At 42.5% G+C, this 53,746-nt stretch overlaps 2 protein-coding genes and 1 pseudogene across 2 annotated transcripts; 1 reads left to right on the top strand and 2 right to left on the bottom strand.

Moving 5' to 3' along the window:
* Positions 1 to 15,834: 15,834 nt before the first annotated feature.
* On the top strand, positions 15,835 to 16,861 carry LOC103283783 (replication factor C subunit 5-like; annotated as a pseudogene).
* A 5,666-nt stretch (positions 16,862 to 22,527) lies between these two features.
* Positions 22,528 to 27,654, bottom strand: PTP4A1 (protein tyrosine phosphatase 4A1). Its single transcript, XM_028148498.2, has 5 exons — positions 27,316 to 27,654; positions 25,923 to 26,015; positions 25,471 to 25,601; positions 24,218 to 24,292; positions 22,528 to 23,915 (listed from the first exon to the last, which is right to left on the bottom strand). Exons 1-5 carry the CDS (start codon positions 27,418 to 27,420, stop codon positions 23,798 to 23,800), a joined length of 522 nt encoding a protein of 173 aa, XP_028004299.1. The 5' UTR covers positions 27,421 to 27,654; the 3' UTR covers positions 22,528 to 23,797.
* A 97-nt stretch (positions 27,655 to 27,751) lies between these two features.
* Positions 27,752 to 31,609, bottom strand: LOC129150443 (uncharacterized). The gene is made up of 2 exons (XM_054721767.1): positions 31,350 to 31,609; positions 27,752 to 27,856 (listed from the first exon to the last, which is right to left on the bottom strand). Exons 1-2 carry the CDS (start codon positions 31,386 to 31,388, stop codon positions 27,761 to 27,763), a joined length of 135 nt encoding a protein of 44 aa, XP_054577742.1. The 5' UTR covers positions 31,389 to 31,609; the 3' UTR covers positions 27,752 to 27,760.
* Between the last annotated feature and the right edge of the window lie 22,137 nt (positions 31,610 to 53,746).

Below are 53,746 nucleotides of genomic sequence, written 5' to 3'. Positions count from 1 at the left end.
ACCTCTTGGTTCATGGGTTCATGTTCAACGACTGAGTCACGCAGGTCAGCCAAAGGTCATTCTTTACAATTGTTATTGGGTTAATTGTTATCTATTAACTATCCAATACCCACCAATGTAAAAGAAGTATGTGTTTCTCTGTTTTACTTTTTGTCCAATCCCAGAGAATTCCCCACTTTGCTTTCTTCTGCCTTCCTAATCCATCACTAATGAATTTCATATAACCCCTTTATGTCTCCTTCTTTTATGCTAATGCATAAAATAAGGTGCAAAACTGCCATTCTCTGGAAAACTTTCTCAATCCATTGAAATTTTGCTTCTCAGCAATTGTTGTCATTTTGGCTCAAATATACTCATAAAAATTCTTACAGGTTTGGACATTTCTCACCTTGACATTTTCACTCCAAAAAGAAATCTCTAACCTTTTAGCCATCACCACCCAACCCCCATCCTCCCACCAGCCCTAAGCAACCAGTAATTACTTTTCACTAATCTGCTTCTTTTCTCTACAGATTTGCCTATTCTGGAGATTTCATATGAACAGAATCATAAAACCACCTAATCCTTTGGTTTCAGTTCAAACATCACTTCTTTCAGGACACCTTCCCTAATTCCCTACACCACAGATCCTCTGTTGGGTTCTCTTTTTCCCCTAACTCTTACCACTTGTAATAATTTAATTAAGCATGCGTAAATTAATTGTTTAATGTTCCTCCTCTCGCCTATACTGTACTCTTCAAAAGAGCAAAGACTACATAAAACTGCTCAAACCTTTCCTCATACTCAGTACAAATTTGGCTCATAATAGAAATTTAATAAACATTCCTTGGCATAATTACTCAAATCTACCAAAAGTGGATTTGCATGAGGACTTTAACCTCTAAGAAAGGGTTTTTGTTGTGTCTTATCATCATCTTTTACTGTCTTTACCCAATCACCCCACTCCAGCATCCCCAAGGCCAGGGGTCAAAGAGAGTGGAGACTGAACAACAATGGATATTGGTTCATGAGCCAGGTAGGCCCAGTATAATTTTGTCCCAACGCTTCTCCAGGAAGAAGCCAAAGGAGTTGTTTTCAACTGAAGGAGTTCATGAAATGTGAAGCTACAAAGCACTGTTCCTTGGTATTCAGAAGACCAAGTGTGGTGTAGAAGGGGGAGGAGGCATTTCCTCTATTTCTGAATTGAACACAGACAGCTTTGACATCCACCAGACTTCGGGGGATGTGTTGCTTTGTTAGCACCTTGAGGGTTCACACTTTTGACAGCTTTGAGAGATGTGAACTTCAGTCTGGCCATCACCATCTTCACGGTGCCTCCCCCTCCCCAAACACAATAGTAGTGATTTAGTAGGCAATGAACATGAGGAAAGCTGGGGCAGGATAATAGGAGAACACCATGAGCTCATGTGAAACCCATTAATCAGATTAACCTAGATATACAGAAACCAAAACTTAGCCATTGATATTTCTTATGGGATCACTAGACTCTTGTCCCTGAACCTCCACCCCCAATAAAGGTGACAAGATCAAATTTCTATATACTACATAAAAACTGGAGCTCACCAGCTCCAGCAGCAGTAGGAGGAACTGGGTATCCCTTTTATATTACAACTAGAGGCCCAGTGCACAAAATTCGTGCATGGGGGTGTGGGGGGGTGTCCCTCAGCCCAGCCTACATCCTCTCCAATCTGGGACCCCTCAAGGGATGTCCAGTGGATCGGGCCTAAATGGGCAGTCCGACATCCCTCTTACAATCCAGGACTGCTGGCTCCCAACTGCTCGCCTGCTTGCCTTCCTGATTGTCCCTAACTGCTTCTGCCTGCCCGCCTGATCACCCCCTAACCACTCCCATGCCAGCCTGATTGATGTCTAACTGCTCCCCTGCCAGGCTGTTTGCCCCCAACTTCCCTCCTCTGCTGGCCTGGTCACCCTTAACTGCCCTCCCCTGCAGGGTTGATCGCCTCCAACTGCCCTCCCTTGCAGGCCTGGTCCCTCTCAACTGCCTTCCCTTGCAGGCCTGGTCCCTCCCAACTGCCCTCCCCTGCTGATCATCTTGTGGTGGCCATCTTGTGTCCACATGGGGGCAGGATCTTTGACCACATAGGGGCAGCTATCTTGATCTTGTGTGTTGGAGTGATGGTCAATCTGCATATTGCTCTTTTATTAGATAGGATAGAGGCCTGGTGCATGGGTGGGGACCAGCTGGTTTGCCCTGAAGGGTGGTGTCCTGGATCAGGGTGGGATTCCCTTGGGGCATGGAGAGGCCTGGGCAAGGGGCCTGTGGTGGTTTGCAGGCCAGCCACACCCCTGGCAATCCAAGCAAGAAGCCCTGGTATCTGGAATTTATTTACCTTCTACAATTGAAACTTTGTAGCCTGGAGCGGAGCCAAGTCTCCTGCTAGATCCGTGGCTGCTGCCATTTCTATAATTGAAACTTTGTATCCTTGAGTGGAGGCCTGGGCCCGCCAGAGTGTGTGCAAAGCTTGGCTTCCTCTGTTGCCGGGGAAACCCAAGCCTCTCTTCTGGTAGCCATCTTGGTTGGGGTTAATTGCATACTCGCCCTGATTGGCTGGTGGGCGTGGCTTATGTAGTGGAGTGATGGTTAATTTGCATATTACTCTTTTATTAAAGAGGATTAAATGAAGTACATATTTAGTCATGCAGAGATTAACATTTTAGGCAAATGACAAATGCTTGCATGGTAGCTAATATTTAGCAAAAACTGATGCCAAACCCAATGGCACCTTAAAAGAATGAACTTCTAGCCCTTACTGGTTTGGCTCAGTGGATAGAGCGTCGGCCTGCGGACTGAAAGGTCCCAGGTTCAATTCCAGTCAAGGGTATGTACCTTGGTTGCGGGCACATCCCCAATAGGAGGTGTGCCGGAGGCAGCTGATCAATGTTTCTCTGTCATCGATGTTTCTAATTCTCTATCCCTCTCCCTTTCTCTCTGTAAAAAATCAATAAAATATATTTTTAAAAAAAGGAAAAAAAAAAAAAAAGGCCAACACAGAAAGAAGGTAGACACCTGCAAGCCAAGGATAGAGAGTTCAGGAGAAACCAGCCCATCTGGCATCTTGATCTTGGCTGTCCAGGTTCCAGAACTGTGAGGGGAAAAAATAAAAATCTGTTGCTTAAGTCATCCAGTCAGTGGTATTTTGTGATGGCAGCCGTACCAGACTAAACAAGAAAGAAAAGAAAAGAAAATACTTGGTATATGGTAAATGTTCAGATTCTGTCAGCTCTTGTTATTATCTATTATTTTCCAAGCCCATGAGAGGCCCAGAACCTCTCCTGCTAAGTTATCAAGATTAAAAGACTCTTCTGTTTTTCACAAGTACCCACTCCCAGGTATTACTTTTTATAGTTTCCTATTCTTCAGTCTTGTCTTTTATTTATTTAAATGGTCAGCATAGTATTTTTAGAGTCTGCATTTGGTAATTCCAATATCTGAATTCCCTGAGGATCTGCTTCTTGCTCATGGAAGCAGATTGTCTGTGGTTGCCGTGCATTGTGTTTGCAAATAAAATACTTTGAAGTTACTTTCCTCCAGAAAAATTAGCATTTGTGTCAGGGCATGTATAAGTCCTGGACCATAGAAAACCAAGTTCATGTCTTGAATTTTTTGGATGTCCCAGAAGTTTCTACTGGGCTGTAATTCTACATGGGCTCTTTCTCAGTTTGAAAGTACAGCCCCTGCCCTAGCCGGTTTGGCTCGGGGGATAGAGCATCAGCCTGCAGACTGAAAGGTCCTGGGTTCGATTCCAGTCAAGGGCACATGCCGGGGTTGCGGGCTAAATCCCCAGTAGGGGGCGTGCAGGAGGCAGCCGATCAATGATTATCATCATTGATGTTTCTATCCTCTCTCCCTCTCCCTTCCTCTCTGAAATCAATAAAAAATATATTTTTAAAAAAGTACAGCCCCAGTTTATTGCAGGGATAATCCTTTAGAGCCTCCCCGCTCCCCCCCACTCCTTTGTTCAAGACCTGGATGGACTTATCTTCCTTGCACTCCATAAAGATGTCAAATTCTACTCCTACCCTCAACCTTGGGAAAATGTTGTTGGCCAAAAGCAGTTTCCTTGTTAGAGTAACTCTCTAGGTTCTTGTTTTCTTTTTCAGATTTGGCCTAATAATTCCTTAATTATTCCTTGCTGTTTATTCTATACTCTTAAAAATTTTCGGAAGTCAGACTGAAAGGAGTAAGAGAAAGGTGAAAACACCTAAGATAAAAGTAGCAGGAAAAGTGAGTTCAACTGCTGGTTTAGGCAGTGTGCTTTTATTTATTTATTTATTTGTTTGTTTATTTATTTATTGTTTTTAAAAATATATATATTTTATTGACTTTTTTACAGAGAGGAAGGGAGAGGGAGAGAGAGAGTTAGAAACATCAATCAGCTGCCTCCTGCCCACCCCCTATTGGGGATGTGCCCACAACCAAGGTACATGCCCTTGACCAGAATTGAACCTGGGACCCTTGAGTGCACAGGCCGACGCTCTATCCACTGAGCCAAACTAGTTAGGGCTAGGCAGTGTGGTTTTAGAGAGAAAGGAAGGGAGGAGAAGAGAGAGAAACACTGATGTGAGAGGAAACATCAACTAGCTCCTGCACTACCCCGCCCCCGCCAAGCCCCCACTGGGGATGGAGTCCACAACCTGTGCATGTGCCCTAATCAGGAATTGAACCGGCAACCTTTCTGTGTGTGGGATGACCCCCAACCAACTGAGCCGCACAGGCCAGAGACATTTAGTCATTTCTCAAGAGCTGTAGTTATGGATGTTAGAGTCCTTTGTGTCTTACATATGAAAAATCGCCTCCCAAGAATGGGAAACTTTACAGACCAAGAAATCAATCTCATGTTAATATTAACACCTGGTATGCTCTCTTCCTGGGCATATAGCTAGACTATCTTTCCCAGCTTCTCTTGCATTTAGATGTGGTCATGTAACAGAGTGTTACCAGTGGAATGAAAAGTGATGTGCTTTGCAAAGTATGGTGATTACCAGAGGGAAAGGAGGGTGGAGGGAGGTAGAAGAGGGTATGGGGAGATAAATGGTGGTGGACGGAGACTTAACTGTGTAGTGAACACACACAGCAGTATATAGAGGATGTATTATAGAATTGTACACCTGAAACCTATAACTTTTATTAACAAAGGTCACCGGAATAAATTCAATTTTTTTTTTTGTTTAAGTGATGTGCTTCTCCATGTACTTTTCCCTTTATGGCTGACTGGGATGGCAATGCACTGGGAAACTTGGAAAGCACTTATTAAAAATGGCAGAATCCCTGACAGTATGGTTACCTGAATAGCTGGGTGGAGCAGGGTCCCCTTCAACCAATCCACTCTGCAAGTTATGAGTAACTAGGAAGGTCAGAGCACATGCTGTTGTAAGCTTTTAGGTGAATGAGAAGTAAACTGCTATTGAACTGAAGCAGGACATTATGGGGTCTATTTATTACTGTAGCCTAACCTACCCTAGAGATGCATTTTTGGCTATATTTAATATCTACATATGATCATTGTCAGCAGTTCTGTTTCTGGGTATATGTATTCCCTAAAGAAACACAGTCATGCCCTGACTGGTTTGGCTCAGTGGATAGATCATCGGCCTGTGGACTGAAGGGTCCCAGGTTCGATTCCGGTCAAGGGCACGTACCTTGGTTGAGGGCACATCCCCAGTAGGGGGTGTGCAGGAGGCAGCTGATTGATGTTTCTCTCTCATCGATGTTTCTAACCCTCTATCCCTCTCCCTTCCTCTCTGTAAAAAAACAATAAAATATATTTAAAAAAAAAGAAACACAGTCATGTCAACAGGGATGCCTGATGAAGGGGAACCAAAATTTTCCACCCTGAAGCTGCTTATTTGGATATTTATTTTAAGCTGTTTATTAAGAAACAAAATACTCAGAAAGAACCACAATTTATTCATTCCTGTATGAGAGTAGTTCATTTCCCCCCTTTTTCTCTCTATTGCCATCAGTGTTGCAATGAACATCCTAGAACAGTGTGGGGACAAAAATAACTAATACTATTTTACCAGACTGAAGGGTACTGTTTGCCTGAACACTTCAAAGCCCAGTAAGACACAAATAGGAACTTGCAGCCAAGAAAGTAAGGATTTATTAAGCACATGGCGCCATGCCCGGAGTCACAGGTAGCTCATGCTCAAAGACCTGGCTCCTCAATGGCTTTTAGAAGATGGATTACATAAAGAAAAAATCATTAATCATGGTGACTAATAGAGTTAGGGTTGTGGTCTCTACTAATTGATTGGTGCTAGGGTAGGGGGAAATTGATCATTGCATTTGGTCCTGATGTCAGCCATCGAGTAGTTTTGTCCAATTTTGCAAGGATTTGCTTTGTGGTATTGTTTTGCTTTCCTGGGTCCAGAACTAAAACACCACTGGGGCCAAAATTATGTTTAGTTTGCTTGAAAACTCTGTCTCAATAGTCAATAGACCCAGGACCTTGTTTCTAAGACAACTGGATGCTGACCAGAACCTCATTGTCCTGAGGGCTTAATGATTAGGCAAGGAAGAGGCAGGTGAGTGAATCAGGGTGCCAGGGGAGGCCCGTTTGAGTCCAAGAAAAACAAAATCAAAATAAAAGGCCAGGTTAAAGAAAATAAGATTTCTAAGTGGTTACAAAACTTTTTTCTCCCACCTTCTCTAAGTTCTTCTAACTGGGCTAATAATCAAATTAACAGAGAGAAAAGGAAGTTTTAAGCACATGGAGAATTCACATAAGCATGAAATGGAATGCCAAAGATGGTGAGGCACATTGGATATATATATAACATATTTAGACAAAGGAGAAAGGGGCGGGGGTATATGGGGTATTAGATTTCAGAAGTGATTTACAGGTAGTTGAGGAAGAGAGGATCATCATGGCAGGAAAATCCTTGATAGGCAACTCAGAAGCAATGGGACCCAGGGGGACTCATAAAATGGAATACTCTAGAGCAGTAATAATTATTTAGACACACATGTATTAACATGGATAAGGGAAGTAAAAAAACAAATTGCAAAATAATTATCTATGTAAAAATTTCAAGGTCAGCATATAGAGAACATCCTATATAATAAAGAGGTAATATACAATTGACCCTCACACCCTGGCATCACAAGATGACCACCCCCACGTTGTCACAGATAGCTGCCCCCATGTCATCACAAGATGGCCACCCATGTCATCACAAGATAGCCACCACAAGATGGCTGCCCCCACAGTGTCACAAGATGGCCAGCAGGGGAGGGCAGTTGGGGGCTACCAGGCCTGCAGAGGAGGGAAGTTTGGGGGGACCAGGACTGCAGGGGAGGGCAGTTTGGGGGGGACCAGGCCTGCAGGGGAGGGCAGTAGAGGGTGATGGAGCTGGCAGGGGAGCAGTTAGGTGTCAATCATGCCAGCAGGGGAGCCGTTAGGTGTTAATCAGCCCGGCAGGGGATCGGTTAGGGGGCTATCAGGCTGGCAGGCAGAGTGGTTAGGGGCAATCAGGCAGCCAAGCAGGTGAGTGGTTAGGAGCCAGCAGTCCCGGATTGTGAGAGGGATGTCTGACTGCCTGTCTAGGCAGGGATTGGGCCTAAACCAGCAGTCGGACATCCCCCAAGGGGTCCCAGATTGGAGAGGGTGCAGGCTGGGCTGAGGGACACTCCCCACCCAGTGCATGAATTTCGTGCACTGGGCCTCTAGTCCTATATAATAAAAGCCTAGGTGGTTTCACGCCCTCGCATGATGCCCTTGAGTGACGTTGTCACAAGATGGCCACCACAAAGATGGCTGCGTGCACAGTGGAGGTGGGGCCCGGCGGCTGCTCTGCACAATGAGGCCTGGGGGTCCTGTGGCTCTGCGTAGCACGGAGGAGGCTGGTCCCATGTCTCCACAGCCTTGCGTAGAGGAGGCGGGTTGCAGTAGGGGAGGGCAGTTGGCAGCAATCAGGCCAGCAGGGGAGGGCAGTTGTGGGCAATCGGGCTGGCAGGAGAGGGCAGTTGGGGGTGATCAGGCTGGCAGGGGAGCAGTTAGGCATCAATCAGGCTGGCAGGGGAGCAGATAGGGGGCGGTCAGGCCGGCAGGGGTGGCAGTTGGGGGCAATCAGGCTGGCAAAGGGGTGCAGTTGGTGATCAGGCTGGTGGGGGGGCAGTTGTGGGCAATCAGGCTGGCAGGAGAGGGCAGTTGGGGGCGATCAGGCTGGCAGGGGAGCAGTTAGGGGGTGATGAGGCTGCAGGCAGAGTGGTTAGTGGTGATCAGGCAGGCAGGCAAGTGGTTAGGGGCGATCAGGCAGGCAGGCAGAGGGGTTAGGGGCGATCAGGCAGGCAGGCGAGTGGTTGGGGTGATGAGGTAGGCAGGCAGAGTGGTTAGGGGTGATGAGGCAGGCAGGCAGGCGAGTGGTTAGGAGCCAGTGGTCCTAGATTGCAAGAGGGATGTCCAATTGCTGGATGTCCCTGTGGCAGTTGGACATCCCCTGAGGGGTCCCAGATTGCGAGAGGGTGCAGGCCAGGCCGAGGGACCCCTCCCCCCATGCACGAATTTCGTGCACCGGGCCTCTAGTTTATATATAATCCTCATTTGTAGTGAAAGTATAAAAATGAGAATAATAATGAAAATTACCAATTTCAGTACATTAATACTGGGGCTGCCATGCTTAATTGTGCTCTGCTTTGCATGACTTTCTGGGGCGCCATTCATGCAAACTACAATGATTACAATCTGAAGTCTTGTATGGCAGAGCTAAGAAAGGGAAGGTAGAAATTTGGGGATGATTTTTTAATTATATCTAATTTAGAGAAAAGAGAGAGAGAGAGGAAAGAGAATGGGGGGAGGAAGGGAGCTGATGTGGTCAGATGTTTACTTTTGCTCAATCTTGTGGTTCATTAGTAGATGCATATTTATTTTCATACTTTTTTATATGCCTGAAGAGTTTTATAATTTAATATAAAAATATAAAAAGGTAGCCCTAACCGGTTTGGCTCAGTGGATAGAGCGTCAGCCTGCGGACTCAAGGGTCCCAGGTTCGATTCCAGTCAAGGGCATGTACCTTGGTTGTGGGCACATCCCCAGTAGGGGGTGTGCAGGAGGCAGCTGATGGATGTTTCTCTCTCATTGATGTTTCTAACTCTCTATCCCTCCCCCTTCCTCTCTGTAAAAAATCAATAAAATATATTTAAAAAAAAAATATATAAAAAGGTAACTAGAGAAAATCCCGAGTAATTTTCTTTATGAATTCACTATGAAGTATTTCCGAAAATATATAACTATTCATAAGCCACTGAAATTTCTAATAAAAATCTAGTATATTCAGTGATAACTTTATACTTGTTTGTTGACTGTGAAATTTTATGCATATACTAGAGGCCCGGTGCACAAAATTCGTGCACAGAGGGGATTGTCCCTGAGCCCAGCCTGTACCCTCTCCAATCTGGGACCCCTCAAGGAATGTCCGACTGCCCGTTTAGGCCCGATCCCTGGGATCGGGCCTAAACGGGCAGTTGGAAATCCCTCTCACAATCCAGGACTGCTGGCTCCCAACTGCTTGCCTGCCTGCCTTCCTGATTGCCCCTAACCGCTTCTGCCTGCCAGCCTGATCACCCCCTAACCACTCTGCTGCCAGCCTGTTTGCCCCCAACTTCCCTCCTCTGCCGGCCTGGTTACCCCTAACTGCCCTCTCCTGCAGGGTTGATCATCTCCAACTGCCCTCCCTTGCAGGCCTGGTCCTTCTCAACTGCCCTCCCTTGCAGGCCAGGTGCCTCCCAACTGCCCTCTCCTGCTGGCCATCTTGTGGTGGCCATCCTGTGTCCACATGGGGGCAGGATCTTTGACCACATGGGGCAGCTATATTGTGTGTTGCAGTGATGATCAATCTGCATAGTACTCTTTTATTAGATAGGATAGAGGCCTGGTACAGGGGTGGGGGCCAGCTGGTTTGCCCTGAAGGGCGTCCCGGATCAGGTGGGGATTCCTTGGGGCGGGGGTGGCCTGAGCGAGAGGCCTGTGGTGGTTTGCAGGCGGGCCACGCCCCCTGGCAACGCAAGCGGAGGCTCTGGTATCTGGAATTTATTTTCCTTCTACAATTGAAACTTTGTAGCCTGGAGTGGAGCCAAGCCTGGGGCTCCCTCCGAGGCGGCTGGCAGCCATTTCTATTGGGGTTATAATTGAAACTTTGTTGCCTTAAGCGGGTGGGCCCAGCCAGGGTGTGCGGAAAGCTTTGCTTCCCCTGTTGCCGGCGGCAACCCTGGCCTGCTCTCTCAAGCTCCATTCTGCCGCCATTTGTTTGAATTTTTTTACCTTCTATAATTGAAACTTTGTAGCTTGAGTGGAGGCTTAGGCCTGCAACGGCTGGCAGAAAGCTTGGCTTCCTCTGTTACCTAGGAAACCTTGCTCTCTGTGGCTGTAGCCATCTTGGTTTGGGTTAATTTGCATACTTGTTCTGATTGGATGGTGGGCGTGGCTTGTGGGTGTGTCGGAGGTATGGTCAATTTGCATACTTGTCTATTATTAGATAAGATTGTGGTTTACCTATAGTGTATGTGCCATTAAATAGGAATATCAGATACACTAGCTACAAAATGATCACTATGGTTTGTAGGGATCTCTATCAAAATAGAACTCTTTACTTCTACCTGCTTTCTTTTTTAATCCTCACCCAAGGACATGCTTTTTCAAAAAATTGATTTTAGAGAGAGAGAGGAAGGGAGAGGGAGAGGGAGAAATATCAATGTGAGAGTGAAGCAACGATGGTTGCTTCCTGGACATGCCCAGACCAGTATCAAACCCACAACCTGGGAATGTACCCTGATTGGGAACTGGACCAGTGACCTTTCAGTGTATGAGATGATGCTCTAACCAAATGAGCCACACCAGCCCCGGCACTTCCAGTTGTTTCTTTATTTTTAAATATTTATCTTTACTGTTAAAAGTATTACAGATGTCCCCTCCCCCCCATTGACCCCCTCCCCCCTGCATCCTCACCCCTGGCCTTCACCACACTATTGTCTGTGTTCATGGATTATGCATATGCATGTTAAGTTCCTTGGTTAATTTCTTCCACCCATCCTACACCCCCTCCTTCCCTCTGAGATTCTACAGTGTGTTCCATGCTTCTATGTTTCTGGATCTGTTTTGCTCATCAGTTTATTTTTTTCATTAGATTCTACATATGCGTGAGATCATGTGATACTTGCCTTTCTCTGACTGGTTTATTTTGCTTAGCGTAATACTCTCCAGGTTCCTCCATGCTGTCTCAAAGGCTAAGAGATCCTTCTTTTTTATTGCTGCATAGTATAAATGTACCACAGCTTTTTTATCCATTCATCAACTGATGGGCACTTGGGCTATTTCCAGATCTTAACTATTGTAAATAGCACTGCCATGAACATAGGGCGCATATTTTCTTTCTGATTGGTGTTTCATGATTCTTAGGGCATTTTCCTAGAAATGGGATCACTGGGTCAAATGGCAGTTCCATTTTTAATTTTGGGGGAAACTCCAATTCACTTATTTGAATTTCCCATGTACATGTATTAAAACTTGATTTTCTCCTGTTAACCTGTCTCTGTTGATTTGGTTATTAGCCCAGGTAGAAGAACTTAGATGGTGGGAGGAAAAGTATCATCTTTTTAGCCTCCACAGGGCATTAGTGGGAGTTTATAGATGCTTAATGATGGGCATAGATATCACTGGTGGGATGTGGCACCCAAGACAAAACACATTGTGTCCTAGGAAAAAGAATATTTTAGAATATAATAGAAGTAATCCTGTTATTTGCAGATTTTTAATATTTCCTACAACTTTTATAATATCATGCTATGTTAGTACAGTTTTGGTAATATTATTATTCTTAAAATCCTTTTTTTCTTGAAAAAAGGTATTTCCAGAAGTCTGTGCAGAACTCACCATGTTATAACCCAGTGATATTTGAATTTGCAAATATAAATAACATGTATTTGTGTGTTTGTGTATGTGCATGTGTGTATATATATTCACAATATATGGTATTCTTGAAATGACCCCAAAACCAAAAGGTAAACATCCATGTATCTAGATATTCAACATATTATAGATGAGGTTGTTCTATGATATGTACAAGAATAATCCAGCTTCCTAAGGATAAAAAGATGGTTTTGAAACCCTGTTGAATAACTGAAGAAAAACTAAACTGTATTCTGTAAGGTTTAAAGGTTAAATATATTTTGAACAATTGTAAAAAACGAACAAACCAAAAAACACATTGTGTCTTTCATTTGCCTTATTATTTGCCCATCAATACTTATAAGAATGAAAATGAAATCCGGTATACACAGTATTAAGGTCAATCCAGAAACACAAAAAGCAAAATGCACATTAAAGGGCAGGCTCAGTGTGGCAGGTTATATTTTCTTTTTAAAAATTTTTTAAAAATTATTTTTATTGATTTCAGAGAGGAAGGGAGATGGAGAGAGAGAGAAACATCAATGATGAGAGAGAATCATTGTTCGGCTGCCTCCTACATGCCCCCAAATGGGGATGGAGCCCACAACCCGGGCATGTGCCCTTGACTGGAACCAAACCCAGGACCCTTCAGTTCGCAGGCTGATACTCTATCCACTGAGCCAAACTGGCTAGGGCTCTATTTTCCAAAGATGTCCACAACAGCATCTCTCGTTCCACCTGCTCTTCTTACATTATGACTTTTTCTCTCCTCCCATTGAGAGATGGCTCCTAGGCCATGACTTCTGTCTTCCAACCTGGGAAGAGGCCCCTGTGACTGCCTTGACAGAGTGTATGGCAGAGGGACACTGTGTGATTATCCAAGGATAAGTCATAAATATGCCCCGGATGTTCATCTTGATCCCGTGGGATGCTCATGCTGCGGGATGCCACCATATAAGCAATCCAAACACTCTGAGACTGCCAGGATGTCCAGAAGCCTAACTAACCCACATCGAAAGACATGAAGAAACCCTGAGACTACATGGAAAGGGAAATGTCTGACCCACCCCCAGCCCATCTAGCCCTTCACTCCTCTAGCCATTCTCTGAATGTAATTGCATTAGAGACCTGAGCAAGAACCACCTAACCAAGCCCTTCCTGAATTCCTGATCCACAAAAACCATGGTTGTTGTTTTTAAGCCACTAAGTTGAGTGTGTGTGGTGTGTGTGTTTGTGTGTGTGAGCTCATGTATTCATTAAAAAAAAAAATGATTTCGGAGAGGAAGGGAGAGGGAGGAAGAGAGATATATAAACATCAATGATGAGAGAGAATTGTTGATTGGTTGCCTCCTGCACGCCTCCAACTGGGGATGGAGCCCACAACCCAGGCATGTGCCCTTGACCGGCCCTTGACCGAAACCAAACCTGGAATCCTTCAGTCCGCAGGCCAAAGCTCTATCCACTGAGCCAAACCAGCGAGGGCCAGTTTATAAGTTGACCTATAAGTTTAAGGAAATTGGTTTTCATTTATAATAAGAGGGAAAGGCACGGTTGTAAGGGATAGTTAACTGGTATCATTTCCAATTTTGTCTTTATTAATGATTTTAACCACCAAATTTAGACTTTCCAGAAGGATTACGCCTTGTTTGTTTATCCCATTTCTTGGCTAAGGTTGAGAACATTTCCCAGAATCCCCTTTCCTATGTGGTTCCAGGTTAGAATTGGATAAAAGAAGAATTTGTATGAGATTTGGAAAGTATGTGAAATTGAAGCCATTTTGCTCAGGTCATTGCTGCCAGACTGGGTGACAGTAGAGGCAGAGATGCCCTGGGCTCGTGGTTCCTGGTCTCCATTCTGTCTTGCCTCTCTTGCCACCTGCTGGTCCTGCCAAGTAATAGCAGCTCCTGACCTAAATGGACACTCAGCTCCAGACCCAGAAATGATAGCTACACAAAGGTAACTGTTTCCCCAGAGGTGACACTTTGAAGAGCCGTCTCTCTTTGCAGACCACTTTGGGAAGCAGTTTGGCTTGTTTTCCTGGTTTCTCTGCCAGGTCCAATTTGCCCACCTCACACCAGTGCTGCAGATGGAATGTTTAGTGCTTTTTTTTTTTTTTTTAATTGATTTTTCACAGAGAGGAAGGGAGAGGGATAGAGAGCTAGAAACATCGATGAGAGAGAGACATCGACCAGCTGCCTCCTGCACACCCTCCACCGGGGGATGTGCCCGCAACCAATGTACATGCCCTTGACCGGAATCGAACCCGGGACCTTCCAGTCCGCAGACCGACGCTCTATCCACTGAGCCAAACCGGTTTCGGCTGTTTAGTGCTTTTTAAAAAAACATATTTTATTGATTTTTTACAGAGAGGAAGGGGAAGGGATAGAGAGTTAGAAACATCGATGAGAGAGAAACATTGATCAGCTGCCTCCTGCACACCCCCTACTGGGGATGTGCCCGCAACCAAGGTACATGCCCTTGACCGGAATTGAACCTGGGACCCTTGCAGTCCACAGGCCGACGCTCTAGCCACTGAGCCAAACCGGTTAGGGCGGAATGTTTAGTTCTTATTTCTCTGATCCTCTGTCTCCCTTACCGGATCTCCACTGTCTCCACATTTCTTATATTTGCATAAGGTCTAATATTCTTACAACAAATCCCTTATTCTCATTATGTTTACAGTGGCTCTGTTTTCCCACTGACTTGAAATCTTTTGATCTTTCTGCTCTGCTGTCTTTATTGTTTCAGCAATGGCTTTCCTCGTGGCTGCAAATATGTCTCAGGGTAGGGTAGAATAACCATTTGACTACCCTAGTCTCAATATGTCTTAACAATTTTCATATTGCTGTTTACTTTCAACAATTAAAACAAGCGATAACTCAGAAAGGAATCATACTTATTTAGAGCATAACATAAAAGCATAAGAAAAATACGGAAAGAAGTAAAAGAAATAAGTTCATTGGCTGTCTTATTACTAAGGTCACAGCTTTGGTGAGATTGTCCTCTTCATGTCACTGTTCCTCCAGTTCTGTTAACTGCTCCCCTTCTCTTGCACTTAAAAAAATAATAATAATAAATAAAATAATATATATATATATATATATATATATATTTTTTTTTTTCCATCAGAGAGGAAGAGAGAGGGAGAGATAGAAACATAAATGATGCCGAAACCAGTTTGGCTCAATGGATAGAGCGTCGGCCTTCGGACTCAAGGGTCCCAGGTTCGATTCCGGTCAAGGGCATGTACCTTGGTTGCGGGCACATCCCCAGTAGGGGGTGTGTAAGAGGCAGCTGATCGATGTTTCTCTCTCATCGATGTTTCTAACTCTCTATCCCTCTCTCTTCCTCTCTGTAAAAAATCAATAAAATATATTAAAAAAAAAAAGAAACATAAATGATGAGAATCATTGATGGCTGCCTCCTGCATGCCCCCTACTGGGAATCAAGCCCACAACCTAGGCATGTGCCCAAATTGGGAATGGGTCCACACTCAACCACTGAGTCACACCGGCCAGGCCGCCCTTGCATCTTTAGGTCTAGAGGTGGTAATAGTACTGTATTCTCCCTTGTTGGTTTCCCTCTATTAAATGTTTCTCAGTTCCCACTGTGAGTGTGCCATGTTTCCTTCCAGGATGCTGATTTATACAATGGTTAAATATTATATTACCTTCTTGGAAAGATTAAAAATTCACATTAGCAGTATAAAAACTCTAAATAATTCAGCAGTAAATAATGTCTAAGTTTAGCCTAAGTCTAGTGTTTGTCAACCTTAACTATTCATGGCACCATTTTACTAACAATGTATCTAAAAACATCTGTGAACATAAGAGACAATAATAGGCCTTGCCTTAAAATAAACAAAGCCAAGTGCTGACCCCCGGGGATGCGACGACTCCAGCGGATTGGACGCCTTCATCGCCCCGCCATGGAAACCTCAGCGCACCAGCAACAGCGGCAGCAGCCCTCGGCGTCCAAAATCAGGAGCCTGCACTGGGTTGAAAAATACCGGCCACAGACACTGAGTGATCTAATTTCTCATCAGGACATTTTGAGTACCATTCAGAAATTTAACAGTGAAGACCGATCGCCACACCTGTTTTGCTATGGTCCTCCTGGGACAGGAAAGACATCCACCATCCTGGCCTGTGCCAAACAGCCGTACAAAGATAAAGAATTTGGCTCCATGGTCTTGGAGCTGAATGCTTCAGACGACAGAGGAATGGACATCGTTCGGGGACCAATCCTGAGCTTTGCTAAGCACAAGGACAATATTGAAGAAAGGCTTTAAGCTGGTGATCCTGGATGAGGCGGATGCCATGACTCAGGACGCCCAGGATGCCTTGAGGAGAGTGATTGAGAAATTTACTGAAAATACCAGATTTTGCCTCATCTGTAACTATCTGTCGAAGATCATCCCTGCTTTGCAGTTCCCGGTGTACAAGGTTCCGTTTCGGTCCCCTGACCCCTGAACTCATGGTCCCACGCCTGGAACAAGTCATAGAAGAAGAGAAAGTTGATGTAAGTGAAGGTGGAATGAAAGCACTTACAACTCTTTCCAGTGGAGATATGCGACTGGCTCTGAACATTTTGCAGAGCACCAACATGGCCTTGGGGAAGGTGACCGAGGAGACTGTCTACACCTGCACAGGGCACCCACTCACGTCACACATCGCCAACAACGTGGACTGGCTGTTGAATCAAGACTTCACCACGGCCTACAGAAATGTCATGGAGCTGAAGACTCTGAAGGGGTTGGCATTACATGACATCCTGACGGAGATACACTTGTTTGTGCATAGAGTTGACTTTCCATCTTCAGCTCGAATACACTTATTGACCAAATGGCAGACATTGAGTACAGACGTTCTGTGGGCACCAACGAGAAGATTCAGCTGAGTTCCCTCATTGCAGCTTTTCAAGTCACCAGAGACCTGATTGTCTCGGAGGCCTAGATGCTGAGGACCATTTGCTGGTCTCAGGCCCAGCAGTGACTAGAGAACAGGGGACTTGGTTACGGGACGAACTGCTGCCCGCATCAGGGGATGAAGCCACAATCAGCCCAAGTCTTGGAAAATTCTTGTTCCAGGCATGGGTGGGCAGACATATTAAAAGTACCTTGTTTGTGGCTGTTTGGAGCAGAGTGTACAGAACAATTTTAGTGAGCAACTGTCTCATTGCACTGCCCACTTGTGTTTTATAGGTAGAAAAAGGCAAACACCTTTATTTCAACTGTAAGGCTTTTACCCTTTAGTTGCCTGGATGACAGGAAGTTAGCCTACTCAATGTCATTTTGGACTATAAGGCTTTTGGATATAATATGGCCCATGTGTCTTCCAACTCAAGATAAACAGAACATTTCCAAAATCACGTATAGTCTGTGACACTGTGTCCACTTTGAGAGTAGATGTTAACAGATTTCTGGCCCAAACTGTTATAAAATGGACTCAATTCTCTTCCTTTCAAAACCGGTCTTTTTATTTCTCTTCTTGAAGCGGAGGACTTGCTAGCAGGTTCCTAATTGTGGATGGACAGTAGAGAAAACATTCATTTTTGTGCCATTAGGGGCCAGAAGTTGTATAATACGGACTTACTGCAGGGGGTGGGGGTAGGGAGGCAGCACAAGATTGAGCCTGACTCCACACCTGCCACTGGGAAGGATAGGCCTGGGTGCAGATGTGGCAGCTCACCACAGTAGTCAATGCTGCATTGATATTACTCTTCAGAATTAAAATAAAGCAGCTTTTTGTTGGTTGGGTTAAAAAAAAAATAAACAAAGCCAAATATAATGGTTTATAGTCTTGATGACTAAGGATAATCCTTAGCAATATCTTTAACTGTTTTGTGCTGTGTGCAACATTGATGGCCTGAAGGTCTACTGAGGTATCCAAGGCTAAGGCTGTTAAGTCATAGCATTGAGTGTCCCAAATGGCTGTGCCTTTTGGATTCAGTTTAGTTATATAATCCAAGTCTCTTAATATCCAGTTGACAAGTATATCTTATCCATATGCTTCTCTCCCCTGTGCTCTGCATCTTATTTACCACCTCTAGTCTGGCAGGAAATCAAATTACCAAAACTAGATAAAGTTATATCAAAAATATTAAATATGCTTAAATAAGCACCTATGATTCCCTAATAAGCACACATTAGTTCCTAAACTTCCTGTCTGTTGTGGTTGCTTGAAAACGTTGTCCCTTTATACTTGATATTTCAGTTACATGGGATGATGCTGTGGATATACTCTTTAAATCCACTTTTAAAATTCAGATGTGGTAGATATGTATATTTCTGGCTTATCAGCACATGATAGGATTGCATTTTCTGTGTTGAATGGCTATGTGACTAGTTCTGCACAGTGAGTTGAATAGAAGTGTTATGATTTTTTAAAAATATATTTTTATTGATTTCAGAGAGGAAGGAAGAGGGAGAGATAGAAACATCCATAATGAGAGAGAATCATGGATCGGCTGCCTCCTGCAAGTCCCCGACTGGGGATCGAGCCCACAACCCGGGCATGTGCCCTTGACCAGAATTGAACCTGGGACCTTTCAGTTTGCAGGCTGATGCTCTATCCACTGAGCCAAACTGGCTAGGGCATGTTATGATTTTTTAGTCAAGAACTTAATTGTGAGAAACTCCAAAGCTACCCCCCCTCATTTTTTTGGGTCACTAGCTCTGTTCCACAGAGTAGATGTTCCATCAGTATGGGTCCTATAATGTATGTGAAGCTTAAGTGAGAAATAAACCTAAGTTACTTTCAGATTGGTGTTTCTTAGCCTATTCTGATTTACTTCAAAAAGGTTTTTCTGCAAAAACAGAAAAGGGTTCAATCTAAATGAAAGTGATAACATCACATGGTTTTCATGAACAGTTAAGGAAAATGAGTATGAGTTACAAAAGCAGTTGAACTCATACAAAAATTTTAACTGGTTTCATAAAAAATGGTCAGGCGCGTGTAGTCATAGCTGTGTGCAGTGAATAGTCACACAGTTTTAAACCTGAGTTCTACCACTTATTAGCAGTAATCTACCTGGAGGCTCAAATATTTTATGTATAAAATTGGGGTAATATAGGATTACTATGTAATCCTATGTAAAAGCCTAATATGCTAAGTGTCCGGTTGACTGTTCAACCAAAACATAATATTCTAATGATATGCTAAGTCCGCTCAACCGCTCGCTATAATGTGCACTGACCACCAGGGGGCAGACGCTCCAACTGGTAGGTTAGCTTGCTGCTGGGGTCCAGCCAATTGGGACTGAGACCAGCCAGACACGCCCTGGAGCCCTCCCACAGTTCCTCTCTGGCTGGCCAACCTCTCGCGTCTCTCCCCAGCCCAGATTGAGCACCAGTGGGATCCCTCGTCTTGGCCTGTGCCCTCTCACAATCTGGGACCCCCTCAGGGGATGTCAGAGAGCCAGTTTCAGTCTGATACCGCAGGCCAGGCTGAGTGGCCCCACTGGTGCACAAATTTGTGTACCGGGCCTAGTCAAATTATAAGTCACCTGACAATACTACTCTTAATTTCATTACTTACTATATTAATCAACTAGTCAGGCAATATATATCAAATTATATACTGTTAATTCTTCAATTCAAAACTTAATGCAAACAACTGGCTTACTTCATTGAGCTCAAATATATATTTTCCTGCCTGGCTGGTGTGGCTCAGTGGTTGAGCATCAACCTTTGAACCAGGTGGTCATGATTGATTCCCAGTCAGGGCACATACCTGCCTGGGTTTGGGGCTCAATCCCCAGTAGGAAGCGTGTAGGAAGCAGCCAATCAATGATTCTCATCACTGATTTCTCTTCCCCCTTCTCCCTTTCTCTCTGAAATCAATAAACACACACACACACACACACACACACATTTAAAAAATATAGTTTCCTTAGCTTTTCTTCCAATATTCTGCTTAGGTTAGTTACCCCACCATCATGCACAAACATTGTCAGAACCTTAAAAATCAGTCTTTAATTTTCACTCAGATATAAGGAGGCATACACACACACACACACACACACACACACACACACACTTATTTAAGGAATCAGGGAATGTATAGTATAAACATGTACAGCAAACATTTCATCTATTTTTTTCTAACTAAAAACTTGTCTATATGTAAAGAAATTTTGCTATTTATGTTCCCACTTCACTTTGAAATTACACTGCTGGAAAAGGGCTGGGGTACTATTCGTTGGTGGTCAAAATCTGCAGACCATCTTTTATATTCTCTGCCATAAAATTACATTTAAAACAGAACCCAGAAAATGAGATTCTGTAGCCAACTTTTGGGACCAAAATGCCCTTTTGAAGTGGTCTGGCTGGAAGGGGATGTGATCAGATGTGATTGCATGCCTAGGCTGTGTGAAGTTGTGGGAATAAAAAAAGCACTTAGGAAAAGCGGTTATTGGGGGGAATAAATGAAGGTTGCAGTGTGCTGCAAAATGGCCAATGGCATTTGTAACTTTTTCTTTGAACTAAGATTGCATTTTTCTTGTTTTGCTTTAGTAATCATATTATGGTTCCTATAGACAAGCCTTGTCAACTATTTATATCATCCTATTGAGGCAAATTGTTGTCCAAAACCAAGTAACCAAATTTTAAAACACCATCTGATAACTTCCTATATACAAGGTCTCAACTCATAGTTCTTTCTTATTAGGTACTAGTGACCGGTGCAAGGATTTGTGCACATTGAAAGGAAATTAGAAGGTGGCCGGCAGGACAGGACTGGGTGAGACAGGCCTGACTTGCCCTGGAGCCAACCTCCTGCGGTCTGCCCCCGGCCGGCACTGCTGTGACTCTGAGGGGCATCTGTGGAGTGAGTGGGTCCCTCTGGCAGGTGAGGTCCTTCGGCCTGGCCTGTGAGGATGGGCCGAAATCGGCTGACATCCCCCGAGGGGTCCCGGAGTGCACTCTGCAAAGTTGGTGTTGTACAGGGTGTGGAATGCAAACACCAAGTGTGCAGTAAACCAGATTTGGGGCCAACAGTGCCCCAGTAACATAACCCACAGCCAAAGGTGTAATCGGGCTCCCTCCTCCCTGGTTTGGGAGTGTGTCACCTGAGAACCACTGCTGCCAAGTCACTGCAGCTCAGCAGCTCCTGTGTTGAGCACCTGCTCCCTGGTGGTCAGTTTGCATCATAGCAACCAATCTGACAGCATGTTAGCCTTTTATATATATAAAAGATAAGGAATCTCCCAGGATATGAGTTTTCCTAGAAGTCATATTTATAAGATGGAAAATGTTTGGATAGAAAGCAAATCTCAGTGTATAGTATACAGATGAGGTTTAAGATTTTAGCACCTTATATACAATCTAACACTGCAGACTGTTTCAAACTCAGTGTTTCATTAATCATGATGGCATCTCCTCTCAAACACAAATGCTGCTTTATGGGGTATGTGATATAGAAATTATCATTTTGTAATCTACATAAAATTATCTTAAGAATAGGCTACATTAAAAAAAAAAAAAAGAAAAAAATAGCCAGGTTAACTAACTTAGCCCCTATCACAAAATATCAGATTTAAAGAACCAAGGATCCCAAGGATCCCTCTTATCCTTTTACCCTGCTCTAAGTTTCATGGAGTATGTTAAGTGCTGAACTGTCCTGAACAGATGGAAGCAAATCTTTAAAACACAGATATTGTTTTTCACTCAAATTTTAGTCTATTTGGTTGTAACTGTTATTTAAAAAAAGAAACGGACAAGGACTTTTTAAGATGAGTTATGTACACATTTCAGATTACCGAAAGGAACATTTATCAAGCCCTCTTGTGCCAAATACTTGTTTAAATTAATCAAAAACCTATAGTTATATAATTGCCCTAACCGGTTTGGCTCAGTGGCTAGAGTGTTGGTCTGCGGACTGAAGGGTTCTAGGTTCGATTCCGGTCAAGGGCATGTACCCTGGTTGTGGGCACATCCCCAGTGGGAGGTGTGCAAGAGGCAGCTGATCGATGTTTCTAACTCTCTATCCCTCTCCCTTCCTCTCTGTAAAAATCAATAAAATATATATTAAAACAAACAACCCCCCTTATAGTTATATAATTAATGAGAAAACTGAAGCTCAGAAGTTGACCCTAACCAGTTATTTGGTGAATTAAACTTCAAATCAAGGACTTCCCCTTCTATGTATACTGTTTCTCCTCAGTACAGAATAGTACGTAATGGTTCAAAACTATCTAAACCTCTAAAAAGCAGTTTATTTTTAAAATATATTTTATTGATTTTTTAGAGAGGAAGGGATAGGGAAAGTTAGAAACATTGATGAGAGAAACATCAATCAGCTGCCTCTTGCACACCTCCTATTGGGGATGTGCCCGCAACCAAGGTACATGCCCTTGGCTGGAATCAAACCCGAGTCCACAGGCTGATGCTCTCTCCAGTGAGCCAAACCGGTTAGGGCTAAAAAGCAGTTTATAATGAAAAGCACTTTTAATAGTTTTCATGACCCTAACAAATTGTGTCCATAAGCTTACTAAAATGACTTCATTTAATCATTCATTAAAAACACATACACCTTACTTCAAATGGTGCTATAGTTACTAAGTGAAATGCAATTCAGTCTTAACATGTTCTCAAGTTAACTTTAAGCAAAAACAGTGTCAGTGATGATAAATGCATCTCATTTATTTAGATGTTTAAGCTCTCGCACTAAATTTTTACAAGCTGGTGAACACTGACAAATTATTTCTCCCACAGAACTATAACCACACATTCCCAAACAGTATAAATATATGGTTGAACTAACATCAATACACATCACCATTTTATCAATTACATAATAAAACAAATTATCAAGTATCCAAATATTAAGTTACACAGCTCAAAAGGCATATAAAATATTAGATGTCTGCTCAATTCATTAGCAGAAACCCACTTTTTTTTTTTTTGCAAGAGGGTGGGAAGGAAAAAAAATCACACTTCAAACAAAATAAGTTGGTAAACTTCAGAATGTATGAAAAAAAATAAAAGAATTCAGAATTTTTATGATTAAGAATCGTTTTAGCTACAACAAAGCATGTCTACCTTTAAAAAAATATTTACCAAAGAGCATATTCTACATGTTCCACACAAGACAAAGGCAACATCTTACTAAAAATACTTAATAGCCCCCTCTCATTCTTTTCTCAGGCCCTCCCTATAAGTTGCACATTAAGTGCAAACATTAAAATTAACTGTAAGGCTTTTTGTCTGGAGACATTAAAGACATGTGCTTCTATACAATTCAGATTTTCAAAATGGAGGCTTTCTATAACAGCACAAAATGAGATTTATAGAAAGACATTAAATAATAACCAAAACTTTGTATAAAAATCAAAAAGCTGAGCAAACCTGATGTATACTTGTATGAATGTGGGAGATGTAAACATAAAGAGAGCAGGCAAATAATCACATATAGGCCCTACTTTCTATGTTTGAAATGACTGAAGGGATAAACCACATAAGGTCCAGAGTGTTCATAGTTCCTGGGATTTTAGTTCTGTATGAAACTAAAATATACAAGTATTGTGCTGGGTATTTTGGCACCTAATCTTTCTAAATCTTTTATATATCGGTAAGATTCTGACATGGGAATAGATTTAAAGACATAACTCAATACTGCATGATTTCAGGAAAAGTAAATTGGTACAAATGATAAGCAGATTTTAAATGCTGAACAGTAAGAATCTTGCCCAAGTGTCAAAATAGGTTGATCATAACCCAAACATAGAGGTTGCAATTCTGTCAAGCTTGTGGCCCGATAAAACTGCTTTTCAACCCTCTTTTGGAAGCTTCATTAGACTTATTCACCAAGCCAACATGTTGGCTAATATATATGACAAATTAGGTCCTATCTCAAGTTCCACTTTCAAGGCAATGGCATCAGGCACCCGTTTTATTGAATGCAACAGTTGTTTCTATGACCACTGGACTCTTTGAAGCGCAGCCGCATTTTAGGACGATACTTCTCCAAATACAGAAGTTGCTTGCTGTTAAAAGCTCCACGCCGCTTTCTGAAAGGGAAAAACAAAACATGGAAGTAATTAAAGCAAAAGCCCTCCATTAATAACATTCACTGTGCTATAGGCAGTTATGACTACTCTTGTGGCACTTATCTTTCGATTATTACACTGTGACCTAATGCAGAAACATGGATAGGCATACATGTATAAATGGAATGCAAAAGGGAGAAAAGCTTATTTCTAGGTTTTAATACTATCTTAAAAATGGTCAGATGTTACTAGGAAAAAACTTGCTTTCATAGTAATATAATTAAACTCACTCCCATACAATGAAAAAAAAATTTATTACTTACTGTCTTATGAACTGTACTGCATCTTCATATTTCATTCCACCTTCAATTAATGCTAGGGCAACAAGCACTGGAGCTCTGGTGAGGCAAGAATTTTGATAAATCATTTTCACAAAACCAAGCCTGGGATAATTCAATATTCCAAACACTAGAGGCCTGATGCACAAATTTCTTGCTCAGGGATGGGGGTGGGGGTGGGGGTGGGGGGATAGGCGGGGAGAAGGTGCGTCCCTCAGCCCAGCTGCACTCTCTCCAATCTGAGACCCCTTGAAGGATGTCCGACGGCCCTTTTAGTCCCGGTGGGATCGGGCCTAAATGGGCAGTCGGACATCCCTCTCACAATCCAGGACTGTTGGCTCCCAACTGCCCTCCTGCCTGCCAGCTGATCACCCTATAACCACTCCCCTGTCAGCCTGATCGACACTTAACTGCTCCCCTGCCGGCTCGATTGTCCCTAACTGCCCTCCCCTGCTGGCCATCTTTGACCATATAGGGGTGGCCATCTTGTGTGTTGGAGTGATGGTCAATTTGCTTATTACCTCTTTATTAGATAGGACTCCCCAATACAATACTATCATTTATTACACTTCTTATGTAGTAAATGTTGATTTATGTTAAAAAAATTAAGTACCAGTATTTTCATATCAAACCTAGATTTTACCTAGAACCAAAAATGAACTATGTCCTTAACTATTACAAATTTAGAAGTTAAAGCTTGTATTATTGGAAAAGAATCTTGAAAATATTTAGGGGAGAGCAAAAGTCTTGATAACTGCAGACAATTTTTTTTTTCTGAGTTCCAAGCACTGAAAAATATTTACCACTTAAAAAAAATTTTTTTTTAATGTCATTAACTCCTTTCTAAAAACCTCTAGAAATGTGCTTTCTAGGGTAACAAGTTCCTACTGAATCAGGATCACTAGCATCAAGGATCCTATCAAAAGTGCACCATATGCAAACTACCTTAGAGACAAATTCACAATCTTTTTTTCCGATATTAACAATGACTCCAATAGCTTGGATATAACCTAGCACACACGAGCCAAGTGTAAATTGTAGCTATAGCATTTGTTAGTTCCAGCTGTGCTGGAAATACATTATTCTGTTACAATTATCTACTTTTTAATTTATAGTTCAGTAAGTAATTTAACAAAGCAAATTGATTCACGAAGTGATTACCAAGTTTTTTATTGGAGTATCAAGTTTTACTAAAAGTAAGACGAATACCATTAACTGAATTTAAGAAATTCTCTTACCTTCCAAGGCCTGCAACACAATGTACAGCAATACAACAACCAGGTTCTTCACGAAACTTAATTTTTACAAGACTTAACCAATCATCAACAATCTGGTTGGACGGTGGTGCACCATCATCGAAAGGCCAATCCTAAGTCAAAAGAAGAAACATTTTAGATTTTTAATATACCACTAATATTTCTAAATTTTTAACACTCAATTGTTTTCAAATACATCTTAATATATTTAAACTTGTGTTTTGACACTCCAATGTCAATGAAAAATGTAAATGCCAAATCTTTATAAAAATATTTTATTACTCAAAACCCTTGGTTGGCTTCACCTTTATTTTGAAATTAAGATACTACACAATTTTGTGACAATTTAAATAATTAAGGTTAAGTCAATGATTTATTTCAATAAACTTTTATAGCACAGTATCATAAATGCATAGGAATTATTAAATACTTACAAGAACATGGATGCCTTCTTTCTCCACAAGAGTAGTGTCATAAGTTGCTTCACATACTCTTACTATTGTGGTAACACCATACTTCTTAAGTTCCTGGATAAAACACATAAAAAAAATTCTTAATAGTCTTTACACCATGTCACTATTGCCACCATTTGCCATTTTGATTATCTCTCCAATAGATACTGATGGTTACCAAAAAATCATTAAATAGCATAACCTATGTATATTTAATAGGGAAGTGAGATCTTGTTTTAAAAATGACAATACTAAAATAGCATAAAAGGATAAGGCAATGTTAAACATTACATGCTTTAATAAATTAAAAGTTAAAAATAATATTCCCAGCCCTAGCCAGGTTGGCTCAGTTGACAGTGTCAGTTTGAGGACTGAAGCGTTCCTGGTTCGATTCCAGAGAAGGGCATGTACCTGGGTTGCAGGCTTGATCCCCTGTCCTGGTTGGGCGTGTGGGAGGCAACCAATCAATGTGTCACCACTCTCACATTGATGTTTCTGTCTCCCTTACTCCCTCTCACTCTTAAAAAAAATCAATGGAAAAATATCCTTTGGTGAAGATTAACAACAACAACAACAAAATACCAGGTCCTTCATGTAGTGAAGTTTTGTTTATAGTTATAGTGACCCACTGGTTAGTTGGAGATGAAGCACTAATGAAAGAGAATTAGAAGTGATTCATAAATAAAGGTAAACAGAACCAAAGGACTCTCTTAACTCCTTAAACTACAGGCTTTAAGATTCATACTGCATTTACTAAAATCTTAACTCTTCCGTCTTTAAAAAAAAAATTGCTTGATATCAAAACTATTCTACGATCTGCAAGGCCTAGTTATTGTTTCTGAGCATCTGCACATATTTGTAAAACACATATGCATCCGAATATATCATTCAGCATTACATTCCTTCCTTATAGTCAAGAGGCACACAGCGAGACAGTTTTGGTGACAGCAACCACTAGGAAGCAGTAGAATTAGTAACTGAAAATTGGATTCTACATATCAAATGGGGTCCAAGATATACATTAATTTTGTTTTGTGGTATTAGCCATTAAACAAAGCTGATATATACTCTCCTCCTATAAATTTCATATAAGAGCCATACTATTAACACTGTCCACATAAATCTCAAGTAAGCAAACTTCGAGGCATGAAGAACTAGATGTTAACTTATAAATCTAAAGTAAAGTAACACAAGTACATGTTCTTCAAATGTGTAACAATTTACCTTTAACCTAAAGACAACACTGACACTTCATTTCTGGAACTTAGAACTGTAGGCATATATCTCAGAATTTTCCAAAATATTCTGTTATACAAAAAGCTCCACTATCAAACTGTCAAATTTAAGAAAAATTTTAAAAAGTACCAAACCTTACCTCTATGAATTTGTTTAAGGTCGCATTGGTTGGATTGTGTGTAATAAGAAATCTCATGTTCTTGTATGTGACTTCCACAGGAGCTGGGCGGTTCATTCGAGCCATGATAATTTAGTTAAAAAACACTCAATAGGGTTATGAAAGAATTTAAAAATCGAATACAGAAACGATGCAAAGAAACTGAGTCTACTTCAATATACTCCACTTGAAATTCTCAGTGCTTTGAGTGAAGTTGGGAGTAATGGGAAATGAAATGAACCTCCTAACAAGAAGCAGCAACTCTTCAATCCAGTAATACTGAGGCAATAGAAAGGAAGTGCACTGAGGTTTACCCCATCCAGGTCAGAACTCGTAAAATGCTCTGCAGTTTTCAGTTCAACACTTGTGTCCAGGTTAACCACTCATATGGGGGCTTCTTGGTGGAGCAGTAATGAATTTCTACAGTTCACTTGTCTGCATAGAGGTCGTGCTGTGCCTGGCAGTAATCTCCACTGCCCTTCAGAAACTCCATAAATGTGTGACCAAGAACACCACAGAACTGCTGTTTAAAAAAGAAAGGGAGAGAGAAAGAGAAAGTTATTTTCCAATTCAAAAGAAACATGTTATTCTATTAAAGTACACAATGATCTTTTCAAATTTTGGTCCAAGCTACCATTTTAACTTTTATTTGAACCACAAAAATACAAGAATAATTACAGGTCTAATCAATAAACAAAAAACAAGCATTCACAAATAGATTTTCTAAGTTGAAATTACTGATCTAATACACCCTCCCTCAAAGAATATCACTACCATATCTGGACAATGTCCCTTTTAATATAGTTGGTTGTTTTACATTGTTACGAAATACATGTACAACTTTCCATATTGATTTTTCCAACTAATAAAGTATTTTTTCATATTATAAGTTTATGAAAACTTTGAAGCTGTCAGTCTTCCCATAATTTATTTACTTTTCTAAAGACAACCAATATATTTTTGAAAAAACAAATTGGTCCTCAAAATGATTACATGTAAATTATCTCATTTGATCCTAATAACCAATTAATTTATCATTTTCTTTTAACAGATTTTCCTCATTTAAGTCTCTGGATATTACAAAGTTGTTATGTGAAGTATTATAAAATGTATGTTTATAAATGAAAAACAAAAAATTGCCATTTATAACTATAAAAGATAATTTCAGTAATATTCTTTATTTTAAAACCAAAATTTCATTCATCTAGCTTAAAACCATATCTAATTCAAAAGGGTAGAGAAGTGTTAGGTAGTGAAAATCACTCTGCATTTCTTTCATAGGTCTCAAAAGCTAGGGAACTACCACCACCAATACATACATTTGTATTTTTCCCAAGTTCCCCTTCAAGAACTAAAATAAGTTTTCTGTCACTATAAAACATTAAATGAATATACACAAGTTATTCTCAGAATATGTACACAAAAAGCATCAACGTCAAATAGTTATCTCCTCCCAAGTAGTGTTGTTCATAAGAAATTTGCTTACTTAGAATAAGAAAAGGAATATTACTAGCAGGCTAACAAGAGCACAAAGTGCCAACCAGCCACTGCTCCAAAAAGGTTATATTTATTCTCACAGGTTAATGTCAAATAAAATAAAATTTTGTAACAAAAGTTTCAATTCATTTTCTAGATTTAAATTTAAATATAAGCATTTAAAAGTCTTAAATTTAAACTATGTTCTCCTATTTTCACTTAAATAGACTCCCATGTTAGTCATAGTTTCTAGAAAAACTTAACTAAAATTTGAATAACCCACACAGAAATCTAGCAGATCACAGAAAACATCCAGTCAGAAACCAAGGTAGTTTTTCTGCCAAAAAAATGGAACAAAGATCTTCCCCTAAGATAATTTTCATTATTCCAAATTTGCTTAAATGAGCCCTTGGAGGTTGTTACTTCACTTACTAGCTGGGTTAAAAAATTAGTGACCATATTATCATTAAGGATTCTACTCTTACAGTGAATAGACGGCAGTAACCTGGAAATAATTCCAAGTCTAACCTCATCTCAAATCCTAAATATTACTTTCCTTGAATTAAACAACAACACATGTATTCTTGTATCTTTCTGATGACATACTCTAAATTAAAGAAGCCACTTGTAAAGCTGTTAAAGGCAATGAGTCTTCTCAGTATTCTGATTTCCATGTACTATTTATTCTTTTGCAATTATAAGCCAATTTGTAAGCAGTTTTATCAGCAAGAGGAGAAAACAATATAGAAATAATTCACTTAGTGAATTTGTTATTTTTTCAGAGTGGAGCCAGCCAGCGGCTGAAGGTGGGTGGGGTTGGGGGGCACCTACCAAAGCAGCAGTGACCACTGACACCTATCACCTTTCCTTTCTTTCCAACACACCCGCAGCCCTCCCTAATTTCCTCCGTACAGGAAAGACGTCCTGTCCTCGGCAGCTCAGAAATACCAGCCAATTTCTCCTCTTATTCGAGTTGCATATAAAACGGGGGGAAAGAGCAATTTCAGAGGCTTACGTCAGATCGCAGTCAAGGCAGTTGATCTGTATAACAGCTTTGCAAAAATACTTCGCTGCAGTCTGTCCCACATCTACTTATATTTTAGGCAATGCATCTCGAATACAGCATGTAGGGCACGCTGCCTACTCTTGGGAAGGATCTAGCTTTCTGGTTTTTCAAACTAAGTCACTACCACCAGGCCAAAAAAACTCCCATAGAAAAGTTACAGGAAGCACGGCCGCAGCATCTGGATCCCAAGCAGGCCCACGGCTCCAACCACACTAGTGGCAAGTAACTTACTACGCACTCTCGGAAGGAGAGAGGCTTCCGCGGACACAAGGCAAACCCTACAATCCCGGCTCAGGATGGCTGCTGCGGCCGCGAGCCAACAGAGGGCAACACGCTACACCGGAGGATTTCAGGGAACAGCCCCGATTCAAGGGCGCCAGCCAGGGCCCCGCCGGGACTGGCAGGGGAGGCGCGTGCAAGGGGCCCCGCCGGGGGACTCTCTGCGCCTCGGCGCAACAGCCGCAGCCCTGGAAGTTTCCAAGGCCATTTCCCGACCGGCCCCGAAAGGACAAGACGCAACTTGTCCCCTTTATTCCGGAGCCCCACGCGGGCGTTACATCCGGAACAGCTCCAATTACCAGGTGGAGACGGGAGAGAGCGGGGCGGGGAGCCGGCGCCCTCACCTAGTCGTTCCGCTCCGGCCCCCGCAGGGCTGCAGCTCGCGGACAGTCCCCCGAGGGCCGCCCGGCGCACACGGGGCCCGCCCGCGGCACCCCCTCTCCGCGCCGCAATCACGGGTTCGCGCGGCGCCCCCAGTCAGGCGCGGACGCCGAGGCCATTTTGTGTGGAGGCGCCGGTCCCGGCCGCGGAGCACGAAGGTGGCTGCCCCGGGCTCCTGTCCCGCGCCGGCCCCCCAGGAGCTCCCGGCCGAGGCCGTTGGCAGCGCCGCCTACCCCACGCCGGGCCGGGTCTGGAGGCGACCCCGCCGCCGCCGCCGCCGCGCCCTGCCCGTATCCGGCTCCGCAGTGACACGCGCAACCCTCGCCCCACCCCGGGCCACGTCTCCCGCTCCCCGGGCGGGCCGCTCTCTCTCGGCCAAACAAAGGGGCCTCGGGACGCCGCGGGGCCCGGCCCGGGCGCGCCAGGCTGCAGGGCCCAGGGCGGAGGCGGCGGTCACAAAGCGGCTTTTGTGCCGCCCCGCCCGGCCCGCGGCGGCGGGCCTGAACCGCCCGCGCCCGCAGCGCAGGCCCCACCGCCCGCGCCGCCCCGGGCTCGGAAGGACGAGGAAAGCCGGTGCCTTCCGCGGCCAACCGCCCCCCCCCCCCCTCCACCGCAGTCCCCACTGCCCGCCTCCCCGCAGTCGGCCACCCCCGGCCGGTGGTAGCCCGGCTCCCTCCCACCCGGGACCCATCGAGACTGCGGGCCCGGGCGGCGGGGAGCGGACGCCGGGCCTCTGAACAAAGGCGACGGCGGGGCTGGGGGGAGCCGGTCGTGGCGTGCCGGCCCGAGAGGCGGCGGTGCGCCGGGTACTCACAGGAATATGTTTACTCATTGAAGATTGTGGCCTAATCATACAGCCGGTCCCGAGGCGGCGGCGACCCAGACGGCGGCGGTGGAGACGGCTGCAGGGCAGGGGGAGGCAGTGGTCGCGGCGGGGCGGCGGCGGCAGTGCAGACGGCGGCGGGGGCACCACGCTACCATGCAGTGAACCGCTCCGGGAGAGCGCGCAGCCGAGCCGGTCCGCAGTCCACGGGGCCAATACGCGCGCCGAGGCTCCCTTGCGTCACAAACGCTCCCTTTTATAGCCGGCGCGACGTGCGAGGCCCCGGCCACCAATCACGGCGGGGGGCCCGGAGAGCGGGGGCGGGAGTCCGCCCCCCTGCCGACGTCACGGCGCGGTGGCCGCCGCCGGCGTGAACCGGTTGATGAATGGCGAGGCGCCCCTGGGCGCGGGAGGGAGGGCGCCGTAGTAGGACTCCGGGGTGGGCCAACTACGGGGGTGGGGAAGGGGTGCGAGAGGCTTCCGATCTATGGATTGGGGGGCGGGGGGGGGGGGGGGGCGGGGGAGCGGGGAGGGGAATCGCGCCGCAAACCCTGGTTCTTGTGAGAACCACCGAGGGCGGCACACGTTACACGGAAGGCATGAAGTTTGCCTCAAACTTCAAATGCAATCCCGTCGGGGCTGGAACCGTGTCTCAGTCCCGATGCTGCTGGCTCCCACCCAGAGTCACAACCGCCGTCATCTTTTCCAGCGGTGTGTACCTCGGCACCTGGGCCTCCCCCGGTCTCCGTCATCACATCATCTTTGTGTCGCATGACCGCCGTCCCCGATGACTCAACACCTCTCCGGCCGCGGCCCTCGGCTCCGACTCGGGGGAATACTTGTCGCCGGGGGCACTTCCCGGCGGAGAGAAATGTGCCCTAACCCCACCTCATCCCGTGTTAGACCGGGCGGAGGATCTCGTGGTGCAGATAAGACCCTACGCTCGCTCCAGTCTTTTTGGGGCCACGTCTCCGATACGTGGGGCGCTGGCAGCGGCACCTGGCTCTCCTGTGGCATTTCGAAACGACAGGCATCCTTTGTACGGCTGCTCGCTTGATGTGTTGCCACAGATAATGAGAGGCTGCTAAAAGGAAGCGCTTTGAAAATGATGTTTCGTTTTGTCAAGGCCTGATGTAAATGCTCTTGCGTCAAAGCTAAAGCTTTCCTTTTTGTTCACGTTCGGCCCTGTTGTCCCACCGTCCTCCTCACTGAGGGCCTTCCGAAGTAGAGCCTGATGGCAAGGGTTCTGTGCTACACAAGGGCAACTCTGTCACTCGCAGTCGGAAAATCCTTTTCTCCTCCTCTGCTTTCTGGAAGGGGTCAACAGGACCTCTACCTGCGTTGAAGAACTCAGGTTTTCCACCAACACTGAGGCCTTTTGTTTGCTGTTTTCAGATTGGAGCGGTTTTACGGGATCAAATTGTGTCTTCGGTGTACTGCAGCCTCTTAAGATTTATTAGCACTTATATTTAGACAGTGTGGTTGCATAGTTATTCAACCTTTTAAACAAACATACACTCTGCAAACAAAGTACTTTCAAAAAAAGAATTGGGTTAGGTTTTTAGAGGAACAAAAAAGTCTACTCATCTTCATTTTAAAGAAACTACTTGCCCATGAATCCATCTAAGCAAAAGAAAGCTAAAGAGTTTGAGAAATATATGTCCCTTCATAATGAAATTATAAAAGCAGTAAATATTTTAAAGTCTTAAGTCCTAAGAAATAGAGGAGGATTCAAAAGAGATCCCGGGGTGTTAGGGCCTTCCTAAGTAGGTCAGAGAACAAAATGAAAGGCAGATTTTATTTTATAAAATGTGAAACTTCTATATGGCAAAAGGCGTTTGGCAAAGTTAAAATATTAATGTCACCCGGGAGAAAATATTGGCAATGTATCATGAACAGAATTAACATCATAATAAAAGGCTTGACCGTCACTTATAGCAGCGTAGTTAGAAAACACATATTGTCGGCTACTTTCACTACAAAAGTTGGTCAGCACAGGGATGATAATTGGAATATGAAAGTTTTTCATCTAATGACTTTTCAAAAAAGGGATTTGGTGACAAGATATAAGTTTAGCAAATGGTAAGCAGAACCAAATCAGTATTAGACAGTTTCCTTGTACTGGTAGAACTTGTGATTCAGGTTGTGAGCCTTGCGATCCACAGATCCTGTAATTACCACAGCTGTGCTGACATGACGTATCTAGCCAGTTACACGCCAGCTCTGCAAGCTGGACTCAAACTCATAAGTAGACCCATCAGCCTCTGGGGGTCAGACTCTCAGATGAGGTACCACCTTGTTCTACTTTGAAAAAAACATAGTCCAAGGATGAAAAACTAGAGAAAGCTACTGAGAGAAAGAATACACTTTGAACAAGGAATGAACACGGTCTTGCCGACCAGCTCACTAAATCCTCTCAAGAGTAATCGTGGGCCTGCCACTCTGGCAGCTGCCATTGTGGTTCACTCTTGTGCTAAGGGTGTCTGCTTTAATCAGCCTAATAGTTTTAAGCTTCTGATTCTTAGAGACCAAGTAGTTCATCCCAACATTAGTCAGGAGACTCATGCAGTCACCAGATTCAAAACACTGTAGATTTGTACTGAGAGCATCAGCACCTATGATAATTAATCTGTTAATTATCAGAGGATCTCCAGGTTGAGCCAGTAGGCTTGCAAATAGGGGTCCACACCTCTGAAAGTAAGGAAACATCTTTGAAAGCCATTGCTGCAGAAGAAGCCCTAAGATGGATGACTTCTCCCACTAAACAAGATACCCGTTGTAAGTTACGTCGCAACAAAACACTATTCTTGAGTTCACATGGTAGGCAAGACTTTTCATCAGCATGTTCAAAATGCAAAAGCAAACAGTTGAGAGATACAGAAGACTGTTAAAAGCATCACAAGGAAGATCTGTAGAGAAGATGAAACGCTGTGGAAGACAACAAGCCAGCATATTCTGGTGGTGAAGAGTAATCCTTCCAAGGACAGCAGATCTAGTAAATGTTGAATGATTCCAGTTATACCACACATATCAAAGGAATGGAGGATTTCATTCCTTTCACTGCTCAGATTGACTAGGGCTATGAGTAGTCAGTTGGGGCTATGAGGAAGTATTTTTAAAGATATTTCTTATTCCTTCTCTGCCATTCCCTACACTCTAAAATCTTAAGTCATTTAGAGAACTTGTTTGGTTTTAACTTCTAAACATTCAATGATGACTCTAAAATAAGCTTTTTTCCTGAGTTCCAGATAAATACCGTATTTTCCGGCATATAAGATGACTTTTTAACCCAGGAAAATCTTCTATATGCCCAGTTATCTTTTACGCTGGAAAATACGGTATATTTTATGGGAAAAATTCCAACCACCTCATACTCAACATGGCTAAAACTGACCAATAATTTCCTCCCTTTTCTCATGAGACCTGTTCATCTTTGTTGTCCTGATACCAATGACTGGCACCTCTGCTCCTCGGGTACCCCAGCCAGAAACCTGGCAGTCATGCTAGGCTCTTCTTTTGACTGCCACTATTTTATCCACTAAATATCTCAGAAATTGTCCTCCCCCTTCCACTTTTTACTGTTGGAGTCTTTATTACTTCATTTGTTCCCTGCCCCCTTCCCTGCCTAACTCCTTCCATATTTACTAAGTTGTACTGAAAGATCTTGATTCTGCTATTTCTAGTCGTCTTTCCAACTAATCCATTCTGTATTTTTTTTAAAAAAATTCAGTCTTTAAAAAAATTTAAATCTGATTTTGTCAATCATCTACTAAAAATCCTCCAATAGTCCACCGCTAACTTTTAGAGAAAGTCCAAACTCTAGCAAGACATTTAAGACCCTCCAAAGCCTTTGTCTTGGGAGCCCTACCTCCTACTCCACTGTTAACTCTTCTAGTCTTTGAAATCAACTATGATTTCCAAAATATATGCCATGCTTTCTCACATCTCCATGGTTTACAATTCCTTTTACCTGGGAAATTCTTTCTACTTCCCCTAAAGCCATAAATTAATTCTCTGATGAAGTTTTCCTGACCTCCCCAACAACATAGGTAACCTATTCCCTGTGCTTCCGGGGTATCACCTTTTACATAACTGTATTGCAGCATTCACTGCACTTGAATAATCATTTTGTACACTCCACTTGTCTTCCTCATATCCCATAAAGTCTTCCAAGGCAGAGACTGTATCCTTTTAATTGTCCTGTGCCTAACACAGTACTTGGCACAGGGTAGGTAGTTAATGAGCAACTAGTGTATTTTGTGCTAATATTGTTTCATGCTTGAATTAAGGATCTCTGGAGGACAGTGCTGGTATTTGGTAGACAGAAACCCTGAGAAATTGGATCTGGAAGCAGACAATGAGATTAGAAGGTGAAATCAAGAAAGTGATTAAGATAACAGCCTGGCTTATCTTGGATAGTATCACCTGAGAGGACAGATTGTTTGTTTTTTTTAGTTTGCTATGTTTGAAAATTTCTCCTAAGAGACTTTTAATAATTCATGTTTACATTATTGTGTTAGAATAATCTTACCACCCCCCCCCCCCCCCGCCCCTTGAAGTGAATAACAAGACAAAAGAATGGACAAATAGTGTCAGTGACTCAGGAATAAATTATTGATCTAGTACAGATTCACCCAAAGTGATAGTGACATGCTGATCTCTTGGGCAGAGCCTTTCACAGAGAATTCTAGACTTTACTTCCCCTCTGCTATCGTCCTCCCTTTTGTACATTATAAGCAGACAAAAACCACACCCTGAGAAAATACTTAACATGGCAAACCTAAAGCAAGTTTACTGTAATATTTTTAAATTGTTATATTGTATTAGTGTAAATAGACTTTTAGATTTGCAAAAATGTAAGTTTGAAGACTGGACTAACTTTTTGGAAATTTAAGGAAAATATAACTTTTGTCTTTATTGTACTGAAGAAATGCTAAATAATATTGATGCTTAATTGAGGAGTATGGCATGGGATCTGTGGACTGGTAGGTAATTTCTAAATACATTGCTGACAGATCAGTGGTAGTGATAGTCGTTTAAGATTTTGGAGAACAAAGATGGCTGCATAGGTAAACAGCTGTACTTGCTGCCTCTCACAACCACATCAAAATTACAACTAAAAGACAGAACAACTATCATCCAGAACCATGGAAAAGCTGGCTGAGTGGAAGAACCACAGAAGAAAGCGCAGTTGCAGAGGCCTGGAACAGGCTGGCACCCGGGTGTGCTGCTTTTTTATTTTATTTATTTATTTATTTATTTATTTATTTTTTTGTGCTGCTTTTTAAATCGGGAGGGAGATACAAGCTCCTGCTTGCTCTAAACTCCAGTTCTGGGCGAGACTCTGGGGGGGACCCCGACACTTATGGGGAAAAACTGGACTGTCTGGAATTGGGGTAGGAATGCGAGAGCAGCTTTCTTTCAGATGGACCTCTCCAGTGCAGGGCTGACTGGCAGCCATTGCTCTTTGCTCTGCCCTGGTGATTCCCTGAGACCCCATCCTGCCCAATTTACAACAACACCCAAGCTGTGTGCAGCAGCTTTTGCATATGAATGGCTTGTCCTTTCTCAGCCTAAAACCTGTCAAACAGGCAGCAGCTGGGTCAGGGAGCCCCAAAGCTATCAAAAGAAGGACCAAGGTCAGCAGCAGCAGCCTGCCTTGCTTCACAGCTGGGCCTCATCTGGGCACTTCCAAATCCGTTACAAAGAGGAGGAATCTGCACATCTCTCTGTAGCTCCTGCTGGGTGGCCCCAGGCAGTAGCTGACTTTGCACCTCCTTGGAGATCCAAGAGCCAGTGTACCCAGTGGTCAATGTGAGATCATACCAGATTACAACTCTTCACATCCATAAGTGACACACTCAAGGGACAGACTCAGTGAGCACCAAAGCCCCATTGAAGCAAGTCCTGCCCCATAAGGGTGTCTCCTGCACAGTAGCTCTTCCAGTGTAGACACAGCTGGTCATCACAGCCAATTGGCCTGGAGGTCAGTTCCTCCCAGTGATACCAACAGCAATCAAGACTTAACTACAACAGTCTGTGCACACAGCCCACAAAGGGGTGTACCAAGAGTGTCCACCTCAGGTGATTGGAGAGGCTGAGCCACTGGGCCCTATAGGAAACCTACCACACAAGGCCACTCTATCAACTCAAGGAGATTTAGCAGCCAACCAATACATAGAAACAAACACAGGGAAGCAGCCATAATGCAGAGACAAACATGTCACAAATGAAAGAAATGGAAGAAAGCAAAATACTAGATATAGAGTTCAAAACCACAGTTATAAGGTTACTCAAGAATCTTCTAGAAACCTTCAGGGAACTTAGTGACACTTTCAAGGATCTTCGTGAGAATGCCAAAAAAATGGAAAAGGACCAGTCATAAATTAAGCATACACTGACTGAAATAAAGAATAATATACAGAGATTCAACTGTAGACTAGAGGATCCCAAGAATCAAATCAAAGATTTGAAATATGAAGAAGCAAAAAACACCCAACCAGAAAAACAAAAAGAAAAAAAAATCCAAAAATATGAAGATAGTGTAAGGAGCCTCTGGGACAACTTCAGGTGTACCAACATCAGAATTATGGGGGTGCCAGAAGAAGAGAGAGAGCAACCCTCAACTCCTTTTATACTCTGAGGGGTGGGTAAATTTTTTAAGTTTATCAGATTATCTCCTTTTGGCCACACCTCTCTGTTAATACCAAATCAAGAACGGGCCCACAATGCTCTTGGTTTTAAGTCTATTATACAGATTCAAAAGCAATCACTGTGGGTTCTATGTGTGATTCCCATTTCCCAATTTAAGGGGGCGGTAGGAACTGGGTGGTGGGGAGATATGTGGGGAAAAAGGAGAAACAATTGTAATCTGAACAATAAAGATTCATTAAAAAAAAAAAGAATAAACTGGTGAATGTAATAGTATCAGGGGCATAGAAAGGGAGTGGACTGACAATTCTCGGGGAGAAGAGGGTGTGGGGGGTGTGGGAAGAGATTGGACAAAGATCTTACACCTATGGAAGAGGACAGTGGTGGGGGGCGAGGGCCTGGTGTGGGGTGGGAACTAGGTGGAGGGGAGCTATGGGGGTGGTAAGAGGAACATCTGTAATAATCTGAACAATAAAGATAAGATAAAAAAAAAACCCAACAGATTTCACAATATTTGTAATAACTTTTCTTCAATTATATCAGGCTATTTTTAAAAATATATTTTTATTGATTTCAAAGGAAGGGAGAGGGAGAGAGATAGAAGCATCAATGATGAGAGAGAATCATTGACTGGCTGCCTCCTGCACGACTGACTGGGGACAGAGCCTGCAACCTACCCTGACCAGGAATCAAACCATGATAGGTCTTAATTGAGCATGGCAACTATCTGTGGTAGGTGCAACCTAGCACCTGAAACCATGCAAAGTTTTTTTTTTTTATATTCTGGAAATAATTAAAAATGGCCCTTAAAAGTGTTAAAAAGAAACAGGCTAAAAATGGAGTTACTTATGGTAAGCTTCACCAATACTTAATACTTATCCTGGCCCTGGTCGGCATAGCTAAGTGTTTAGAGCATAGGCCTTTGAACTGAAAGGTCCCAGGTTTGATTCTGGTCAAGGACAGATTCGCTGCTCCAGTTGGGATGCGTGCAGGAGGCAACTGATTGATGTGGCTTTCTCACATCAATGTTTCTCTCTCCTTTCTCCCTTTCTCCTCTCCCTTCCACTCTCTCTAAGATCAATAGAAGAAATACCCTCTACTAACAAATTGAAATTTTTTTTTTTTTACAAATTGAAATTTTTTGTTTGATTTTTTTAATCCTCATCAGAGGATATTTTCCCATTGAATATTTTTATTTTTTAAATTTCTTTATTAAGGTATCCATTGATTTTTAGAGTGGAAGAGAGGGAAGACAGAAACATTGATGAGAGAGAAACACATGGATTGATTGCCTCCTGCATGCGCCCTGACCCGGGAGGAGCCTGCAACCGAGGTACGTGTCCTTGACCAGAATCGAACCCAGGACCCCTCAGTCTGCAGGCCGACGCTCTATCCACTGAGCCAGACCGGCTAGGGTTCAAATTGAAACTTTTTAATGAAAAAAGAATTCTATAATACATTCAACAATAAAGATAAATAAAAAAAAGAAAATCATGTACACAATTCTAAAAAAAATGAAACATTACAGATACATTTAGAAACTCTCCTACCTCTGTTTGTACCCAGGTCTCACGCCACCAAGAGAACCATTGTCAACAGTTTCTAAAGCCTGAGGAGCTTGACTTTAAGGTCCTTGAACACACAGTTGGGATGGTGTACTTGCCCTCTTTCTAGCTGTTCTGGGTTAAGCCTGACTCTCTCTGAAGAAAAGTTCCAACTGGATAACCCAAGCCTCCCTCAACCCCTTTTATACTCTGAGGGGTGGGTAAATTTTTTAAGTTTATCAGATTATCTTTTTGGCCACACCTCTCTGTTAATACCAAATCAAGAACGGGCCCACAATGCTCTTGGTTTTAAGTCTATTATACAGATTCAAAAGCAATCACTATGGGTTCTATGTGTGATTCCCATTTCCCAATTTAAGGGGGTGGTAGGAACTGGGTGGTGGGGAGATATGTGGGGAAAAAGGAGAAACAATTGTAATCTGAACAATAAAGATTCATTAAAAAAAAAAGAATAAACTGGTGAATGTAATAGTATCAGGGGCATAGAAAGGGAGTGGACTGACAATTCTCGGGGAGAAGAGGGTGTGGGGGGTGTGGGAAGAGATTGGACAAAGATCTTACACCTATGGAAGAGGACAGTGGTGGGGGGCGAGGGCCTGGTGTGGGGTGGGAACTAGGTGGAGGGGAGCTATGGGGGTGGTAAGAGGAACATCTGTAATAATCTGAACAATAAAGATAAGATAAAAAAAAAACCCAACAGATTTCACAATATTTGTAATAACTTTTCTTCAATTATATCAGGCTATTTTTAAAAATATATTTTTATTGATTTCAAAGGAAGGGAGAGGGAGAGAGATAGAAGCATCAATGATGAGAGAGAATCATTGACTGGCTGCCTCCTGCACGACTGACTGGGGACAGAGCCTGCAACCTGCCCTGACCAGGAATCAAACCATGATAGGTCTTAATTGAGCATGGCAACTATCTGTGGTAGGTGCAACCTAGCACCTGAAACCATGCAAAGTTTTTTTTTTTATATTCTGGAAATAATTAAAAATGGCCCTTAAAAGTGTTAAAAAGAAACAGGCTAAAAATGGAGTTACTTATGGTAAGCTTCACCAATACTTAATACTTATCCTGGCCCTGGTCGGCATAGCTAAGTGTTTAGAGCATAGGCCTTTGAACTGAAAGGTCCCAGGTTTGATTCTGGTCAAGGACAGATTCGCTGCTCCAGTTGGGATGCGTGCAGGAGGCAACTGATTGATGTGGCTTTCTCACATCAATGTTTCTCTCTCCTTTCTCCCTTTCTCCTCTCCCTTCCACTCTCTCTAAGATCAATAGAAGAAATACCCTCTACTAACAAATTGAAATTTTTTTTTTTTACAAATTGAAATTTTTTGTTTGATTTTTTTAATCCTCATCAGAGGATATTTTCCCATTGAATATTTTTATTTTTTAAATTTCTTTATTAAGGTATCCATTGATTTTTAGAGTGGAAGAGAGGGAAGACAGGAACATTGATGAGAGAGAAACACATGGATTGATTGCCTCCTGCATGCGCCCTGACCCGGGAGGAGCCTGCAACCGAGGTACGTGTCCTTGACCAGAATCGAACCCAGGACCCCTCAGTCTGCAGGCCGACGCTCTATCCACTGAGCCAGACCGGCTAGGGTTCAAATTGAAACTTTTTAATGAAAAAAGAATTCTATAATACATTCAACAATAAAGATAAATAAAAAAAAAGAAAATCATGTACACAATTCTAAAAAAAATGAAACATTACAGATACATTTAGAAACACTCCTACCTCTGTTTGTACCCAGGTCTCACGCCACCAAGAGAACCATTGTCAACAGTTTCTAAAGCCTGAGGAGCTTGACTTTAAGGTCCTTGAACACACAGTTGGGATGGTGTACTTGCCCTCTTTCTAGCTGTTCTGGGTTAAGCCTGACTCTCTCTGAAGAAAAGTTCCAACTGGATAACCCAAGCCTCCCTCAACCCCTTTTATACTCTGAGGGGTGGGTAAATTTTTTAAGTTTATCAGATTATCTCCTTTTGGCCACACCTCTCTGTTAATACCAAATCAAGAACGGGCCCACAATGCTCTTGGTTTTTTTTTTTTTTTTCTTTCTTTTTTTATATTTTATTGATTTTTTACAGAGAGGAAGGGAGAGAGATAGAGAGTCAGAAACATCGACGTGAGAGAAACATCGATCAGCTGCCTCCTGCACAGATGTGCCCACAACCAAGGTACATGCCCCTGACCAGAATCGAACCCGGGACCTTTCGGTCCGAAGGCCGACGCTCTATCCACTGAGCCAAACCGGTTTCGGCAATGCTCTTGGTTTTAAGTCTATTATACAGATTCAAAAGCAATCACTGTGGGTTCTATGTGTGATTCCCATTTCCCAATTTAAGGGGGTGGTAGGAACTGGGTGGTGGGGAGATATGTGGGGAAAAAGGAGAAACAATTGTAATCTGAACAATAAAGATTCATTAAAAAAAAAAGAATAAACTGGTGAATGTAATAGTATCAGGGGCATAGAAAGGGAGTGGACTGACAATTCTCGGGGAGAAGAGGGTGTGGGGGGTGTGGGAAGAGATTGGACAAAGATCTTACACCTATGGAAGAGGACAGTGGTGGGGGGCGAGGGCCTGGTGTGGGGTGGGAACTAGGTGGAGGGGAGCTATGGGGGTGGTAAGAGGAACATCTGTAATAATCTGAACAATAAAGATAAGATAAAAAAAAAACCCAACAGATTTCACAATATTTGTAATAACTTTTCTTCAATTATATCAGGCTATTTTTAAAAATATATTTTTATTGATTTCAAAGGAAGGGAGAGGGAGAGAGATAGAAGCATCAATGATGAGAGAGAATCATTGACTGGCTGCCTCCTGCACGACTGACTGGGTACAGAGCCTGCAACCTGCCCTGACCAGGAATCAAACCATGATAGGTCTTAATTGAGCATGGCAACTATCTGTGGTAGGTGCAACCTAGCACCTGAAACCATGCAAAGTTTTTTTTTTATATTCTGGAAATAATTAAAAATGGCCCTTAAAAGTGTTAAAAAGAAACAGGCTAAAAATGGAGTTACTTATGGTAAGCTTCACCAACACTTAATACTTATCCTGGCCCTGGTCGGCATAGCTAAGTGTTTAGAGCATAGGCCTTCGAACTGAAAGGTCCCAGGTTTGATTCTGGTCAAGGACAGATTCGCTGCTCCAGTTGGGATGCGTGCAGGAGGCAACTGATTGATGTGGCTTTCTCACATCAATGTTTCTCTCTCCTTTCTCCCTTTCTCCTCTCCCTTCCACTCTCTCTAAGATCAATAGAAGAAATACCCTCTACTAACAAATTGAAATTTTTTTTTTTTACAAATTGAAATTTTTTGTTTGATTTTTTTAATCCTCATCAGAGGATATTTTCCCATTGAATATTTTTATTTTTTAAATTTCTTTATTAAGGTATCCATTGATTTTTAGAGTGGAAGAGAGGGAAGACAGGAACATTGATGAGAGAGAAACACATGGATTGATTGCCTCCTGCATGCGCCCTGACCCGGGAGGAGCCTGCAACCGAGGTACGTGTCCTTGACCAGAATCGAACCCAGGACCCCTCAGTCTGCAGGCCGACGCTCTATCCACTGAGCCAGACCGGCTAGGGTTCAAATTGAAACTTTTTAATGAAAAAAGAATTCTATAATACATTCAACAATAAAGATAAATAAAAAAAAAGAAAATCATGTACACAATTCTAAAAAAAATGAAACATTACAGATACATTTAGAAACACTCCTACCTCTGTTTGTACCCAGGTCTCACGCCACCAAGAGAACCATTGTCAACAGTTTCTAAAGCCTGAGGAGCTTGACTTTAAGGTCCTTGAACACACAGTTGGGATGGTGTACTTGCCCTCTTTCTAGCTGTTCTGGGTTAAGCCTGACTCTCTCTGAAGAAAAGTTCCAACTGGATAACCCAAGCCTCCCTCAACCCCTTTTATACTCTGAGGGGTGGGTAAATTTTTTAAGTTTATCAGATTATCTCCTTTTGGCCACACCTCTCTGTTAATACCAAATCAAGAACGGGCCCACAATGCTCTTGGTTTTAAGTCTATTATACAGATTCAAAAGCAATCACTGTGGGTTCTATTTGTGATTCCCATTTCCCAATTTAATCTTTTTTTTTTTTTAAGCTTTCAAATCTTGTCAACATTTTTCCCCTGATAAAAGTACTTAAATCAAGAGTATGAGGGTAGGGGAAGGGGGGAGGTAAGAGACTAACCAAAGGACTTGTATGCATGCATATAAGCATAACCAATGGATGCAGACACTAGGGGGGTGAGGGCATGTGCTGGGGGTTGGGAGTGGCTGGGGCGAGGTCAATGGGGGGGGGGGGGTGGGAAGGAGATATATGTAATACTTTAAACAATAAAGAATTTTAAAAAAAAGGTGTGTGTGGTGTTGGGAAAATTGGACAGATACATGCAAAAAAATGAAACTAGACCACCAACTTACACCATACACAAAAATAAACTCAAAATGGATAAAGGACTTAAACATAAGACCGGAAACCATAAAAATACTAGAGGAATCCACAGGCAGCAAAATCTCAGACATATGCTGAAACAATTTCTTCACAGATACTGCTCCTAGGGCAATGGAAACTAAAGAGAAAATAAACAAATGGGACTACATCAAAATAAAAAGCTTCTGTACAGCAAAAGAAACCATCAACAAAACAACAAGAAAGCCCACTGCATGGGAGAACATATTTGCCAATGTTATCTCTGATAAGGGTTTAATCTCCAACATCTATAGGGAACTCATACAACTTAATAAAAGGAAGATAAATGATCCAAAAAAAAAAAAAAAAAGGGCAATGGACCTAAATAGAGTCTTTTCGAAAGAAGACAGAAGGAAGGCCAAGAGACATATGAAAACATGCTCAAAGTCACTAATTATCCGAGAGATGCAAATCAAAACAACAATGAGGTACCATCTCACACCTGTCAGAATGGCTATCATCAACAAATCAACAAATGACAAGTGTTGGTGAGGATGAAGAGAAAAGGAACCCTCGTGCACTGCTGATGGGAATGCAGATAGGTGCAGCCACTGTGGAGAACAGTATGGAGTTTCCTGAAAAAACTAAAAATGGAACTCCCATTTGACCCAGTGATCCCAGTTCTAGGAATATATCCCAAGAAACTAGAAACACCAATCAGAAAGGATATATGCACCCCTATGTTCATAGCAGCACAATTCACCATAGCTAAGATTTGGAAACAGCTTAGATGCCCATCAGCAGATGAGTGGATTAGAAAACCATGGCACATCTACACAATGGAATACTACGCTGCTATAAAAAAGAAGGAATTCTTACCATTTGCAGCAGCATGGATGGATCTGGAGAGCATTATGTTAAGTGAAATAAGCCAGGCAATGAAAAAAAAATACCACATGATCTCACTCATTTATGGAAAATAAAGAACATTATAACCTGATGAACAAAAAGATAGATACAGAGGCAGTAAAGCATCAAACAGACTGTCAAATTTCTGCAGGAAGGCTGGGGAGTGTTGGGGAGGAGGGGAAAGAGATCAACCAAAGGACTTGTATGCATGCATATAAGCACAACCAATGGACACAAGACACTGGGGAGGGTGTGTGGAGATGGGATGAGGGCATGCGACAGGGGGTAGGGAAGACTGGGGGAAGGTCAATGGGGGGAAAAAAAGGAGATATAGGTACTACAGGTACTACTATATGTAATACTTTAAACAATAAAAAAAAATCCAAAGAAAAGAGTGTGTTTCTATTAATTCAATAAACCTTTCCTGAATTTCTACCAGGTGCCATGGGCTGTGCTGGGTAGCAAGAACATGAGGCAGAACAAAACATGGTCTCAGGCTCTCTAGCTCACAGGCTGCGATGGAGACAAACAAGGACACCGAGAGTCCGTCTGTGGAGAAGCAGCCCGGGCCCTATTAACACCGCCGCTAACAGCAAACGCGCCCAGGGTGCTCAGTGTGTGCCCGGAACGTGTGACAGGAGGGGAAAGAGTAAGTGCCAAGGGGAAACAGAGAGGGGGACCAACTGAGACTGAGGATGCAAGAGAGCTTTCAGGGGGAAGTTATGACTTCCAGCCTGAGCTGTGGAAGGGAGGTGGGTCTAGGAAGATGGGGGAGATGTACAGACAGAAATAGGGAAAACTTGGTGGGATCCACAAGTCCATGACGGTGAATATGTATCCCATGCCAGCAAATACAGTAAGCATCCCGAGAGAATGGGGAGCATTGGCCCTCGAACTGAAAGGTCCCCGGTTGGATTCTGGTCAACGGAATGCACCTGTGTTGTTTTCCAGAAGGCTACACCAACGTGCTCTTCCACCAACAGGCACAAACATTCCTGTCTCTTCCGGTACCTCAAACCCTCTAACAGCTGGCATTACCCAGGCTCTTAATTTTGCCCATCAAATACATAGGTCTTTTTTCATAGTTTTTAAAAAAGTGTTATTTCATAGCTTTTTTGTTTGTTTGTTTGTTTGTTTTTTAAACTTGCCCTAACCGGTTTGACTCAGTGGATAGAGTGTCGGCCTGAAGACTGGAAGGTCCCAGGTAGGTTCAATTCCGGTCAGGAGCATGTACCTTGGTTATGGGCACATCCCCAGTGGGAGGTGTGCAGGAGGCAGGTGATCAATGTTTCTCTCTCATGGATGTTTCTAACTCTCTATCCCTTCCCCTTCCTCTCTGTAAAAAATCAATAAAATATATTTTAAAAAAACCTTGTATTCCTTTGATTCTTAATATGTTCGAACATGTCTTCGGGTATTTGCTGACCTTTGGGTTTCTTCTGAAATGCCAACTCCTAGTCTTTGCCTACTATTTTTTTAAGTTTAGATTTCTTGTTGATTTGCAGTAGTTCCTGGCAAACCATAAAGAATAACAATGAAACATGAAGGACAATGATTACCCCTAGTATTGAAGTTGGGAGAGGAGTGGTATCCAGAAAAGATAACATAGATTTCAAATCATTGTAATGTTTAATTTCGTAGGTTAGGCGGTGGGTCAAATATATTTATTGACTTACTCTCCATCTCTTTGTAAATCTTTGGACATGCTACAATGTACTCTGTATTCTAAACCATAGCTTCTCAAATGTGATTTCCAGAGCAGTGGCATCAGCAACACCAGATAATTTGTTTAGAAATAAAAAATGGCCGGCAAGCCAGACCTCTAGTCCCAGAAACTCTTCAGGGAGGGCCCAGCAACCTGTGTTCTGAGAAGTATACTATTGTTGTAAGGAAAAACTAAAGCATAGTTTTGATGGTATCTTAAAAATAAATTATACTCTTGAGACCCCCGCCCCACAACTATTTATTTTTTTCCGACTATTTTTTTTAATTTTAATTTTTTACATGTTATTTCTTGGTATCTGCAGAATTTTATATGTTGGGACAAAAATTTTAATAGGTTATTTATTATTTATAATACTTAAATACTGGGACATGAATCTGCAGCACTAAATGTCTTTCATTGAAAGTAGAATTTCTAATTTCTTTTAACTTTGAATATCTAACATTCACTCTTCATAATCCAATCAATAAATTATTCAGTCTCAGTTTTTGCATGCCTATTTCTTTTTTATTTTTTTTTTAGAGAGAGAGAGAGAGAGAGAATGGAAGGGATGGGAAAGACAGAGAGAAACATGGATGTGAGAGAAACACATTGATTGGTTGCCTCTCACCCTCACCCTGACCAGGGCTGGAGATCAAACCTGCACCTGAGGTATGTGCCCTTGACCCTCAGTCTGTGGGCCAACATTCTATCCACTGAGCCAAAACAACTAGGGCTCTATTCTTTTTTTACAAAGAGTGGAAATCCCTCTAACAATGTTTGCTAAGCTTTCAGTACAATTTCTCGAAATCTTGGTGCTGGAGAAACTAGTGGAACAGTCCTGGGTTGCTGTTTGTTTCTCTTTTTGTTTTACTCCTCACCCGAGGGTATTTTTTCTATTGATTTTTTTAAAAATATAATTTTATTGATTTTAGAGAAGGGAGATAGAAACATCAATGATGAGAGAGAATAATTGAAGGGCTGCCTCCTGCACACCCTACACTAGGGATCGAGCCACAACCCTAGTGTGTGTCCTGACTGGGAATCAAACCAGCTACCTCCTAGTTTATAGGTCAGTGCTCACCCACTGAGCCATGCGAGTGGGGCTCCATTAGCTTTTAGAGAGACTGGAAGGGAGGAAGGCTAGGAGGGAGGGAGAGGAAGAGGGAGAGAGAGAGAGACATACAGTACAGACAATGCTGTGAGAAAGGCACAGGAATTGATTGCCTCCCACACATGACCCAACCGGGGCCATGATGGAACCTTCAACTCAGATATCTGCCCATTCAGGGGGAATGGAACCTGAGATTCTTCTGTGTTCAGACCAACCCTCTAACCACTTAGCAACCAGCCAGGTCATCTGTCTCTTTCTCTTGATGCCAGGTCCCAGCTGGAAAATTGGGAAACATGGTCTCTTGAACAACTAGTCATTTCCCTCCCGGTAAACACCTTAGCTCATATTCCGAAGAACTTTAATGGCTGAGATAAGTGCTTGGAAATTTGCCTGTACATTTAATGTCAGCAGATTTTGAGAAGCTTCCCCACTATTTTGCAAAACAATTTCAGAGATCATTTATCTGTATATCTGACTAATTTCCATTTGGTTGTACAATGCTAACTTCAGGTACCCTCTGATTAATGCAGGAGATTTGTCTGTGACACCATATCTGCTTTTTGTTATTTTAAACCTCTGTCTGGGCCTGCCTGTATTCCTATTATAGGACTCCCCCACCTCCTACCCCGACCCTCACCACTAGAGCCTGGCTCTTTCTCCAGATTCTTGGCTGTTGAGACGTTCTCACAGTGTCTTATGGGTCCTTTCACTCATACCAAAGAGTTTTCACACTTCTTTTAAGAAAGTCTTTCATTGAAAAAGAAGTAAAACAACCCTGGCCAGGTAGCTCCTTTGATTAGAGGATCATCCTGATACACCAAGGTTCTTGGTTTGATCCCTGGTCAGAGGACATTTAAGAATCAACCAATCAAAAACAAAAACAAAAACAAAAAAAAAAAGAATCAACCAATCAAAAAATACAAAAAAATAAAGAGAAAAGAAAAATACAAAGAATCAACCAATCCCTCTCTCTCTCTCTCTCTCTCTCTCTCTCTCTCTCTCTCTCTCTCTCTCTCTCTCTCTCTCCTCCCTCTTTCTAAAATCAAGAAGAAGAATAATAAAAAAGTAAAACAGAGTAATTCGAGTCAAGTCATCCTGCTGAAGGAGGCTTAGTTTTGGAGCTCAGCCATTTGGCTAATTTTCTCTGGGGTGAAGAGGGGATCTCCAAGGCAGTGACTCTCCACCTGGAAAGTGTTGAAAATCATATTGAGGTCAATGCCCTATCCCCAGAGCTTCTGTTTTAATTGGTCTGGGGGTGGGATTGCACATTGGTAGTTTTAAAAACTCCCAGGTGTTACTAATATGGTTCTCCACCTTTATCATGCATTTGAATCACCTGTAGGGCTTTGTTAAAACAGGGTTACCGGGCTCCACCCCAGAGTTTCTGGTTCTTTAAGTCTGGGACCTGGTCTGATAATTTGCATTTCTAACAACTCCCAGGGGATGCTGATGCTGGCCCAGGACCACATTTTGAGAACCATTGCTCCAGTGAAAACTTGAAAACCCTGTGTTAGGTAACTTTTGTCCTCCTCAGAAAATACTGCACCCTCCCTTTTACAAATAATTTTTAAAATTTAGAACAATTAAGAACATTATTTTCCTGAATTCATTCCACTTTATCAGTCCATAAAAGCTCTTCTCATTTTAGTGTGTTTTTTTTTAAACTTTTCACCATTATTCTCAATCCCTACTCCTATTTCCTCCCTTCCTCCCCACCAAAGGCACTCCCTAACTTATTTCATATGGGATCTTTTATAATTAGGTGGAAATACAATTTAAAAATATTCCACTTGAAGTAGCAACACCAATCCTGAGAGTTACAGTCACACAGAGTTTGCTCAGAGGAGAATTTGTAGTCTGGAGTATTTTGTGTGTGTGTGTGTGTGGCGGGGGGACTTCAAGTTTAACTAAAGGGCCCTATACTGCTATGCCTATTCAATACTTTACTATTATACCCTCAAACCTTACATTTATTATTATTATCTTAAAAGAAATAATACATAAATAATATAATGGATAATAACTAAGGTTTATTTTTTTCTTTTTCCTGTGGTGATACTTTCTATAGAGTAGGAAATTTCTTTAGAGCATTTATTATTCTGAGCATAAAACACATGTTATAAGCCGGGAAACACTGTAAATCATTCAAAGATTATATTTAAAACTGGATAAAACAATGTAGATAACACATAAGTGATTTGTTTCCCATGGGCTCCTGGGCTCAGCTGGTTTCTAATCTCATTGTTTTAATCCAATCTTTTATATATTTTACTCTCTCAGCAAAGTTAATCAGCTATCCTTAAACCTTTGTGACTGGCTTTCAAATACCAGCAAAGCAGAGTAATGAAATGACCTGTGCCAAAAATAAACCTATGTATTGATTTTTAACTAGCCATTTTGTTCGCTGTCAGCTTTCTGATCCTTTGATATATGTGGGGCACAGTCCTTGTGACTAACTCATCAAAGCTACTCTGTGTTTGTGATGTTGCTGTGGGTATCACATTCATTTCTATAAATATTGCTATATTTCTTTTATCACATACTAGAGGTCCAGTGGGCATGAAATCGTGCCCGGTTAGGGTCCCTAGGCCTAGCCTGGCCTCTGTTGCTGGCCTCTGCCGCCCTGCGATGCTACGTGAAGCTCCCCGCCCCGGGACGCTCTGTGATGCTCATGGCCCCTTGACTGCTCCGAGAGGCTCCCCCACCCCTTGACTGCTCTGCAAAGCTTGCTGCCACCCCGTGAAGCTTGCTGCTGGATGCTCCGAGAAACTCCCCCCATCTCACCACTGTTCCATAAAACTCTCCCGCCCCACGAAACTCGCTGCTGCTGCCGCCGCCGCTGCTCAACAGTCCCCAGTCCTGCCCACTGCCACATCCTCCTCATGACAAGCAGCTCAGGGGCGGGTGGGGACCGGTTGTCCGTTCGGTTGCGATGGCACCTAGCTCTTTTATATATTAGGATTGACCTTGGAGAAATTTTAATTACACACAATGATTGACAAATGCTTCTAATTTTAGCTATGTAATAAGTGAAACTTACTATTCACTTAAGGAAGAAAATGCATATTATTGCTGTGCTTTTAATGCTTCTAAACCCTCTTTTAATCATAGACACCATGCCTATACATCTTATTGCCTGTAGTATTTGGTGTAATGTTATGTATGAACTAGAGGCCCAGTGTATGAAAATTCATGCACTGGAGGGGGGGGGTCCCTCAGCCCGGCCTGCCCCCTCTCACAGTCCGGGAGCCCTCAGGGGCAGGAGGTGACCTGGCGATCAAAGGAAGGCAATGCCTTCATCACACCTCTGCTGCTGCCACTGCTGGCAGCGCAAACCTCGGCCGGCCTTGGTTACCTGAGCCTCGGGCAGCCCTGGGTGGCTGGGGGGCTGAGAGAACTGGGGGACTCCGGAGGCAGGCGTGTGGAGCAGCCAGACCCACCTGGGGGCTGAGGGGACTGGGCACCACCATCTTGTGGCTGTGGGCGCTGCCATCTTTGAGGGTGTGGCAGTCAATTACCATATTCCCTCCTTATTGGCTATGGGTGCCACCATCTTTGTGAGAGCATGATGGTCAATTAGCATATTCCCTCTTTATTAGATAGGATGTGTTATAAATATTGGTTAAAGTGACTTAGACCCGCCCTAACTGGTTTGGCTCAGTGGATAGAGCATCAGCCTGCGGACTGAAAGGTCCCAGATTCGATTCCAGTCAAGGCCATGTACCTTGGTTGCGGGCACATCCCCAGTAGGGAGTGTGCAGGAGGCAGCTGATCGATGTTTCTCTCTCATTGATGTTTCTAACTCTCTATCCTTCTCCCTTCCTCTCTGTAAAAAATCAATAAAAAAAAATAATAAAAAAATAAAGTGACTTAGACCCAATTTTAGGTCCCCTGTGCCACTGTTCTGACATTCCTTCCACTCAGTAGAGAAATCTACCACATGCAGAAGCTGTGTAGTCAACTGTCCTCAGAAAATCATTTTCTCCCAAATTAGAGTAAACCTTGATCCAGGAGAGATTGCACAGTACCAGATGTAGTGAGACAGTATATTATTTTCTGTTTCCTTCCATTTTCATTGTTATTAAACTAAATCCAAAATGAAGCATTTGAAAAATGTAGTTGCTATACTTACTCAAATATATTTAATTTGTGATGGATGGTGAGTTCTGCATTTAAATAATGTTTGTTCAAGAATTTGTTATATTTTGTTTAAAAAAATTCCTACATGTGCTTCCCCACACATTTCTCAATACAATTGCTCATCAGTCTACTTATATGATTCTGTTCCACCTTTTCAAGGTCATTTAAAATTCTAATCCTGTCCTCTAAAGTAATAACCACTTATTCCAATGTGCTATTATCTATAAATTTAATAATCATGGGCTACAGTCCACCAACCACACAAGTGATGAAAATGTTAAATAGCCTTATATCCAACATGAAGCACTAATTTGGTAGCACTATTCCTTTTAATCAAGTATTTTAAAGCAGAAAATGAATACCTATAGATTTTGATGTCCTCATTATGTCAGCAGGGTCTGGTGATATATAGGGTGTCCCTCCCAAAAAAATGTACACACATACTGAATTATTATAAAGGCAGTGTTTATTAAAATATGCTTTATTTTCAAAATTAAGTTATCAGCTGTTACAGTGTGTATACATTTTTTGAGATACCCTGTATATCTGTGTCTACCCCCTCCTTCCTTATGCCTTTGGATGTAGGCTCACATCAAGAATGTAATACATTACCTAATTCTTATCCAATTAACCAATGAGCAGATATAATTTAATCATCATCATCATAATAGTAAAAACAATGTGCACTATCTTGTTTTTTTTCCAGACAATAGTTTTTGAATAGCTTGTTCCCCCACAAAATGCACTCTAATGGGATCTTGATACTGACTTAACATGTGTTTTTGTTAAATATGTAACAATTGGGCCTTGCGGGTGTGGATCATTGGGGAGTTCAAATCCTGGTCAGGGCACATACCCAGGTTTTGGGTTCAATCTTGGGTCAGGACAAGCATGTGGGAGGCAACCAATGGATATATCTCTCTCTATACCCTTTCCTCTCTCTAAAAAAGTCAATAAAAATAATAATTGTAACAATTGGATATTTTAATTCTCACCAGTTAGGACAGAATTTTGTTTCTCTCTCCAAATTTCCCTTCATCACACTTGCCCTTCAGTGGGGTGATGTGCAGTGTCCTAGCGCACTTTTGAGATCTAATTAAGGTGATGGTGAATAGAGAATATTTTTTGTTTGGGTTTAATGGCATATATTTACCTGGTTTGCAATTACTCCCATGTACTGTTAGCTGACTTGGTGTAGAAATGGCTTCCAGAAATAATCTTATCATTCACTGTACTGTGCCAATCTAGGCATGGGATGTATGCAGCGATAAGCAGGCACTGTAGTAGTGCATGGTACTGCTTGTATATGAGGGTTAAGGGTGGGTCAACATTTGAGAAGCCTGGATCCAGAAGGTTGACTGTGGAAAATTCTTCCAAATTTTATAGACATATATGAAAAGGAGTTCTAAGTAAATTTGATAAGATTCCTGAAAAATTGTATGACTTCACTGATAACAAATTGTGATGCTTAGAGAAAGTTTGAAATTATCAATAATGAAAACAATTTCAAATTATAGATGCTAGAGGAAAGACAATTATATTTCTATTTTTTAAATTAAATATTACACAATTGTCATACAAATAGGCAATAAACAGGTATGGTTAAAAAATGTAGAAAAAGGTATATGTACTAGGGATGTGTCAGGAAGTTAATTAATAAAAAAGTTGTTCTCTTTTCTGGATTCTGGAATATCTATGGCATTTTGCATTTTTCCTAAATTTATCATTTAAAAAATGTTACATAAATGTTCATTTTCATCAATTTGTACTTTTTTCATTGTTTTACTTAAAGAGAACCTCCAGATTGTGTAAGTTTCATGCCTCACAAAACCTGTATTTGTCCTTGATTCCACCCATT

The sequence above is a fragment of the Eptesicus fuscus genome, chromosome 10 (genome assembly GCF_027574615.1).
Source record: "Eptesicus fuscus isolate TK198812 chromosome 10, DD_ASM_mEF_20220401, whole genome shotgun sequence".
NCBI classification, from domain to species: domain Eukaryota; kingdom Metazoa; phylum Chordata; class Mammalia; order Chiroptera; family Vespertilionidae; genus Eptesicus; species Eptesicus fuscus.
This window is presented reverse-complemented; position numbering and strand designations above follow the sequence as displayed.

What these genes read in the sequence shown, in the direction of transcription:
- LOC129150443 (XM_054721767.1), bottom strand. Translation starts at nt 31,388, where the DNA reads ATGATTAGGCCACAATCTTCAATGAGTAAACATATTCCT. An exon ending in CAATGAGTAAACATATTCCT is followed by an intron (nt 27,857 to 31,349) that starts GTGAGTACCCGG and finishes TTTTTTAAACAG; the next exon opens with CAGTTCTGTGGTGTTCTTGG.
- PTP4A1 (XM_028148498.2), bottom strand. Translation starts at nt 27,420, where the DNA reads ATGGCTCGAATGAACCGCCCAGCTCCTGTGGAAGTCACATACAAGAAC. An exon ending in AAGAAGGCATCCATGTTCTT is followed by an intron (nt 25,602 to 25,922) that starts GTAAGTATTTAA and finishes CTTTTGACTTAG; the next exon opens with GATTGGCCTTTCGATGATGG. An exon ending in TGTGTTGCAGGCCTTGGAAG is followed by an intron (nt 24,293 to 25,470) that starts GTAAGAGAATTT and finishes TTGCCTCACCAG; the next exon opens with AGCTCCAGTGCTTGTTGCCC.